The sequence below is a fragment of the Zingiber officinale genome, chromosome 5A (assembly GCF_018446385.1).
Source record: "Zingiber officinale cultivar Zhangliang chromosome 5A, Zo_v1.1, whole genome shotgun sequence".
NCBI classification, from domain to species: domain Eukaryota; kingdom Viridiplantae; phylum Streptophyta; class Magnoliopsida; order Zingiberales; family Zingiberaceae; genus Zingiber; species Zingiber officinale.
In genome coordinates, this window is record NC_055994.1 from 143625023 (window position 1) to 143697111 (window position 72089).

Consider the following 72089-nt stretch of genomic DNA (forward strand, 5'->3'; position numbering starts at 1 on the left):
ATGATTTTGAAATTCCCCACCATGATCACTTCTAATGGTTTTAATTGTTGTAGATTTTTCATTTTCAGTTCTTCTACAAAAGGAAATAAAAATATCTATAGTTTGGTCCTTATGTTTCAAAAAGAAGGTCCATGTGTATCTAGTAAAATCATCAACGATTACCAAGCAATATCTACTTCCATTCAATGATATTACACTACTGCAATCAAATAGGTCCACAAGCAATATCTACTTCCATTCAATGATATTACACTACTGCAATCAAATAGGTCCATGTGCAATAAATCTAAAGCAGTAGATGTACTTACAGTGCTTTTACCTTTATGAACACCTTTTGTTTGCTTACCCTTTTGACATGCATCACATAGTTTGGTCTTGTGGTACTTGATGCTGGGTAAGTCTCGCACTAATCCTTGGTTGGCCAACTTCCGGATGTTCTTCATGTTTACATGTGCCAACCTTCTATGCCATAGCCAAGACTCTTCTTCTTTCGACATGAAACACTTAATCAAAGCATTAGTAGCACTTTTAAACGATACTTGATAAATATTATCAACCCTTGTGCCTACTAGTACCGTGTCAAGTGTGTCAATGTGTTTAACCAAACATTGACTTGAATGAAATTCAATTGTGTAACCCGTATCACACAATTGACTGACACTTAGGAGATTAAAAGTCATCCCCTTGACTAGAAGGACATTCTTAATATGGAGACATTCGGATATATGAATGTCTCCAACTCCTACAACCTTAAGGCTACCATTGTTACCAAATGACACATTACCTCTATTTTTATTTTGAATGGTAGAAAACAGTGATCTGTCCCCGGTTATGTGCTTGGAGCATCCACTATCAACAAACCAAGTTGATAGATGCTCCCCCTCGACCAATGCCTACAAGACACGGAAGATAGAGGTTTTAGGTACCCAAATCTTGGGACCTAGTGCTTCTACAACGAAAGACCTAGGAACCCATGCCTTGGTCATACCTTTCCTAGTTCCATGAGCCCTAGAAACATGTGATCTACTATGTTGAGTTCTAGACATTAGAGAAATGAAACTCGACTCCTTGGGTTGATACCCTAGCCCGGCCTTGTTGTAGACTGCCCTTTGGGCATTTAGAATCATGTCTAGAGTCTTAGAGCTAGTTGAGAATTTCTCAAGCATTTTCTTGAGTTTCTCAACCTCACCCTTTAACGCCTTGTTCTCATCCTCAAGGACTTCTAGATGTAGGTCATCGACCTCATCTTCCCTAAGGGTCCTTAAGGTTTTTACTTCTTGTTTTAACAATTTATTTTCTGTTTTTGACTTTTTAAGCAATGTAGATAAATGAGTGATAGTCTTATAACACTTTTCTATATAAGAAGAGGTTACCTCTTCATCATCCGACGATGATGAAGCCGCGGTTGAAGCGTCGCTCGAATCTCCCTCACTTCCGGAGTCCGAAACTTCCCTTGCCATAAGTGCTAATTGTCGTGTGCTCTTTTCCATCTTCTCTTCTTCCTCCGATGAGCTTGATGAGGACTCATCCCAAGTGGCCTTGAGAGCCTTCTTCTTCTTGGCTCTTTCCTCCTTCTTTTTGGCTCGTTCCTCCTTCTTCTTAAGTTTTGGACACTCACTTCGATAGTGTCCCTTTTTGCTGCACTCATAACACGTAACATTAGTTTTGTCAATATTTTGTTCACTAGGTTTACCTTTTCCTTTGTATCTCCTGCTCCTTCTCATGATTCTTCTTACGAAATTCGCCATCTCACTTGATGATGATCCACTTTCATCATCGGATTCTGAGGAAGAGGTGGATGAGGAAATCTCCTTTTCTTTCTTCTTTTCCTTCTTCCTTCTTCCATCCTTGCTCTTTGGTCCTGCAAACAAAGCAATACCCTTCTCTTTTTGACCTTTGTTAGCAAGCTCATGAAGTTCCATCTCACAGAAAAATTCATCTAATTTAACAATGGAAAGATCCTTGGATACCTTGTAGGCATCTACCATAGATGACCACAAGGCATTCCTAGGAAAAGCTTTTAGAGCATACCTTACGAGATCGCGATTCTCCACTCGTTCGTCCACCGAGTGTAGACCGTTGATGATCTCCTTGAATCTCCCATGAAGCTCACTTACCGTTTCATTGTCCTTCATATTTAGATTTTGGAGTTGATTCAAGAATAGGTCCCTCTTGGCAATCCGAGAATCTCGAGTTCCCTCTTGGAGCTCGATGAGTTTGTTCCATAGGTCTCTTGCACTCGAGAACGGACCTACCTTGACGAGTTGGTCCTTGGCGATTCCACATTGCAAGGTGACCATGGCCTTGGCATCGGCTTGTGCTTTGCGTAGTTGTTCGGTAGACCACCTAGACGAATCAAGTTCCTTACCTTCTTCATCTTTTGGTGGTGTAAAACCCTCCTTGACGGAAAACCACATGGCAATGTCGGTCTTGAGGTAATACTCCATGCGACCCTTCCAATATTGAAAATCTGCTCCTTCGAAGTAGGGTGGTCGATTTGTGCTGAAACCTTCCTTCATAGCCATCCTTGTTTGCTCTTTGGGTTGTTAAGCCGAAATGAAGAGCACCAGGCTCTGATACCACTTGTTGGGATCTTAGATGGCTAGAGGGGGGTGAATAGCCTCTTTAAAAACTTAAGCAAAGAGTTCTACACAGACACTAGTTAGCGCAGCGGAATAAACAAACTAAAACAAAACAAAAACAAACACACAAACACTGATACACAGATTTACGAGGTTCGGGGATAACTTGCCCCTACTCCTCGGCGTGTCCGTAAGGTGGACGACTCCTTGATCTTCGGTAGATCGCACCCCGGAAGAATTCCGGCTAAAGATCCTCCTTCTAGGTGGAGTAACCTTCCCACAAAGTCTCAAGAAATATCTAATTTAAAGCACGAGACTTACAGAAACTCGGTGGCAAAGGAGAATGGAAATGCTTACTACCACGCGAGAATTAGTAGCAGAAAACAGAGATCGCATTTCACCCGAGAGCTCAAGAACTTCGCACAACAGCACACACTTTTCTTTCAAGCTTTCTTTCGTGTTATGTTCTTGTTTCCCTCTCGCTGTTTTTACTGCTTCTCAAAACCTGATCTCTGCTGTCACAAATCTGGTCCAAACTGTGCAAATCAGCGCTGCAGCCAATCCCTTTTCCTCCTTCTCTGATTCTCTGAACTCACACCAATGATATCACAGTCAACACTGGCATCTACTGAGCTCGAACCAATCCCCAGGAGTCAAGCAGATCGCAGCCAGATCACAGCAGTATCCGTTGATGCCTGAAATGCACCATGCGCCACTAAAACCAACAGAAAGACCATTTGTCGCATTCCTCTTACGAACTTAATTTGAAATTAGGCTTGGAATGATACCTGTTAACCTGCAAACTCAAAAGCTAACAGCACAGAGGATTACATCACATAAATGAATGAGATATATCAAAAGCAGTGAAGGAATCGTTGATACAACGAACAAATCAGAGTGTGTGGATCGGTCACCAGACCGATCACACTGCCTTGGACCGATCAGGCAACAGCCTGATCGGTCTGAGACCATTCTGATCGGTCGTAGTGACCGATCAGATTGAGTGTGGATCGGTCCACAGACCGATCCACCTCTTTTCTTTCTTTGCAGTCTCTTCTCCTGATCGGTCTCCCTGACCGATCAGATTGCACTCAGTGTGCTACTGAGTGTTCTCTGATCGGTCGGTAGACCGATCAGATTGAGGGTGGATCGGTCCACAGACCGATCCACCTCTTTCTTTCTTCTGTAGGCTCTTCTCCTGATCGGTCTCCCTGACCGATTAGATTGCACTCAGTGTGCTACTGAGTGTCATCTGATCGGTCTGCAGACCGATCCGTGGAACTTAGTTTCACTGGATCGGTCTGCCGACCGATCCACTGATTCTTGTGTCACTGGATCGGTCTACCGACCGATCCAATGTACCATTGAAAGTCCACTTAACTCTCTCTCTGACTTAATCCGGAGAACGAGCTACCGAGCCCTCTCCGACTTCGTCCAGTCCAGAGAACGAGCTACCGAGCCCTCTCCGACTTCGTCCGGTCCAGAGAACGAGCTACCGAGCCCTCTCTGACCATTCCGTGCCAAGTCACCATACTTGGACTTTTCCCGTGCCAAGCTCCCTGCTTGGACTTTTCACCAGATGTCTTGACCCATCTGGATTTCCCTTGCCTGACTTTACTCACCAGGACTTTCCCTCCCAACTGATCAACCTCGATCAGTAGTCATTCTTAGTTTAATCACTATCTGATACAAACTTAAATCAGTGTCAACATCAAAACAACAGCCAGGTCAGACTGTATCAACAATTCTAACTAGCTTTGCTCTTACATTATGCCCAAATTGATCTTCCTTTCTTTTTAGAGAAACATAGACACGGATCAGGTGAAGACTGCCATTAAAGCAAAGCAAGACCAGCAAATTGATAAAGTATATATAATTTCTTCTAAATTTGTTTTTCTGGTAGATCCTTTGTTTATCATCTTGTTGAGCTTAATTATATTTTTCATAAACGGTTCTGACTTGCAAACTAGAAGTTATCTAAATCTTTTGATGTTGATGAAATGTCATTTCACAGTAGGCCTGTTCACTAGTTAGTATTAATATAAATACCATGGTTACTTCTGAAATCTTTTTTATTTTTATTTTCTGTTTCAATCAAGTATTTACATGTACCTTAATAAACGCCTTTCAGTTGTAAAGGATTTGATTACATGGGCTTCGAATGCAAAAAAAAAAAACATCCTATCCAGTTAATTGATGCATATTAAACTATTCTTGCCAAGTACTTGTGTAGGAATTAGATTTGTAGATGTAATTTGAACCCTTAAATTTGTATCAAATATCAGATGAATTTCTAATTTAAACTAGTGTATTAAAAAACTTTGCAACTTCTTAGGTTATTTACAGCAAACAGTCACTTCATATCAAAGAACTTCAATATTTTTATAATCTTGAGCCCCCTTTGATACGGTAAAAATTGACGTACTACAGAAATACACTGGAACCTCCGTTGGATTACTTTTTTAGTAAATCATCAAAATCATCAGTACAAGAACTGAATTCAAATGTCTTGAATAACATATATGACATGTCATTATTTATAGTAACTCCAACTGATGCAAGTATTATATTGCTTCTTTGAAAGATTATTCAATTCATAACATTTTAGTTTAAAATCATTTTACATTTTAGTTTAAAATCTTTTTGTTTGGCGGACGAGCAAGGGGAGCTTAACAGATGCAGAATGACTCCAATATTAGTTCTTATCATCATACAAAGTGGTATGCCATTACCTTTTGTTCTAGTGTACATTATCGACTTCGAGACTCTACAATAGATGCTTCACATGTAAATATTGAGTTATTGGTTCCAGTGCAGGAGATTTATGGTGATCCTTTTTGCCTTAGTATTTGAAATGAAATTGTTACACAGGGAGCAGACTGTCATATATTATTCAGTGCAACGTTTTTGATTCATAGATTTTAGTTTGATTTGATGATTCAATTTATATTGACAATTTAGTTACTCGAGTATCAATGCAATATTTGAGATTCATATATTTAGTTTGATTTGATGATGCTTTATGTTCTTTATTTATTCTTCCGATGTGAATTTATATATTCTTCTTGGGTGCTCTTGATTTTTAGTTATTTTATTAAATATAAACTACTTATATTTAGATAGAGTGTCTAATGGTGGGTCATATATGCTTTTCATAAGATTTCCCTTCCTAGATAAAGATTTTTTTTTTTAAAAAAAAATAGAATTTGAAAGTTAAGTAAATAAATAAATCGGTAACATTATTTTTTTTTATATATTTTAAAATTTATTGAATGTGAATAGTGTCATAAATATATATTTTATTTTATTTTATTTTGGGATATGTTTCCATATCTTATTTTTGGAAATAAAATTTTATGTATTAAAATAATAGTCACTAAATAAGGACTATCTAATTAACAATGCTTCTCCTTGATATTGCACCTTAATTGAGTGCTCTATGCATTTGATGAATCAGAAGTAATACTCGTAAGATAAAATTAGGACATAATTTATAATTTCGCCCAGGGCCTTTAAACAACTAGGATCGACTCTGGTTGTGAATAAATACATAGGGAGAGACTTTTTCTCATGCGTGAGTGTGCCGGGGGTATAAATCCAGGACCAAGATTGCACTAAACCAATTGATTTGTGTGCGAGCACGACCTGTGCGTGTCAAATACTTGTCGGGGTAAAATTTACCTAAGTGGAACAATCAATATTTTACCACATGAATACATTTTTGCAAAGAGAAGAAGTGAAAAGCAATAACAAAATCTCTGTCTACCTATGTTTGCCCTTAAATATTTTTCCTCTGCCGTGCAATTTTCACTCGGCATATTTCCCGTGTTAGCATTTGGGTATACATTCAGTTCAGAGCGACCACTAGTGCTTGGTGGAGATTCGTGGTTTGCCATTGTATTTTGGGAAATGAACCACAACGACCTTCAAGCATTGGTGCTGGAGGAGGGACGAATCTGTTTTAAGGATATTGCATCAAACACAGGCCTCGACTTCTGGTTCTCCGATTCAATACTCAGCCAACCCATTTGGTGGTTTTGTTCCCGACTCAGCTTCCCTATTCTTGAGCACTCAGAAATCCTCTCGAGATTACTTTTCCGAGCACCTGATCCCACACTCGAGTACTTGGCACTCAGGCGATACTCGACAGTTGGGCAACTTCTCTCTTGACTCGACGTTCGACGATCTACTCGACTGTTGAGTTACTTTTCTCCTAACTCAGCGTTTGGCGATCTACTCGATAGTCAGACGATGTTTCTCCCAACTCGGCACTCGAAGTATTTGGCTACTCGGCACCCAGAGTTCTCGGTGACTCTTCATTTGAAATACTCGACACTCAGAGTACTTGGTTTACACGGTACTCGGAAAAACTCGACTACAACCAAAGAAGTCCCACTTGTACGAGGATAACCCAGTTGCTCAGCCTAACATTTAAGACTGACAACTTGAAATTATTAGCTCAGACCACTCAATAGATAAGTTGAAATTGAATTTATGATTTCAATTCAGCAAATTTTCTTCTATCTCCGGCGACAAAACTATCCAACAATAGGTTCATACGAGCCACACCTAGTGAGAGTTTTCTATCTACCTCTTATATACTTGTTTAGACATCTTTATAACAAAGAAGTGTGAGATCGCCTACTACCTAAAAGAAACAAAGCTTATATTAGTCAGTATCCTTTTTCTTGAGATAACTCGGGCTAAGGATTGTTTGTTTATTAACATTACCTTATTCTTTATGATTGTCTCACATATATCTTGAATCTTGAACTATCACTAAAGTAGCAATGCCACAAGGATCTTTTATTGCAATTGTTAGTTGCACAAACTCAATAAGATCATGGTCAAATAACTACTTTTATTAATAATATATACTGCAATTAAAAAATTATACAATGATTCCCATACAAGACGATTAATGTATCTAGAGCACTATATATCACTAACAATGTTATTTGACCTAACTATTGTGATAAGCTCGCTCAACCCATCCAACGTGTTCAACCTAATCAACTTGTCTAAGTGATCACTCGACTCACCCAACTTACTCAACCTGTTGTACCTCTGACTTGAATGACCAATTTGTCTTGCTTTGGCCTAGCTAGTGTTATTGGCCTACTCTGCCTAATCAATTCACCTACTCCAATTGGCATGTCTAGGCTCTAGCTTTTCCAACATAATTGATCCCTAGATCATCCCACAACCTACCTCATTCTATTTGATTGAATCAACTTAACTAAATGATCGAAACAACCAACATGAGTTACAAGTCTAGTTCACTTGCGTGGCTTTACTTGTCCTGCTTAACTTGATGATTTGTTTGGTTGGCCTAGCTAGTGGATGCATTAGTTATTTGGTTGGCTAAAAATATTGGTTAGGACTACTCAACTACTCCATTCTACTCAAGGATCTAGTCAACCAAATCCATTCCAACTTATAGTGTTTTTAATTCCCACTTTTCATATAAATACTTGTGGCATGAATCTTCAATTCTCCAACAATCGAGCCAATATCATTATGCTTAAGTTCATCTACCCTTTCAAACCTCTATTATTAGTGTTTCTCTTTTGGTTCTCCATCAAAATCGATATATCTATCTCCATGAGGATCTTAAGCCATAAGACATCGACTTTCACCACCAATGGTGTCCAAACCATAACATTCCTAATGAATGACATATTGGGTAGTGGTCAGAGTTCCTCGAAGCTACATTCGGGGAGTAACGATCTACTTCAACCGCCAAAGCCGATGAACATTCCAATTGAGAGCAAACCTCTTCAAACCTATCTAACTAATGGTTGGTTGCCAATCCTCGCAAGGTCACAAGCGTTGGAGGTAGGAAAGATGGCGATAATCAATGAGAAACTCATGGGCGATCTCAAGCTCGAACAACCTCAATTGGGGCAGGTGCAAGGATTATATGTGACTAGAATGGAGGGTGGTAATAATAGCTTTATGGTGACCCTACGAGTCTCATTCACAAATGTTGAATCGGAGGAAAGTTTGAATCTCTTTGGAGCTTATCAACCAGCTCTACCGGAGTCGCACATTGCTGTAGTCGGCGGCACCGGAAGGTTTGAAGATGCAAATGGTGTAGCAAGACTGAAGGCCGTAGAATTGACGGATAATATTGACAATAAAAGAATGCACTTTAGAGTTCTTGCAGTGGATGTGTATTTCATGTAATGCAATGCAATGCAAACATGTTTTTGGTTTTGAACTAACATTGCACCTAAGAGATCAAATCAAGATAAATATTCGAACCGAAAAAACAATTGTTTGTAAAAACTATTGCTTATATTCCTAACAATCAAACACACTAATAGTTGCATTAAACAGAGGCACTGTTGGTGATTAAAGTATCATCATCATTAAAGATACAATATTTTTAGCACTACTTAGTGATAAAACTACCATCATCACTAATACTATTTTACTTAGCTCCAATAATTGATAAACCAAAATTTTAAAATTTTAAAAATTGAAATCAATTATAAATAATTAACAGCTCAGTGGCTGTACTGAATTCGGGACTTGTATGTTTTTGATACTGAATTGATGCCTTCTCCAACTTGTTCTTTAACTTACCAGTTTGACAAATAAGAATGAGTTTATCAAAGCTCCAGATTGTGTGCTTTCAGATGAGAATGAGTATATGAAAGTTCAGTTCTTTGTTTCTGAAAATCTAGATTTCCGTGAAGCATACAACGGCGTCTGCGTCCAAGCATTTGCAACTCTTGCTAGACTTCCGGACTTTTGAAGATAATTTGTAATCAATTTTGGCATTCATGTTATGCAATCGGGCTATTGCTGGTCAGGATAGATTATGGATTTTGATGTTTGGATTAAAAAAATTAAGATTTATTTTAGATCTGATATGTATTAAGTTGTGCAGGCCTTGATGAATATATATATATATATATATATATATATATATATATATATATATATATATATATATGATGACGATTTGGCATGGCCAAAATCGACGGTGACATGATAGCTCAAGGGTTGGAAGAGATAGGAGAATGATAAAATGAAACATCGCAAGACGAGGAGTATTAGAATGTAGCTATGCTAGTTGGAGGAGACGAACTACATATGCAAAGCGTGAAGGATAGGACGTGGAACGAGTCAAGGTCTCTCTAAGGACGGAAAATCTGATGAGAGAAAACATTATGATGAAAAGTTGAAAGGTAAAACTCCTAAGTGGGTCAAAAGTTGAAAATGTGTGTCCGAAGGTTATGGTGGGATGGTTAGAGGTGGGACATATTTTCTAGATAACCCGAGTTTAAATCTTACTCAGGGTATATTATATTTGGGGAATTTGAAACATTTATGACGCTAAGCCATCCGCTAAGATCTATTTGTATTTTTAAATTTATCTTAATGGTCGATGAAAAATTTTCATAAGATTAAATTGATCATCTCCCAGATTAATTGAATAGTAAAAATTAGATACCTAGATTTAAAAAAAAAGAGAGAGATTGTACTTGGAAGAGGACAATTCTCAACTTAGGTGAAACTTTGATCATCAAGATGATTATAGTTGATGGTTTAAACAATCAAAGATGATTTTTAGTCAACTGTTGATTGGTTGAGTCAAATAAATTATTGATTGGTTGAGTTAAATAAATAGTCGAAATGAATGAATCAATATAATGAATCAAATATACTTATTTAAGGACTATTGAGGCATTCCAATTGACTAATGATGGTCGATCATCGACCAAGTAGCCGACTCAAGTTAATTGACCAATTAATTTTTTTTTATATTTATGGATAAGTCGATTAGAAAGTTGATTGATTTGAGATTAGTCGATTAATACCAACATATAATCAGTAAATATAGGACAAGGTATAGTATGGAGGTCGAAGAGTTGGACAACATTCTCAGACAAGTCTGCATATTTGGAACTAATCTAGGAAGGAATATGGTGTGGTATAAATGGAATGGTTAGAGTCAGTTGGATTTGTTAGTCCCTTCTTGAAGCAAAAGTATAGCATGGCTAATATTTGGGGACAATATTAGGAAGAGTTTTTAAATGAATTAAGAAAGATTTATAAGAAAGATTAGGATCATAAATGAATTAAATATTTATGAGAAAATTTGATATTGGACTTGATAGATTAAACAGGAGTTAGAAAATACTTCACGCAATCAACACCATCATTAGATTAATAAGAGAAGCACGTTTCTCCTAAATACTCGTCAAGCATTTGAATTAATTTTATCACTTACGGGATAAGGAAGGAAGGAAGGAAGGATTATTCAGCCATACTGAAAATCTGACAGCCGACTTCCACCACAAATCCTTGCAAGTCTGATAGGGCCCCACGGAACACACCAGAAAAATGTGGTCGCAAACCAACCAACGGACATCGACTCCCAATGTTGATGTAGCCTCCTTTCGAATTCGTTCCATCGCCACTCTTCCTTCCATTTATCTTCCCCTTCCAACCTCCCATTACGCCTCTTCACTCTATCTCCATGGCCGCAGCCCTCCTTCGACTCACTGTAGATCCCAACTCTAAGCTCCTGCTCGGCCCCGTCCGTGGCCTCAGGACACCTCCGCCCCACCTCCGCCTCCTCCGGTGGTCCTACGCCCAAGGCCCTCTCCGCCTCAATGCCATCGGGATCGACGCCGCCACTTCCGGCGAGTTCCACCAAGATTTGCAGATCAAGACGTCATCCTCGGTATTGCTCGAGGTCGGAGGGATGATGTGCGGTGGCTGCGCCGCCCGAGTCCGCTCATTGCTGTCCGCGGATGACCGGGTTGAGTCCGCCGTGGTCAATATGTTGACCGAGACGGCTGCGGTCCGGCTCAGGTCTGGTGGCGGAGAACCGGATCTGACCGCCGAGCATCTGGCCGGCATATTGACCCAGTGCGGTTTCCCGTCGAAACGGAGAAGGTTGGGGTTGGGGGTACGAGAGAACGTGGCCAAGTGGAAGGACATGTCGGAGAAGAAGGAAAAATTGCTTGCTGCGAGCCGCAATCGTGTTGTGTTCGCTTGGACGCTGGTGGCGCTGTGCTGTGGAAGTCACGCTTCGCATCTTTTGCACTCTTTTGGGATTCATGTGGCTCACGGTGAGGAATTCTTCGTAATTATGGAGAATTCACATCCTTTTTGCTTCGCATGTTGAATTTAGGAAGTTTGTTCATATATTTCAGCTGAAATACTACAATATGTGGCTTCCACTAGGATTGATCCGGGTTGGTTCAGCTCAAATTTTAAAAAATAAATTGACCCGGATTAGTTCTACTGCAATTTCACAAAAATAAAATATAAAACAAAATTCATAAGAAGCCAAATTATTTAAAAACTCTACCAGTAGAATCAAATCTATAGCAAGACATCTACAATTTCTAGAAATTATACAATAACTATGTAATTAAATGCAAAACTCATGATTCACAATAACTTGAATTAGCATGTTAAGGAGGAGGGTTTCTTGCTCGACTAGCTTCTAATGTGTAAGTCAATATCTAAGTTCATATCAAACCTATGTCTGAACTTGAACCTGTGTATGAAAATCCAACTCTCTTATTGAAAATGTGAGATTTGACATGACATATTTGAGAAGAAGATGGTTGTCACTGGACTAATGTGAGTCTAAAAATCCAAACCAAGAGAACGAGTTTGATTTTGAGAATGCATTTATGCACAAAAACTAGAGGCGAAAATTTATATGGAGGTCCCACCAAGATATGAAAATAATTTGGAAGTTCATACTATGTGAAAGCCTTATAATTGCTTAAGCAATTACCACATGTATGATTTGTGAGAGTTATGATTGCCAAGGGGTATAGACAAAATCAAGGGGATCATACATTGTTTATTAAACATTCTTCTTTAGAAAGTCACAACACTCTTAGTATAACAGTGATAGACAAGATAGCAAGTACTCCAATAGACCCAAATCTTAGACTCGGAATTGTAGAAAAAGATGCCTCAATAGATAAGGAAATATATTAAAGGCTGGTAGGAAAATTTATTTATTTGTCTCATACACAATCTACATAGCATACTAGTAATTGTGATTAATTGCCCCTAAGGCGTAGCGCAGATGGTTGGCGTATGACAGTTCTAGCGTAATAGCTAGGGGTCGAATCTTTGTGGGAGTAATGTCTCGCTATTCACCCCACCATGCGTCCAACGTCTGTGTACTTGCATTAGTCTCCCTTCATATCCGTGGGACTGACTCTAGGGGGAGTTGAGGTAGCGGATCTACCTCTAGTAATTGTGATTAATTCATGCATAATCCAAAAAAACTCATTTGCAAGTAGCTCACTTAGTATTAAAGTATAAAAGGGCAGACCGGTGTACAAAGCTCCCGGGGTCTCGGGGAAGGGGCTATTGTACGTAGCCTTAAACTGTTTTGTAAGACTCTGTTTTCGAGACTCAAACCTATGACCTCCAGGTCACATGACAACAACTTTACCGTTGCGCCAAGGCTCCTATTAAAGTATCTCAAAGGAATATCAAGAAAGGGTATTCTCTTTAGAAATGAAGGTGCTAGAAGCATATATAGATGCTTATGAAGTTGGGTCAATGGCTGATAGGAGGTCAAACCTTAGGATATTGCACCCTTCTTGGTGGTAACTTTATGATGTGGTGTAGCAAGAAACAACATGTGGTAGCATGGTCTAGTGCAGAGGTAGAATTCCGAGTAATGGACAAACATGTGTGTGAACTTCTTTGGTTAAAGATATCTTAGAAGACTTGAAGGTGAGATGACCAAAATGAGACTTTATTGTGATAATAAGTTGATGATTAAGTATAGCTCACAATCCGATACAATATGATTAAGCAAAGCATATTGAAATTGATAGACACATCATTAAGGAGAAACTAGAGAGCGGGTTAATTATACCACATAATACCTACACATTGACAAATTACATATAAACTTACTAAAATGTTAAGTAGCTCATTGTTTTAAAGTTTTATATCTAAGCTGGGATAAATAAACATTTATTCACCATCTTGAGGGAAGTGTGAGAAGACAATTAATTTGTAATCATGTATAGGCTAAAAATATTTCATAAATTATAGGATATTATTAGCTACTTTTCATAAAAGTCTATTTGGTCTTTTTTTTAGATAACTCTCTTTAGAAAAAATGAGTAATTAGGCGTTTTATTAGAAAAGTATATTATTTTATAAAGAATAAGTTATAAGTTTTCAGATAATGCAATTTTTAATAAACAAAATTCAAAGAATTAGGTTTCTTATATTTATTTTTACTGCAACAACAACAACAACAACAACCAAGCCTTTTCCCACTAAGTGGGGTCGGCTGTATGAATCCTTTTACGCCATTGAGCTCTATCTCCTATTATATCATCATCTATATTTAAATAAATTTTATCTTGTTTTATTGTTGCTAACCAAGTCTTTTTTTGGTCTTCCTCTTCCTCGTTTTATATGCATGTTTATCATAGTTTCACATCGCCTAACTGGAGCATTTATTGGTCGTCTAAGTACATGTCCGTACCATCTTAAACGTGTCTCTCTGAATTTTTCCTCAATAGATGCAACTCCTACTTTCTCTCTAATGCTCTCATTTCTTATTTTGTCCATCCTCGTATGTCCACACATCCACCTTAACATCTTCAACTCTCATCCTCTGCTCATGTGCTCGAGTCATAGCCCAACATTCAACTCCATATAACATAGCAGGTCTAACTGCGATTTTATAGAACTTACCTTTAAGTTTAAGAGGTACTTTACGGTCACATAAAACACCCGACGCTCCCCTCCATTTCACCCATCCTGCTTGTATTCTATGTAAGACATCTCTCTCAATCCCTCCATCATTTTGTAAAAATGATCCTAAATATTTAAATTTCTCGGTTCTGGGCAACTCGTCCTCTCCTATCTTAACAATTGTTTCATTACTTCTAATATTACTAAACTTAAATTCCATATATTCCGTCTTTAATCTACTAGCTTAAAACCTTTCCCTTCTAGTGTTTCCCTCCAAGATTCTAGCTTAGCATTTACTCCTTCACGTGTCTCATCTACCGAAATAATATCATCTGAAACAACACGCACTACAGTAATGTCTTGAATGCGTGCAGTGAGTTCGTCCATAATTAATGTAAAAGATAGGGACTTAGTGATCCTTGATGTAACCCTATGAAATCGATTCGCCTATTCACTCTAGTCTTTCGGTCCACAATCCTCATACATATCCTTAATTAGTTCAATATATGTTACGCTAACACCTCTCTTTTCTAAAATTCTCCATATAATTTTTCTTGGGACTCTATCATACGCCTTTTCTAAGTCAATGAATACCATGTGTAGATCTTGTTTTTGCTCTCGATATTTTTCAATTAATTGTCTAAGAAGATGTATAGCTTCTATTGTCGACCTTCCAGGTATGAACCAAAATTAATTTTGGTCACCATGGTCTCCTTCCTTAATCTTTTTCTATTACTTTTCCCTAAAGTTTTATGGTATGACTCATTAGTTTAACGCCCCTATAGTTTGTATAATTTTATACGTCTCCCTTATTCTTATAAGGGAACTAGAGTACTTATCCTCCATCGATCGAGTATTTTTTTTCGTATTCAATATCATGTTAAATAATTTTGTAAGCCATTCAATACCTTGTTTCCCATACCTCTATCGGAATATCATTTGGTCCAACGGCTTTTCCATTGTCATCTCATTTAAAGCTTGTTTTACTTCAAGTTTGAATTCTACGATAAAAATTAAAATTTCGATACTCATTTGGCCTAATTAAATTACCTAAGTTAAGTTGGTCTCCTAAACCTTCATTAGAAAGTTGATGAAAATACCTCTTCCATCGCTCTTTTATTTCTCCATTACTTACTAATACCCTATTACATTCATCTTTAATACATTTTATTTGGCTAAGATCTCTTGTTTTTCTTTCTCTCACTTTAGCTATTCTATAGATATCTTTTTCCCCTTCTTTTGTATCCAATTTTTGATATAACCGTTCAAAAGTTTCATTTTTTGCTTCACTCACTACTTTCTTAGCTTCTTTCTTGGCTATTGTATATTTTTTTAAATTTTCCTCGTTCTTACAAATATATAATTCCTTATAAGCTATTCGTTTTTCCTTCACTTTCTCTTGTACTTTCTCATTCCACCACCAAGATTCTTTACTTAGCGGTGCATGCCCCTTTGACTCACCGAGGACACTCTTAGCTACTATTTTCAACTTTGATACCATCTTATCCCATGTTGTATTAGAGTCATCGTATATTTCACCTAATGCTTGTACTTCTACCTTCTCTTTAAATATATGTTGCTTCCCATCCTTTAACTTCCACCACTTAATTCTAGGAATTGTATATATTTTCTTTCTATTGATACTATGTTTGAGGCGTATATCCAACACTACTACCCTATGTTGGGTAGTTAAGCTTTCTCCGGGATGACCTTGCAATCTTTACAAATCTTTCTATCCTTCTTCCTAACCATAAGAAAGTCAATTTACGATTTATTATTCCCACTTTTGAATGTGACTAAGTGTTCTTCTTTTCTTAAAAATGTATTAGCTAATATAAGGTCATATGCTATCGCAAAATCTAATATAGTTTTCCTTCCTCATTTCTCGCTCCAAACCCATAACCCCATGTACTCTCTCATATTCCTCATTTTCACTCCGATATGCCCATTTAGATCACCTTCTATTAAAATCCTTTCATTTGGTGGAATATTTTGTAATATTTCATCTAAGTCCTCCCAAAACCTTAATTTGGTAGCTTCATCTAATCCTACTTGCAGTGCATATATGCTAATTATGTTCATAGTTTCTTTCGCCACTATTATCTTAAGAGTTATAATTCTATCCCCTTTTCTAACTACTCCTACAACTTCATCCTTTAACAAACTATCTACAATAATACCCACTCCATTTCTTGTTTTACTTTTTCCAGTGTACCATAACTTAAAACCCGAGTTCTCTATCATCTTTGCCTTCTCCCCTGTCCATTTTGTCTCTTGTACACATAAAATATTAATTTTCTCCTAATCATCATATCTACTACCTCCATTGATTTACCAGTGAGAGTTCCTATATTCCATGTTCCAAATCTTAGATTATTAGTTTTCCTATCATATTTGTTCTTATCTAACCTATGGTGTGAGAACTCTTGCCTATTTAACACTACACCCAAGTTCTCATGGAGATGTAGCGGTCCTTGCTGAGACGTTACAGTCGGACCCTGTAACGCGAACTCTTGCATATTTATCACTACACCCGAGTTCTGGAGATGTAGCGGTCCTTGCCGAGACGTTACAGTCGGACCCTGCAACGCGTTCCTTTCGGGGAACAACCTAGCATTAGCACAATAGTTTAATGGATTCATTCATGAAATTTTGCCATAGTTTGACGCTGGCTGGCAACCTAACGCAACCCTGTAACGCGAACTCTTGCATATTTTTACTGCAATTTCACAAAAATAAAATATAAAACAAAATTCATAAAAAACCAAATTATATAAAACCTTTACCAATAGAATCAAAATTATACAAAGACATCTACAATTAAAAGGTAGCATGATGCACGAAATTCCCATCAATATAGGTCCTGGGGAAGGTCAAACCATATTGGGTCTATCGCACACAGCCTTACTTTGCATTGTAAGAGGTTGTTTTCACAACTCGAACCCATGACCACAAGGTTGCACAACAACTTTACCTGTGACCACAAAGACATCTATAATTCCTAGAAATTATACAAGAACTGTGTAATTTAATGCAAAACTTATGATTCACAATAACTAGAATTAACATGATTTAATTTTAGTTCATTGAGAAATTAGTTAGTAATTTTCTAACTAAATATCAAGTATCCCTTATAGCTAAATAAAAGTGTCAATAATGTGAAATGCTCGTTATGAGCTATTTACCAAAGGTGCTAACCATCTTATATGAAAGTTTTAGGAACAATGGAAGGGACAAGATATTGGATATAAACAAATATAAAAGAGAAACCAAATGCTGAGTGGATTAGTGTTGCAAACGTGGAAGAAGGGACAACAAATGTGGGAACTAAAAAGACAACAATATCATGTTATTTTATAAGGCAGTAGGGATGCTAGAAGAGATGAACACTTGCAAGATTGTGGAAGAAAGAAGGTGGGTTAGATGGGATGTCAAATGTGGAGAGGATGTCTAGTTATCAAGATGGAACAAGAAGAGAGATAGTAGAGGCAAGGATGAAATGCAAAAGACTGAGACAGGGAAGAATCAATCAATCTTATGAAATCATCGAATCATGGAAGGCAAAAAAAGAACTCAAAAGCCATAGAGGAAGAAATGGATGTCATGGCTATGCAACTATTCAAAAATTAACCATATTACTATTGATTAATTATATTAGATTCATTAATATGGTATATATGATGGTAGTTTTTTTTAGTGTATACAAAAACCTAAAAATCATAGCTAAACCCGAAATAAAAAAAATATTTGTTTAGGTTTTGATTTGGCTCAGATATATCAGTTTTTCCCGTCCCCACACACCACTTTGAATTTTTTTTTTTGTATGAATATGAGAGAAAAGAAAGTGGATGAGCTGACATTTTTTCTTGAATTGATGACTTTTGAACTATGATTCTTGTCTGATGCAGGATTTTTTTGGGATTTATTGCACAATTCTTATGTGAAAGGTGGCATTGCATTGGGATCACTTCTTGGACCTGGCAGAGGTACTTATAATTAGTCCACATTAGGATCTATGTTATGTAAAATTTGGAAGACAATAACAGTTTGCTATTTTTCTTGAAACCTCTCTCTTCTCTAACATAATCAATTCGATCTTGAATGTCAAGATGATATCATCCTGTTCACAGTTATGCAGTCAAGTGTCAATCTAATGCTGATTAGTATTTAATTAAGTGTTACACTTTTCTGTAGATTTGCTTTTGGATGGTTTCAGAGCATTTGCAAATGTATCACCAAATATGAATTCCCTTGTGGGTTTTGGATCTGTTGCTGCCTTTATGATTAGTGCAGTACGTATATTTTTTTCTTGATCTTGCAGTTGAGAGTAGAACCAATCCTCATTTTTGTTCTCATTTCAAGTGTTCTTTATGACTAATGCAGATGTCTGTGATCAACCCTGGGCTTGGATGGGAAGCAACTTTCTTCGATGAACCTGTTAGTTGTACTTTAAATCTTCATATGTGTTATGGAAGAAAACTGAGAAGAAAGATATATTATGATGTTGGATCACCTTCGTTTCTCAATGAAACAATAGGACTGCTCTGACATCAAAATTCATAAGTATAAATTTCAATTAGCAATCACCCCTATCCCTGGTTAGATTCTTTGAGATGTCCATATTCCTCTTTGCCTTTTAGTGAAATTACCATTCTGTAAAATTTTAATAAGAAACACAGTGTACTCTCCTGAATCTTTCATGGCACCATGAACCTAAATGTTCTCAACTGGCTTAGTCCATAGATATTTTCCATGTAATATGGATTTTCCATTGCGTGGCCTATAATGAGTATTTTACTATCATGTTGGAAATAAATCATGGTATCTGCTTCATGCTAAGGCAGTAGATACTCTTCTTGATTTTATTGAATTCATGTTGCCAAAACATTGTGTTTTACTTTTGTTGGGTGATTTCTGGATTTGAAACTACTTTTCATTTGATATAATTTAAAGGATCAGTTTCTGCATCTTCTGAGCTTTTCTTGTTCTTTATATTAGCTAAAGTGTTTGTGACCATCTGTTGAAAGATAATTCTCTCACACCATCTTATCTTTATTCACATGATTCACTATATGCCATTGCTAAACACGTTAAGATGCTAAAAGTAAGTACTTTGTGTGCATCTTTCACTCAAGAAGTTTTTCTTGTAGCATGCAGGTCATGCTTCTTGGTTTTGTACTTCTTGGGCGTTCTCTTGAAGAGAGGGCTAGACTTAAAGCATCTAGTGATATGAATGAACTGATGGTAAGCTTTACTATATAATGACATACTTGTGTACTTTACAATAAGGTCTTATGTCCAACCATTTGATATTTCTTTTAGTTATGCTTCTCTCAAGGTAAGTTGGAAAAAAAATCAATGAATCAGTTATTGTCTAAACTAAATTTCATTTCATAAAAAACAGACAATTGTTCTAAAAGTTAAAGGGGAAAACACAAATCTAATTTTGCAAAAGGTATTGTTGTTCTTAAACATGTATCACCAATTTTCTTGCAGTCATTGATATCCTCTCAGTCACGTTTGCTAATTACCTCATCTGAAGAAAATTCTTCATCTCCGGGCTTCCTAAGTGCAGATGCAATCAGCATTGAGATACCAACTGATGATGTTCGCATTGGAGACACAGTACTTGTTTTGCCTGGGGAAACAATTCCTGTTGATGTATGTTAAGTATACATTTTTCAAGTTCTCATATATGCATTATTTTTGCAAGTTCTTTAATGTTCTCATATCTGCATGTTTTGTCTTCCTACTTGTTTTACTTTCTGTTCACTTAAAAATCAAGAAATTTTAACAACTGTGGAATTTTTTTGTCCACTTGAATTTTTTTTTAAATTTACAGTATATCCTTTATCCTTTCTTACCACCTTCCTTTATGGAGTAATGTTTCAGTCATATCTGATGCTATCAGCAATTATCTTAAATGCTGATACGATTGTTTATAAAGTTGTAACTCAATTATGATGTCTAACTTAGGAGACTGTTTGCTTACTTGATTAATTCATATTGTCATTTAATTAGTGAAGATTTTAATAGTTATATAAGAGCATCTCTAAGGATCCCAGTGAAATGAATTGCCGTGCTTTTTTTCAATCCTGTCACAGTTATAATGTATTATCCTCACGTTGGAACTATATAAGATATAGAATAATATGCTTTCCTTTAATATTGATTAACCACTGACCACATAAAACAGAAAGCATTCTGTTGGGAGAAAAATTAGTTCAAATACCTACCTTGAGGTTACTTATAATTTACGCTTCTAAATTGTAGATAATATTTGCTTGTTTGAACCTGCTACGAGTACTTTAGAGCTTAGGTACAAGTACTTTCAATGAGATAAAACTGCAAAGCTTGCCATTCTGTCCCTATTAATCTGTCCAGCCTACTGCCTAGGGCCAGATGTTGAGGCTCAGTTTTCTCTCCAACTATTTACTTGTAAGAAACACAGAAGATATATTCTACTTAATAAAGCATTCCTTTTTTCCATTGACAATGATCAAATTGATTATAAAAAGTTAAAGATATTTGATTACACGTGTCCAGAAACTTCAAGTGCAAGAAATAAAAAGACTGGACCTTTGAACACGAGGTGCATATATTATTTTGAAAGAAATAATGGTTTTTGATTTAGCATTTCCAAGCCTTCATATATCTCCATCTCTATTTTCTTCATTTGCCAATAAATTACTCATAGTTATTTTATCTTTATTCTCTATGGTAGACGATACACTATCTATATCTTGCAGAATGCTTGTAGGCCTATCTTGTACCATTCACCCAGAAAAAATGATTGAGGGGGTGCTTGGTTTGTGGAAGGAAATGGGATTAGGAATGGGATTCATTGAAGTAAGAATGGGAATGAGGAGTTTTGAATCCGTGGACCCCACCATTCCCATTCCCCCCATTTTACTTGGTAATGGCCAAATCTCATATTTGGGGGTTTGAATCCGTGGGCCCCACCATTCCCATTCCAAATATTAACATTCCAAACACTAACTTTCAATCCCTTTCCCATTCCTCATTTCCATTCCCTCCAACCAAGCACTCCCTGAGAATCTCATTGCTTCTTTTTTGACCTTAAGAAAATCAAGATCTGTTGCTAATTGGTATTTACTTTTTGAAATGTGTTCAAATGAAGGGGAAGGTTCTTGGAGGCAGAAGTGTTGTTGATGAATCCATGCTCACAGGTGAATCTCTTCCCGTACTCAAGGAGCAAGGTCACCTTGTTTCTGCAGGAACAGTAAACTGGGTATGCTCATTCTTGATATCCCTCTATCGGTCTCCAGTTATCTATGGTTTTAACCTAAAATAAGAATGATGATGTTTTATTAATGTTATGGGGGAAATTAGGATTAATAATCCTAGGTAATCTCCTCTTTATCTGTAATTGTTACCAATGCAAGAATTCCAAATAGATCCTTAATATAAATGTATTTACATTTAGGTCCTGGCGCAACGGTAAAGTTGTTGCCATGTGACCAAAAGGTCACGGGTTTGAATCCTGGAAACAGCCTCTTGCAAAAAGCAGGGTAAGACTGCGTACAATGGATCCTTCCCGGGACCCCGCATGGCGAGAGCTTCGTGGACCGGGCTGCCCTCTTTTTTTTTTTTTTTTTTTTAACATTTAGGTCCTGGGAAGCAGTTCAGATATATTATGGAAACCTAGTTGCTTATAGTTATGCTCAATTTTAGAACCTTTTACGAATTTTGTCAACAAGTCAACAAAATTGATCATTAGACTTGATAATTGAGGTGACAATATCATTAGGTTACATTTTCTTGTGACAATTGTTTTGATCTGTCATAGAAAATGGAATTAGAGGCTATATGCATGGTTTCTTGATTGTTATTGTTGAGCTTAGTTGGCTTGATAGAAGGATGTCCTAACTAAGATATTAATTGTTTAGCTACATAAGTTCATATGTTGCTAGGATCATCACCTTGCACTCCACCTCTGCACTTGACTTAGCTATAATAATTTGTTTCTTTCTCTTCTATAGCATTATATTGTTGTAGGTCCCAGTAGACCGGCTAGAGGGGAGTGAATAGCCTGCAATTAAAATTAGTACTTCTCTTGCTATCGAACTTAGCAAGGATAAACACAGGTTAATTAAATAAAAATATATGTATAAAAGTAAAGTAAGAGAAGACTCTAAGTTTACTTGGTTAGTTGGTTTGCAATCGGGGTTGCTAATCCAAAGCAGTGAAAGCTCCAATAAAAAGATCTCCTTTGTTCCTTTGTTGAAGGCGGAGAAACCTTTTATAGCGTTGAAAGTATAGAAGTTCAAAATTGAAACTAGAAAGATTACAAAGTTTGTTCTACTAAACTTTGAGGACCAAAGCTCTATTTATAGCTCACTGGTTGAAGTCAGCCGTTGGCTGATGTGGGACCTCTTGGGCTGGACTCGATCCGAGCGCCTGGACCGGGTCGATTCGATCCACTCCACAACTTCTTTTCTAGATGTTATCGCTTCCCAAGAGCCTAGACCCGGTCTGGGCTCTTGGAGTCTGCTAACGTGGACTTCAATACTGATCCTCGCTGCAACGGCCCGATGATCTAGCCAAGACGTCCCGGGCGCTTCGGCCTAGTCCGGGCGTTTGGAATTCGGGCGCCTAGACAAAGTCAACTTAGCAGTTGACTTGTCCAGTCGGTTGGGTGATTCTCCGACCTTTGAGCTCACCCGAACCCAACTCCGATCTTCTCCTCGAGTAGTCTTCCTCCTCGACTTATCATCCCTCGGAAGTGCTATGTGTGTCCTTCTCGTCTGCCGGTGTACTCTTTCGCAGCTTCTCGTTCCTCGGATGCATCGAACCCGTCGATTCGTTTCTCATGTCGTCCTTTTCGCTAGCTGTGTCTTCTGCTCGACTTCTTGTGTTCCTAAGTCCCTGCACACTTAGACATAAGGGATCAAATTGCAGAGCCTAACTTAACTCGGTTGATCACATCAAAATTTACCTGGGGTACTTACAGTTGTCTCCCACATGAATGAATAAATTGATATGAATAATATGAATAGTCATTCTTAGGAAAACTTGTATCAATGTGTCCTATAACCTAAAGATAATCTCGATCTTCAAATAAGAGATGGTTCCCTAGAACATTTTGAGGGACCTTAGGATTCTCAAAGTTTCTTCCTGATAATTATGGGATGGGATTTTAAAAATTGACTAATCATGCTAACTGCAAATGAGATGTCGATTTTATAATTGTGAGATAGTTCATTTCTCCTAACTGTGTTCCATACTTTAAGAATTAGTCTATAGCTTCACTTGTCTTTATACCAATCCAACATTGTTACAGTCAATTTTTTCTTTATCCAGTTGATTGATTCTATAATTACATTAACCTTCTGTCTGGCAATAGATATTTCAGTCAACTCAATTCACTTCTAGTGAACTGAACCACTGTATCATGTAACCCATCTAATAGCTGCAGCCTACCTCTATTCGATCAACGATCTTTCTATCAGTGATCCAGTTGAATTCATCTTGCTCGTCTCCACTCTGAACATAAATATTCTGTTCATAAGCATATCAGCCTCAATCAACTCCTTAGTTGACTCACATGCTAGTCGATTGACTGCAACCAATCTAAGGATGAATCTTCGCCTAAGTCAAGTTCTACCTGAATCTCAAAATAAAGAGGTTCACTTGATTCTCAGAACTCACTAGAAGCTAACTGCGAAGAGGTCTTGCTACTGGAACTTCTTTCTCTTCTAAGAAACGTCACTTCCAGATCTTCTTTGCCAAGAGGACTCACCTCGTGGTTTTCCTTATCTTCTTGTCATTGGGTCAACCTTGACTTGGATTTTCAATTGCCAACCACCTGATCACTTTTGATTCACTTTGAGTTCCATCTGCAAGTATTTCAGTGCTTGACTTACTTGGACTTCTATCAACTTTGACCTACTTGGGATTTGTACCTACAATAACCCTTACAAACTTTATTAGTAAACAATATAAATATAGGTGTAAAAGTTTTACCCAAACACCAAAACAATAACCACTTGGCTGTATTCAATCACTTAGATGTGAGTAAACTAACAGTCTCCCTAATATCAAATTGGTCGAACTCAACCACTTGGGGCTTGACCAGTTGGGGCATGATTGCACCATCAAAAAGTTCAACCTCAGGTGAGCAAACATGAACAAACAGGCATATGAGATTGGGTAGGTAAACCAGTCTGCATTTGCTTGCCTTGAAGAGAGAAATTCTCTCATTTGTATTCTTGTCTGACATTGTCTTTGAGATTCCTTTTACTGGATTTTATTACTACATCGGTTTGTTTCTTATCACTGAAGAGCTTTCTGCATGTCAGCTGTAATTCTTTTGTACTACACCTAATATTCCGCAGGATGGACCTTTAAAAGTTAAAGCTGTGAAAACTGGTGCTATGTCAACTATTTCTAAAATAGTTCACATGGTAAGCATAGAATAATTCATTTGATTTCTCAAATGATTTGTTTCCATGTTAACTAAATGCAGTGAATTTCACAGGTTGAGGAAGCGCAAGCCCAACAAGCACCAATTCAAAGGTTGGCTGATTTGATTGCTGGACCTTTTGTGTACAGTGTTATGGGGTTATCTGCCGCAACTTTTGTTTTTTGGTGAGTTTTTATTTTATTTTAAATCATGTCTTTATTTATTTAGACATACATGGCTATGAAGAAAATAATAAATAAAACTGGTTAGTCCCTTGTCCAAGTTGAGTTTTCAGTAAAAGTATTTGCTAGCCTTTATCCTTTCTTCTTTGAGATGGATTAAGGTCAAAACTGATTAGTCAAACTAATTCATCATCATCTTCTTTTCCTTTAAGAGAACCCTAAGAAGCAATTTATCCCCGAACTTATTTCAGGTATTATTTTGGGACACAAATCTTTCCAGATGTGTTACTTAATGACATTGCTGGTTCTGATGCTGAGCCATTGCTTTTGAGTTTGAAGCTCTCTGTGGATGTGCTGGTAATCATTTATAAACAATAGGTTGTGTTGGTCGCTGTTAAAGTTAATTAACCAACCACTTATCACAAAATCAACTCTTAGAAAAGAAACCAATTTATTATTTATATTTTTAATTCTCCCCCATCATGTGTGGGTGTGTATTCTTCACGTGATTAGTCCAAACCCAACACATGAATTTATGAGCTTTTTTATTTTATATCCATATAGGTTTTGAACACTAAGCCTCTTTAAAGTTAATTGTTAAGTATTTACCCCAAAAGCTTGAGAAAATAAACCAATTATATATTTTATATTCTTATTAATTACCACACAAGTTAGCTTAATACCACTTATATTTAATAAAATTTTGTTATTCTTATTAAGGGGAAAATTATTCCTCAACCTCTACCTTTATATATGTATTATGAATAATAAAGAATATTGCAAATAGGTCCTTGCTTCCTTACATGTAGCCCTTACATATATATGCATGAGCCTTCTACCAATAACACTCCCACTTAAGCTGACTACATAACTATGCATTTTAGAAACTCAGCTTGTTGCATTCCACTTTAGACCCTCTTAACGATTTGTTCAATAAATTTACTAATTATAGAACTAATAATCTCCTTAAATCAATTCTTTTTCTTTTTGATTAAATGACAATCTCTATATCTTTTGTCCTCGCATGGAAGACGAGATTCATTGGTTGTACAGGGGCATATCTTAGCTTGATTATCAAATGCTTAACCTAAATACGTTCACATGTTGCTAAGTACATGACTCTATATTTTGTTATTGTACTTGATCTGCCATTATTATTGGCTTCTTACTCTTTGATGAAATAAACTTCCCTTTTAAGAGAGCATAATAGCCAAATGTTAGATATTCTCTATCAATAGGAGAGTCTGCCCTGAATCCCAGTACCTCACGACCTCAAGATGACCTCAATATGAAATCAGATACCTTTTCTTGAAGCACTTTTTGGGTTACATAGAATCCTTGTAACTACTATCCAATGGTCATGACATAGGCTCTCTAGAAATTAGCTTATCACCTTAACCGCAAATGAAATGGTGACTGTAGTAATTATGAGATAGTTTGATTTTCCTACTAGCCTTTTGTGTTTTGCTGATCAGTTAGTGACTCTCGCTGTGTTTGTACTAATCTAACACTGAGATAAATAGGAATACCTAAGGTTTAGTCTTAGCATGTCTCCTTGAGCATATCCTACTTATGTTGTGAGATGTACATACCTTATTCTAAGCGAGCAACCTTAGTATGTTGCCTAAGTATTTAGCTAGAAGTGTTCCTAGAGGTAATCTTTCAAATTTGCAATTCAAATATAGTCATTGCTAGATGATAATATTATCTATATAATAGAGAATAAAGAAAATGTCTTCTAGATTGTGAAATGGGAGTCATTGCTAGTGATGATACTATCTACTTAGAGAATAAGGAAAATGTGTTCTAGACTATGAAATGAGCTAAAACATACACTAATCTGTAATACCCCTGGTTGAGCTAAACTTTTCTAAACCAAACTCTTCAAGAATGCTTAAGTAATAACAAAGACTTCTTTAGTTGTTTGACCATTCTCAGAGGCATGGACCTCCTTCAAAAGATCACCATGAAGGAGAGCATTCTTGATGTTATGATAAAGAGGCTAGTGAAAAACAACTAGTAAAAGGAAGAGATAAACTAAAGTGATCTTGACCATTAGAGAGAATGTATTAAGGTAACATCATAATGTACCCCTTTTAATTAGAGGAACTTTACAAATACCACAGAGTGTAAGCTTTTAGAGAAAATGCATCTACAACTCATGGTGGACTTCCTTAGAGGAAGAGAATGTAGCTTCCATGTGTCATTTGAGTGGAAAGGATATGTTACATCGATTATAGCCTATCACTGTCACCACCTTGGATCTTAAATTCATTCTCAAACATTCATGGAATTGTCTATGAGGATAAAGAGGATACAAAGTGAAGTAGTTGGGTGATAAAGATGTATAAGATATAAAATGAGAAAGTACCCTTGTGAAAAGCAATGGGAATGCCCACATTATAAGAGAGAACTAAGATCATGGTTTAAAATCTCGAGTTGTATCAGAGTTTTGGTTTATGACCGGAACAATACAATTTTGGTATCATATTGTGCCGTGCTAGGATGATTTTGATATTTTTAAATATAAAATATATTAATTAAAAATAAAAAAAATTAATATAAATATTAAACAAATATAAAAATAAAATATATATATATATATATTTTAAAAAAATACGGGATTACTATGTTCCATATGATAAATAAATAAATAAATAAAATTTTTATTATATATTTTCAAAATTATATATATATATATATATATATATATATATATATATATATATTATGAGATAGTTTTGTTAAAATTTGTTAAGCTGGTGTAGATTTTACTATTTATATCTAGGAGTTGATTGAAATTATTAACCTAAAGTTTAATTATACACCTAAGTTTTCATCGCTACGGTACACGTGGGCATTCTTGCTGTGACCTGCATTCTCGTGGGTGTCCTCGACATGACCCACGTGCCACGGGGGTCCCCGACGCAACCCGCATGTTCGCGGGCATCCCCAAAGTGACCTGTGTGTCCCAGCCATGACTCCGTGGAGGTCGTTCACTGCAACCTATGTGACCCTGCAAAGTTCGCCACGGGATCGCGGTGCCTTTCGCGATCCCGTGGTAGCAAGATGACGGGCGAAACGGTAAATTTCTCTTGTTTCGCCCGACACAGAATGAAATTTTAAACCACCTAAGATGACAATTAGCCATCAGAGAGTGGGAGAGGCTTGTGGAGTTACTGGAGTGTCTTTAAGTTGCAATTGTCAACTACACACTACAACGGAGGTTCTCATGTCATAGTTTAGCAGTAATAGGGGTGGATAGATGTCCACGAGTGGAGGTGGAAATGATAATAAAGTAGGAATAAGAACTCCCCGCACTAACTCAGATAGAGATGGTGTAGAAGGAAAAAAGAATGGATTTAAACAAATCAAATCAAGAATGATAATGACTAATGTGTCTAATCTTTGTATAGACGATCATAATTGACAAAAACACACTTGTCAACCATAGAAATAACTTACCTAACTAAAGTCAACTAAAGAACATTAAGTGAACAAAGAAAGTACATCAAAGTTTGATGGTGGAAGATAATATATTGATTATTGCATACTATGGAAAGAGAATAGTGAAGATTTTTTTTTTTTGTGAGAAGCAGAGGATGACATGTGTTTGATGAGAAGATTTGCATTGATAATAGCAAACTATAAAAATATAGAAGATATGCATGTGTAGGATATATGTCGAGTTGAGAACTAATGAAGAATACTATGACTCGAATCAAATAACTAAAAAAAGTGAGACAAGTGTTCTTTAATGTTTCGTAGACACAGACACTTGATAGAGATGATAAATTAGAAAACACCATGCCTTTTTTATTAAAAGAATTTCTAAAGCCAAAGGAAAAGTTGACCTTCCTTGAACCCCTAAACATATGCATAAACTAAAATAAAGGTTGCAAAAACATGTTTATGACCACTGTTGTTGAATGAGACCCTAATATGTTTACCTAATTGAGACAATTCACATTCAGTAACTTGAATATTGAATAGATTATGAAGCATCTATTTCAACTTTTTGAATTATGGGTGGACAAAACTATAGATGTGAAGGTGTAGCTAAGAGAAGTGAAGACAATAGAGGTATATCCAATTAATACAACTTACAAGACTCATGGCTGACACCAATTACCTTGCTTGATCTCAAATTCAGAGTAAAATTGGAAATAACATCAAAGGTGATAGAAGATAATTTAATAATCTAGTAAATTAGATAAGATCTTCACTAGATGGGTTGACACAAAATGTTTTAGAGACAACATTGGGAATTTGGAAAGCAAGTGATGATTGTGCACAAATTCAACTCTGGAGAGGGGTGAAGGGGCACGAGAGTCACATAGAATGACACTAGAAAAGAGTCAGTTGTTGCTAGAGAGGGCCATCAGAGAAGACTCAGGTGCTAGATAAGGTCGTTGGAGTAGGGAGATACATGCCTATAGAAATTGAATGTCGATGTGGACAAACACATAGGAGCTTAGGTATATACATGCCGACATACAAGCAATCGATTGATGAAGAAGGCAGTTGGAGTTGAGAGATGCATGTGCATGGAGATTCAACATGGACAATAGGGACATACATGTGAGGGCTTTGGCGTGGATATATAGTTAACATTGGTGAGGTAGGTACCTAGGAGCTTTGGTGCGGATAATGTAGATAGGTGCATTGAAGAAGGCACATTTATAGAAGAATTTGATACGATGTTTGACACTTGAGAGATCAGTTGATTATGCTGTAATGTCAGGAGGAAATAAAGGTGAGGATCAAGATGGCTCTAATACCACATTGAGGGTAAATTATTATAGGGTTTGAAATCTTGAGCTATGCTGGTGTTTCAATCTTTAATTGGAATGATACTATTTGGATATCATGCCGATGATTTGATGTATAGTGTTGGTGATAAATTGAAGGTGGAAGGAGTAAAGAGATGAAGAAGAAAAAGATCAGACAACTATATAGTTAAGCTTTACTTTCCATTTGGAATGTTATGATTTGGACATTTTGTTGTATGGAAACAAACTGTAAAAACAAATAATATTATCTCAATTTTAACATGCTATGGATACTAAGTGTGAACATGAAATAATACTTGTCGATATGATTGATATAGTGACACAAGAGTCTTAATACTTAATATCTCTCAATAATTTATTAGAACGATACGTTTCAACCATTTCGACCGACAGTACGAGATTTCAAACCATTAGTTATTATTGATCATGAAATCTAGATAGTCCCTACCCGACCTTTATATATGTATTATAATGAAAAAGAAATATTATAATATCCTTTACCCTTATATATTCACATGGGCATCTGCCCATAACAATTCTCCTTTTATCTTCAATGTAAATTTAAACTATCAGTTAACTTGTTCTAATTGTGTATTATGATGTGTATGATATACATGTATTTGCTTTGCTAATGTCCTGTAGTTTTCCAGGTGGTTTCATGCCCTTGTGCGCTAGGACTAGCTACTCCAACTGCCATCTTAGTGGGCACTTCTTTGGGTAATATATTAAGCTTCTATGATTAAGTATATTTTTCTCATGGATAAACTATAGATATTAAGAAACTGGTGATCTTATTTAAAGTTTTGGTGGGTTATATCATAAGATTGACAGAACTAATGTTTGTTCGTCATATGCAATTTTCAAGCATTTGGTTGAGCATGAATTGATATATGCATGTATGTTATTGCATTGTAACTTTGCATTATCCATAAGCATGCATGTGATTGTGTTGGTGTTAGTCTACACTTGCTGTTTGGAGTATAGAATGGATAGCAAGGAGCAGGCTTTGAAGGGATAATAAGATGAGTGCATGAGGAAGAGAGACTTATTTAAGAGGACAATAACTTGATGTTACCTCTTTTCAAATTATGGCATGATGAAAAACATTGGTATTATCCCAATATATAAGCTAAAGTCTTCCATCTTATGTTCATTCACACACAATTTATACATGTTAATGCAAATGCTGTTATAATAACTGATTCTGTTATTTCCTTAAGTAAACCATTTAAAAGGGAATACCTGAATCTGGCTAGTCAAAGGTATTACCAAATTCCAGTGAAAGTTCAATATTTCATTCATAGCAGGTCTTTATAACTCTTGCACAGTGTGAACTTTATAACCTTATACTCATCTAAATTCTCTACTTACCCTTCACGAATAGAAGTAGAGCTCTCATTCCTTTATTTTAAACAAAAAATCAAAGAAAAAAAATGTGGACTTTGTCAATTTTTGAACATATGTTAACCTTAATATCAATTTCATGAGCAGGGGCTAGAAAAGGACTTCTCATCAGAGGTGGTGATGTTTTGGAAAGGTTGTCTGATATCAGTGTCATTGCATTTGACAAGGTAATTTCATGGTTCATCTTTTTTTTGTCCTTGGATATAAATCACTGAAACATTTGGCTTTCTGGTTTTGCAGAATTGTATCTTCTAGTGACTAATATGCATTTCTTTGTAACATTTTAAAATATGCAGACTGGAACACTCACAGATGGAAAGCCTGTTGTTATTGCTATTGCTTCCTTGACTAATGAAGACTCTGAGATCCTTCGGTTAGCTGCTGCTGTGGAGAAGACAGCATCACATCCAATTGCTATGGCTATTTTGGATAAAGCTGAGTTGCTTAATTTAGGAATCCCTAGCACTAGTGGCCAACTCACAGAACCTGGTTTTGGTTCCTTAGCAGAAGTAGATGGTTCTCTAGTTGCAGTTGGTAGGCTTGATTGGGTACATGAACGTTTCCAGCAAAAAACAACTGAATCTGAATTATTGGATCTTGATAAGTATGTTGAATGTCTATCATCGAACATGGGAATATCATCAAATCAGTCAAAAACAGTTGTTTATGTTGGGAAGGAAGGAGAAGGCATAATCGGGGCAATAGTAGTAGCTGATGTTCTGCGTCAAGATGCAAATATTACGGTTGGCAGGTATGTGTCCTAAACTTTTGACTGACATCACAAGATGCTTATTCACAACTTTTGTTGGGTTTTTCTTGTTGTACTTGTTGAGTCCTATCTCCTATGTATATATGTATTTATCCCTTTAGAATAATATGAAAATATTTATTAGTTAAATTTAATTTGGTATTAGAAGATTCATTTTAGGGTTAAGGGTTAAAATTTTTTGTTGCTGATTAAAGTGGAGAAACTACATGGGGAATTAAAAAAAAACATAAACATTTGGAGGATAAAATGAAAAATTTTCATTGAAGCGTGATGACAAGGGTCTCCCCTCCCTTATGATACTATTCTTCTTTCTCAATCAACAAAAAATGCCAGTACATCCTCTACACATTTTCAAATTCCAACTGCATGATGTGAGATAAGTCCACTTCTATCCATGAGTTTTTATAACCAAAACTTCTCTCTAATATTTGCAAAATCGCAAGAAATGATTTTTCTTACTAGCAAGGGCTGATGTGAAATTTTACAAGCTCCTCTATGCAAGATATAATATGATGTGCTTCTTCCTCGGGCAACAGAAGCTCTGTCCTGCTCTCTCTCTCTCTCTCTCATTATCACGCAACAATTTTCATCCTGATTCCTCAATGAGTTCTGTTTGATTTGTTGCCATCTCCTCCATGTTGGCCTTTCTTTGTGATGTAACTTGTCGTCATTCCATTGCCATTCTTGTTTTAGCGGAGGGCTAGGTCCAATCAACATAGATTTGACTAGATCTTCCATTACCTTCTCTTGAACTTCATCCTCTTCTACCTTGACCACCTTAGGTTGCTTCTAGAATCTCCAAACATTGTTTTTGCTCTTTGTTCTTTCCTACATCCTCTTCTACGAGTGAAGAACTCAAATATTTCATTCCCAATTTTCTACTTCTAGCAAAGGATTGAGCTGTGCTTTCCATCTACAATGAAGATCTAAATAGGGAAACCATCTTTTTCTAGGTTTGCTACTTTCAACAAAGAGTTGAGTTGAGATATCCATCTTTCCTCTAGTTCCATTAAGCGCTTTTCACTTCTCCCAATCTATCGTATGTTGTTCTAAGTTCGGCGGAAATTAAATACTACAAATTTTGAAAACACAATGGAAACTATATAATGATTTTGAAAAGTTTGCATAGTGGAAATGAGAAATGCTTTTAAACTTGTAAACATAGTGGAAATGTGAAGTATCTCGTTTAGTTTTCAGCACAACGAAAATATAAGTTAGAAAAGTTAGAGCTATGTAAGAAAATTGAGTGCAGTAAGAAAAGAGAAAAGAAAACACAGTATTGACATGGTTTTAAAACCCCTGGTTCCAATTCAATAGCCTATGGACTTGTAAGGTGAGTCGTCCTACGAAAATACACTATATTTTCTCCTTTTCAAAAACTTACAAAGCTAGCGAAACCTTTTGCAAAACTTCTTATAGCAGAAATAAGTAAAAAGATGGCAAGGATATGATGCTTAACCTTAAAATCGAAACGAGAAAAACAACCAGAATAATAAATCAAAAAACTGCAAAAACTAAAAGGAATTGCAATGGTGAGATGAGAATTGCAAATCTTTTTGTAGATGAAACACTTGTTCTTGTTTCTTGTATTGTTTTTGAATTGCCTTGGCTTGGTCAACTCAGTCTTTGTCACCGGTCAATTAACTAATTCAACTCGACTCAACTGCCTTTCAGTCGACTAAACCAAAATTTTAACATAGTCCACTAGATCACGTCTGGTTCACTTAGATCTTGATCAATTCTTCAGCTTACTATGTCATCAGTTAGTTGTTCTGTGCTATTAATTCATAATATATCTTATCTTGAACTTTTGCCCAAACTTCAAAACCAAAGTTAACTTATATGCTTAGGCCATGATTGCACTACTAGTTTGTGAATGTTGTAAAGGATAGAGCATGCATAGACATATGATACCCTAGGTCAAGTGCTTGGTTACTCGGAGCTATGTCATGTATACTTATGTACAAATCTAGTAACTTAATAATTTCATTGATTGATTACTCGCATGGACATGTTTTGGAGTATCATTAACTACCTACAGTTAGTTGGAGTCATCGGTGTTTTATTAGTAGTTTCCTTACCAATGCTCAGGTACCAAACCTTAACGTGACCTAGGGATCATATGCCAACTAAGCAAGTTGTCCTAATGTGTGCTAGTCAAGTAGATAGCATGGTCAAGTGGAAGTTAACTCAGTCTACTTGTCTCATGGTTTCAAGAAATAGAATGTTTCTGGTTGAACTAAGTCAACTAGGCAATTAATTGAATGAAATGTCAATGCCTAGAATCCAATCAACTATGCATTCGATTGGATTTCATCCAATCAACTACACAGTTGATTGGATAAGTCAACTAGACAAGTTCATTGGACTACCTTTTTTAGTTGATTAGAAGCATGACACCTAATTTTTAGAGGTGGATGTTGGACCATGATATATATGTTTTGTAGATCTAGTTTAGGACATAATTCTCCATAAAATTCATTGCTCATTCTTTTCACAAGTGCCACAAATTTCATTGAGTTTGGAACCATCAAGGGTTCAAGATCTTTCAAGATCTCAAGTTCTAGAGCTGACCTTGCTTTCTCTTTTTTGCTCATCTTTCTGTGGGCAGAGCAGGAAGGTTTGTCGGCTCTCTTATACTTATGTTGTTCATTTTTTTATAGAGGTTAATTCGTAGGGTTTTAGGAGCTTATTAGTGCTATTTTAAAGAGCAAGGTGCTCTAGTCCTCTCTTAGACAATGTGTCAGGTTTTCCACGTTTAGGATTTCCATGTGTGTGTGTGTGTGTGTGTGTGTGTGTGTGTGTACAAATGTGTATATACAAATATTTTTATAGTATTTCCTTGTAATTCTTTCTTAATAATATGCAATAGAATATTCATTTTTTAAAACTTTTGCCTATATTAAAAAAAATCTTCTATTTTCCACTTTTTTGCCTGCATTTTGACTTTCTGAGGCTGAAGGCCTTCTATTACTTTTTAACAGTCTCAATAATTTCTATTTTGCAACATTCTCTTTCTTGCGCTCATTGTAATTAACTCTGATCACCACTTGTTTAGTCATTTGTGATCCTCTTGCAACTCCTTTGAAGGTATTATTCTTTTAGATTTTAAAATTATTCTGTGTGATCAAAGGCTGCAGGAAATGGGAATAAGGTCAGTCCTTGTTTCTGGGGACAGGGAAGAGGCAGTGAGGAGCGTTGGCAAGATGGTCGGAATTGAAAACACACATGCAAGCTTGACTCCCCAGCAAAAATCTAACATTATATCTAATTTGAAAGCTGAAGGACATCGTGTTGCTATGGTAAAAATTCATAATAGCATCTTAATACTCTATAATCTGAATTGATTCGATAATGATAATGAGACTAATCAGGACAAAGATTCCTGTTCCACCACAGCTGATATGTTTTGCTTTATTTAGAGAATGATTAATCTTTAACTAATGTCGTGAATTTAAGGTTGGTGATGGTATAAATGATGCACCTTCTTTAGCGCTGGCTGATGTGGGAGTTGCATTGCAAATAGAATCTAAAGACAATGCCGCCTCTAATGCTGCATCAGTTATTCTTTTAGGCAACAGGCTTTCACAGGTATAAGATCTACCAATACTATTCATTAATCATCCATTTGCAAAAATGTTTGAGCCCTAAACTCATGATTTATTTCTAAATGACAGATCAGAAAACACAAAAGAACATTACTTTATTCACTCTCGCTATGGTCCGATCCACTACTTATTCCAATAAGCAAATAATAGATTTCCTCTATCCTTGAATAGATGACATATATAATGATCCGGATGATTAAGGATTACCTTAGGTTTTGACCGCCAGTGTAAAATGTATAAATCAAACCATTGGGAGTAACATGACTAGATAATGATGAGTTATCATGTTTGTTAACTTTCTATTTGTGGCTGTAAATCCATCCTACTGATAGAACTCTGATGATATTTGATAGATAGTTGACGCTATATCACTAGCCAAAGCAACAATGGCAAAAGTTCACCAGAATTTGGCATGGGCAGTGGCATACAATGTAGTCGCCATCCCCATTGCTGCAGGGGTTTTGCTCCCGAAATATGATTTTGCCATGACACCTTCTCTGTCTGGTAAGTCACGTTCATAGATTGAATAGTACTCCAGGATCCATCAAAAATCATAAATGATGTCAATTTTCTTTTTAAAAACAATATTACAGGAGGATTGATGGCATTGAGCTCAATTTTCGTTGTTAGCAATTCGTTGCTGCTGCAGCTACATGGATCATCCTCTAAGAAAGACAATTGCTAAAGAGGAAATGTCGGAAAATATTCTTCTCAGTGCACATAATATTTACAACAGATTTTTGTCTGGGTCCAATCATAGAGGATATCTAACGGAGTTGCTAAGTACATCTATTGCGGGTGATTGATTGGTAGGGTTGTGCAAGAATCAGCTTATAATATTATAAACTATTCTGTTCAAAGTATCTGTTGTACTATGGAATTCATCATGTATTTCTACTTGCTACGTAACCTTGTGGAGTTCATGTATGTGGTAATGTCATATTCTCTGTAAATAAATGTTGTTCCAAGATTACTGAGACAAATTATAGACAAAGATATTGATTAACATAAGTGATAATGACCAAGTATCACTTATTTATTCTAATCACAACTTATAGATATAAAGAAAAACCCATATGTATTCTAGATATAATGCAAAAGAAGTTTTCTACTTCTAAAAATAATGGTTGTATTCAGCTATTGATTGTGTATTTGGAAGGGAGGTAAATTATCATGATCGAACGACATCTCTTTAGATGGAAGAGATTTTATTCTCCAATAGATTGTTCCTTTGGGAATTCGATCACTGTTCTCTTATGATAATCTACCATTCGAATATAACTCGATTATATAGATGATATTTTGTTTATTGCGGTTGACATTCTAAAGTTGAAGTTTAGAAATTGCTCTCAATGAAGTTCTTTACAAAGGATCTATGATAAGGTTGGCATTAAAATGATTTAGTATGAAAGAATCTAAGGGTAGATTTCTTCCAATGTTGCATAGAATTTGTATCCAAGTGCACATTCCCGTCCTAAAGAACACTATAAGAGAGAAAGGATGAGTCTAATTCCATATGCTTTGACTATTGGATAGATATGTATGATGATTAATATCTCATATGCATTGAGGATATGAAATCTAGTAATGGTCATTAAGTTATCAGTCAAGAATATTCTAAAGTATCTGAGAAAGACTAAGTCTCTATTCTCGATGTATGGAGATGAAAAATAGAGAACTCATCGTGAAATATTTCCAAATGTGAGTTCCTAAATCAACCATGACCATATGCATTCAGAATTAAGATATGCTTGTTGGTGCAACCTTATGTTAAGGTTGACCTGGTTGATCCGACTCGAGTTGACCTGACTCGAGGTATATTTTGATGTTTGACAAGAATAGAGAAGTTGTATTTTGATGTTTGACAAGAATAGGAACTTGGGAGTGTGGGTGCAACCTTTGGTCAAGGTTGACCTGGTTGACCCGACTTGAGTTGACCTGATTCGGGAAAAGTCCAAGTATGGAGACTTGGCACGGGAAAAGTCGAAGTATGGAGACTTGGCACGGGAAAAGTCCAAGTATGGAGACTTGGCACGGAAAAGTCCAAGTATGGAGACTTGGCACGGAAAAGTCCAAGCAGGGAGCTTGGCACGGGAAAAGCCCAAGTATGGAGACTTGACACGGAAAAGTCCAAGTATGGAGACTTGGCACGGAAAAGTCCAAGCAGGGAGCTTGGCACGGGAAAAGACCAAGCAGGGAGCTTAGCACGGGGAAAAGTCCAAGTATGGAAGCTTGGCATGGGAAGTCAGAGAGGGCTCGGTAGCTCGTTCTCTGGACTGGATAAAGTCAGAGAGGGCTCGGTAGCTCGTTCTCTGGACCGGATGAGGAAGTCGGAGAGGGCTCGGTAGCTCGTTCTCCGGACTAGGTCAGAGAGGGCTCGGTAGCTCGTTCTCAAGACCAGGAAGACCTTAGGATTTAGGGATGAGAAGCTCTAAATCCACATGGGCATTGGATCGGTCAGCAGACCGATCCAGTGATACTCAGGTTTATCTGATCGGTCTGGTGACCGATCAGTAACCAAACAGAGGTCAGGAATCCTACTGATCAGACCGATCAGGAAGCCTACTGATCGGTCCACAGACCGATCAGGAAGCGATCAGAAACGAGAACAAGTATGGAGATCGGTCTGGGGACCGATCAGCCTAGGGCCTGATCGGTCCACAAACCGATCAGGAGACTCCCAGACCGATTAGGTTGGAGCCTGATCGGTCCAGGCCTAGCCGTTGCGACACAACGGCTAGATTTCTGTGTTGCTCTTTGTCTTCTTCGCAGGTGCAGGATATAAGGCTGCTACAGGAGAAGAAATAAATCTCTCTCGAAACAATGTTCTTATTCCTCACTCTTACGATCTGAGCTTTGCTGAGCTCCCTATTCCTGAAGCTTCGTGTGAGCTTCCCTCGACTGGGTGATCAGCTGCTGTTGACATCGTGAAGTTGCTGCTTCATCGAACTCCAGTCGACGAGAAGGAAAGCAAAGTGTTTTTACATTTATATTGTTCTTGTTTTCTTTCTCTATTGGTTGTACTCCATTATTGCTGTTGCAAGAGAGATTGTGGCGAGGTTTCTCCACCCAGAAGGAGTTCATATTAGCCGGTTTTCTGGGGTCTCATCCACCGACAGATTGATAGGCTTCGTCCACCTTACGAACACGCCGAGGAGTAGGAGTATCATCTCCGAACCTCGTTATATCATCGTGTTTGAGGTATGATCTTCTCTACTTTCGTTTCTACATTGTATTTCCGCTGCGCTAACCTAAATTGTAGGAAGAAACGATAATTTGAGGTCGGCTATTCACACCCCCCCTCTCTAGCCGCTATTCGAAGGTCCTAACAAGTGGTATCAGAGCAAGGTTGCTCTTCGTCGGATTAACACCCGGGGGAGCACAAGCTAGAGAATGGATCTACTTGGAGAAGACATCACGATTCCACCCTTCTACGATCGCGACGACTTCGCGTATTGGAAGGTAAGAATGAAGTATTTTCTTATGACTAACCTAGTGAATTGGAATTGTGTACGAGTAGGTTTTACTCCTCCGGTGGATAAAAAGGGAGAACCTCTCGAGAAGAAGAAGTGGACGAAGGAACAAATCCTCCAATCCACAATCAACGATGAGGTAACGAAAATCCTTGAATTTTCATTACATAATGATATCTTGTGTAAGATAGGTGGATACAACGATGCCAAGGAGTTGTGGAACATCTTGGCTAAGTTCCATGAGGAGAGCTCCAATTCAAGTCATGAAGAGGAGTCAAGTGAGCCAAGTAGCTCACATCATGGAGGTATGGAATTAGAAGTTGAGGGCTACTCAACATCTAAGGAAGAAGAGGAGGAGAGTTCTTCATCAAGATTGGTGCAAGAAGAAGCCTCTACCTCCGGAAGGGATGAAGAAGAGAGCTTATATCCACCCTCAACCCTAGGTAACTCAAGCAACTTAATTTCAAGTAAATTACATATAATGTGCTTTGAGTGTAGGGAATATGGGCATTACAAGAGTAAATGTCCAAAGAGGATTAGGAAGACTCCACCGGCACCAAAAGTCAAGGAAGCCGGAGTCCCGATACGCAAGGGCAAGGAGCACATGATGTGCTTCCAATGCAAGCAAAGGGGACATTATAGGAGCCAATGTCCGAGGGGGAGGCAACCTCATAAGGACAAGAGACCAAGCACATCTATGGGGGGAGCTAAGGCAAACCCTAAGGTATCTTTTAAGGCACATTATTGCAATTCTAATAAGAAACATGCTAGTAGCTTTATTGCAATTGCCAATGATGATAAGCATGATAACCATAGAAACCGATACATGTGCTTAGGTGCCAAACATGTTAGTCTAGGTAAGGATGATAATAGAAATGTCAACCCTAGAATTAACTCATCTAAGGTTAAGGAAAACCTAGATAGGAATCCCAAAACAACAAGACATATGCCTAGGAATACCTCAAAGAAAAATGACAAATTAAAACTTGAGGTATTAGAGAAGGAAAATCAAGTCTTGAGGTCAAGACTTGACACCTTAGAAAAGACTCTTAAGAATTTAGAGAAGTCAACTCTAGGGTCTAAGGGTCAAAAGCAAAAGCCCAAGGACATGAGAGGTTTGAGTCACAAACCTAAGTCTCAAGTGTTCAAGCCCACTTACCATAATGTTCCATTCGATTATGGAACAAGACCTGGGGCTAGGAAGACCATCACCAAGGTCACAAGGGGAGTCACCCCTAGAGTTGATCTTGATGAGTCCCAAATGACCAAGGCTTTAAAGCCTAGGAGGGTCATTAGGAGGGTTGCTAGGGAAGTCATCCCTAGTGAATATTTAGTGAACTCAATGAGCTCAAATAGGTTTTGGGTTCCTAGGAGCGTGATTTCATCACGCTAGATGGTTTAGGGTGTGCCCATCTTATTTGGATAGGTAGTTAACCTAATCATGGCAAAAGGTGGCATTTTAGGAAGTTTCAAGGTATAACCAAACCTTGAAAATGAAATTAAAAATTATTCCTAAGGTGATTAGGATGTGCCAACCACATTTGAGGAGTTTTCTAGGATCATTCTAATTGGCACATAGTGATCTAAAAATCTTTAGTATATGATTTTAGGTCTATTACACTTAGGAATATAGAATTTGTGGCAAAATGATCAAAATTATCAAAAATGGCGACTAAGGCTAGAATTAGGTATTTTCTATACATTTATATGTTATTTGCCATACATTGTTTGTCATATGTCATGTCATGACATCATATTTATTTTATCATTTGAAATGTCATGATAATGCTTAGGTTAGTTATATGTCATGCCTTATTTAAGTTTCATACTTGATGACATGACATCATGACATTGGCACATGTTTCCACTTATGATATTATTTTATGTCATGTCATCATCTCTTGCATTTATGATCAATTAATTTGATTTAAGGATAAAAACACAATTTGATATGGAGATCAAATTGTTGTTTAGAAAATGCATGAGAACTTAGCTTAAGATGACCTAAACTCATATCTCACATCAAAATTGACTTGGATGTGTTTGATACACCTTAGATGTGTGTGAGATATTAGGATTATGAGTTAGGATCAAGGTGCATAGTTCTTGTACCTAGATGAGCCTAATTCGTAATTGAGGATCATAGGGAAAGCTTGTGTACAAGTCATGTACATTTAGCCATAAGATTGTGGTCCTAAATTGAATGGTTTAAGATCATTTCAAAATTGATTTGAAAAACCTTGATGAAGCTTTTCTAGTGATAGCATTCATCATTGAGCAAGTTGATACAAAGATGGATTAACCTTGAGCTATTTCAAAGTTTTTTCAAACTTTGTATCAAGATTTAAAAATGGAAGTTATTTTCATAGAAAACTATTTTTCCATGATAATATATGTTATGAGGAATGTATCTTCAAAATTTTACAATTTTTGGAATTTTCTGTAATTTTTTAGGGGTTTCTGAATTTCGGGAAGGAAAAAATTCAGAACTCTTATCAGAGAGTTGTGGACCGATCAGAGAAGAGCCTGATCGGTCCATAGTAGTGTGGATCGGTCACTGGACCGATCCAGGGAAGTCTGATCGGTCTGGTGACCGATCCAGAGGAGTTCTGATCGGTCTGGTGACCGATCAGAGCGTGCCAAAATGCTGATTTTCGACTGATTGTCTGAAATTTCAGCTGGAAGTTGTGTTTTAGATTTCTAAAGGGTTGAAACTCTCCAAGATATTGTTGGTGCAATGGTCAAGGAGGAGTTGACCTTTAGGGGGAGTTTTACCTAATGGTCAAGGGGGAGTTGACTTTTAGGGGGAGTTTTTACTCGATTTCTGAGGATGAGTGACATGGGATTATCACTAAGTTGATTGTTGTCTTTAGTATCAAGGGGAAAATTAAGGGTTTCAATGAAAGGTATGAGACTTTCATTAGGAAGAAACTCTTAACCTTGATTCACTCTTTTTGATGTGTGTCAAAAAAGGGGAGAAATATCTAGAGAATGTTCAAGGAAGAACATTGGAGTTTGGGGAGAATGTTCAAGGAAGAATATTGATTGAAGAACTATTGGAAAACCTAAGTTAGGTTATCGAGTTAACCTAACTTGATTATAATTTTTGTCAAAGATCAAAAAGGGGGAGATTGTTGGTGCAACCTTAGGTCAAGGTTGACCTGGTTGACCCGACTCGAGTTGACCTGACTAGAGGTATATTTTGATGTTTGACAAGAATAGGAACTTGGGAGTGTGGGTGCAACCTTTGGTCAAGGTTGACTTGGTTGACCCGACTTGAGTTGACCTGATTCGGGAAAAGTCCAAGTATGGAGACTTGGCACGGAAAAGTCCAAGTATGGAGACTTGGCACGGAAAAGTCCAAGCAGGGAGCTTGGCACAGGAAAAGCCCAAGTATGGAGACTTGGCACGGAAAAGTCCAAGTATGGAGACTTGGCACGGAAAAGTCCAAGCAGGGAGCTTGGCACGAGAAAAGCCCAAGTATGGAGACTTGACACGGAAAAGTCCAAGTATGGAGACTTGGCACGGAAAAGTCCAAGCAGGGAGCTTGGCACGGGAAAAGACCAAGCAGGGAGCTTGGCACGGGGAAAAGTCCAAGTATGGAAGCTTGGCATGGGAAGTCAGAGAGGGCTCGATAGCTCGTTCTCTGGACTGGATGAAGTCAGAGAGGGCTCGGTAGCTCGTTCTCTGGACTGGATGGAGTCAGAGAGGGCTCGGGAGCTCGTTCTCTAGACCGGACGAAGTCGGAGAGGGCTCGGTAGCTCGTTTTCCGGACTAGGTCAGAGAGGGCTCGGGAGCTCGTTCTCTGGACCGGACGAAGTCGGAGAGGGCTCGGTAGCTCGTTCTCCGGACTAGGTCAGAGAGGGCTCAGGAGCTCGTTCTCTGGACCAGACAGAGTTGGAGAGGGCTCGGTAGCTCGTTCTCCGTACTAGGTCAGAGAGGGCTCGATAGCTCGTTCTCTGGACCGGATGAGGAAGTCGGAGAGGGCTCGGTAGCTCGTTCTCCGGACTAGGTCAGAGAGGGCTCGGTAGCTCGTTCTCAAGACCAGGAAGACCTTAGGATTTAGGGATGAGAAGCTCTAAATCCACATGGGCATTGGATCGGTCAGCAGACCGATCCAGTGATACTCAGGTTTATCTGATCGGTCTGGTGACCGATCAGTAACCAAACAGAGGTCACTGTGAGTTATCTGATCGGTCTGTAGACCGATCAGGAAGCCTACTGATCGGTCCACAGACCGATCAGGAAGCGATCAGAAACGAGAACAAGTATGGAGATCGGTCTGGGGACCGATCAGCCTAGGGCCTGATCGGTCCACAGACCGATCAGGAGACTCCCAGACCGATTAGGTTGGAGCCTGATCTGTCCAGGCCTAGCCGTTGCGACACAACGGCTAGATTTCTGTGTTGCTCTTTGTCTTCTTCGCAGGTGCAGGATATAAGGCTGCTACAGGAGAAGAAATAAATCTCTCTCGAAACAACGTTCTTGTTCCTCACTCTTGCGATCTGAGCTTTGCTGAGCTCCCTATTCCTGAAGCTTCGTGTGAGCTTCCCTCGACTGGGTGATCAGCTGCTGTTGACATCGTGAAGTTGCTGCTTCATCGAACTCCAGTCGACGAGAAGGCAAGCAAAGTGTTTTTACATTTATATTGTTCTTGTTTTCTTTCTCTATTGGTTGTACTCCATTCTTGCTGTTGCAAGAGAGATTGTGGCGAGGTTTCTCCACCCAGAAGGAGTTCATATTAGCCGATTTTCCGGGGTCTCATCCACCGACGGATTGATAGGCTTCGTCCACCTTACGGACACGCCGAGGAGTAGGAGTATCATCTCCGAACCTCGTTATATCGTCGCGTTTGAGGTTTGATCTTCTCCACTTTCGTTTCTACATTGTATTTCCGCTGCGCTAACCTAAATTGTAGGAAGAAACGATAATTTGAGGTCGGCTATTCACACCCCCCCTCTCTAGCCGCTATCCGAAGGTCCTAACAATGCTTTCTATCTCAATAGAGGTGCAATGACTTGGAATAATTCTAAACAATAAATATGCCAAACTCAATGATGCAAGTTTGGTACGTTGCAAATTTGCAATCTCAGAGGCAACAAAAGAATCATTTTGGATCTGCAAGTTTATTATTGAACTTGGTGTAGTTTTGAGTATTATTGATCTAATCTTAGTGTATTATGATAAAAAAAATGATGTCATTGCTCAAGAAATGAACCATAATCCCATCAACGATCAAGCTTGTAATCTGATAGTTCTACATGATAAGAGATTTTATCAAGCATGAAGATATCATGCTAAAGAGCATATCTACCGGAAACTATGTTCGATTGGCTCTAATGCAAGTGTGAGATTATTAATGATTTTGCTCAAATCAATCTAATTATAATCAAGAATATTGTGCATAACTTATAGAATGTATTTAATAAAAAAAAATTCTTATAGCATTTCTTTTTTAATGAAGGATTAAGAAATATGATCGATTTTTCTAAAGCTAAATATGATGGTCTTAGTGATTTTGGGATGGAATATATCTGGTTCACACTAAGATTAGTACATGGCTAGTTTCTACTGAGATAACAACAAGTGATCTCACACTTGCAGACGTGGTGATATCTAAACATGGATGGATGCAGGTATGTTGTCATCATGTCTAGGGTTTAAATTTCGATAAATTCGAAGTAAATATCTCCCTTATATGTTAGTCACTATTCCAAAGGTTAGTAGTCGTCCGTGATTTACCTCATTCGTGTTGACCCTGAAACTGATTGACAGGGGCGTTGGGAGTGAGCGTATACACCTTTTCCCACCATAGATGGATGCAAGTAGCTCCTTAAAGAATACCTGTTAGCAGGGGTTAAATTTAAAATAAATTATCATTTTTTCATATGAAAAAATTTTATTCAAAAAAAAAAATTAATATATCATATTATATAACAAGTCTTTCATATCATAATTATAATATTTTAATAAAATATAAATAAATAATTCAAAAAATAAAAATAGATTAAAAGAGTATAAAGAGAATAATCATACAAGGCACCAAAAATATAATAAATTAAGTTCATTGATACTATATTTTACTCTATGAGACTTCTCATCAAACTCATTTATTACAGATTCAACATCTAGGGTAGTTAGAAAATATTTGGATTTTTAGAATTTGGGTTAAATTTGAAGTCTTGGATATAGAGAAGAGGACATATTGAGCCAGTTAAAAAATTTATAATGGACTTTAATATTTGGACTAGATAACATACCCCTATAAGGAGAGGGCTAGCCTACTCAGGCTAGCCCCCTCTTATGTTTCGCTTCTACTTGTTAGACATAACTTGAATGAGTTTTTTTCCTTTGAAAGAGTACCATGTCAATTGTGGTTGGGTATTTTACTAATGTTATAGTGATAAGGGAGTAATGCTTCTAGACAAAGATTAACTATAGTCTAAGATTTGGATATTTGAGTAGGATACTTGATAGTGAAAGGTCCAAATGGATTGAGGTTGAGTAGACATTTGATATTGTTTGAAGACGAGCAGGTGTTGGTAAAAGTCAGAAGTCTAGTAAAGAATTGAAAAAGAAAATCTAAATAAATCATACTTGATTGATGAGAAATTTAGGTGGATCAGGTAGATTAGACATTTGGCATTGAAAAGTCTAATTGGTGTTAGTGATAGAAGTCTAATAGATCATCAAGGATTGAATGTTAAGATTGGATGTTAGCTTAATTATAACTTTTACTAACTTGAGATAATATAATCATTTTAGTTCAGCGATTACATCACTTTCGCCGCACATTTTGTTTTAAAGTGACATCCTTAATTTTGATGAGCTTGGTGGTTCATTTACATTATTATAGTCCATAGTCTATAGTCTATAGTCTATGCACCTAAGAGCGCCTTTGGTCGGGGTTATCATTGATAACTTTAGAAAGTTATTAAGGATAACTTTATTTAGTTTAAATAATCAGTGATTTCCAGTAATGCGACATCCCCGCCACGTCAGTAATCAAGGAATATAACTTAGAATCGGAAAACCTTGGAAGCCTTAGGGGGCGTTTGGTAGGCGTGTTTTCCGTTTTCATTTTCTGGAAAACGCGCGTTTTCTGGAAAACGATATTTGGTTTGCGTTTTTCGCCCGCTTTTTCTAAAAAATTGACTATCGTTTTCTAGAAAAACAGAGAATGACAAAAAGTCGTTTTCTGTTTTCTAGAAAACGCGCGTTTTCCAGAAAATGAAAATGAAAACGGTGCAAACCAAACGCACCCTTACGTTTTCCACGATTCCAGGGTTAACAACAATTTTCTTCTAAAATTATCCTCCAAGCGAGCAAGCGGCGATGGCGAACAGGCGACCATTGCAAGTAAGAGACTACTACGACCAAGAGGCCATTGCGGAGCAACGGCGGTCGAGGCAAATCATTGCCAGGACGGAGGAACAACGACGATTCGCGGAGGAGGGAGCAACTGTCATAGGCACACGATTCGCCTCCGAACAATCTGCGAAGGAGGGAGCGGTGACCCAAGACGCAGGGAATCGACGGTTCACGGAGGAGGGAAGACGGAGACAGCGGTTCGCGGAGGAAGCGACACACCGACGGAGGGAGTAGTGACCCAAGGCCCACAGTGTCGGTGCCCGGTGGTTCGCGGAGGAGGGAGTAGTGGCCCAAGGCGCACGGTGTCGACGGTTCGCGGAGGAGGCACCGACAGTTGGCGGAGGAGGGAGACAGTGCCAGCAGTTCGCGGAGGAGGAAGCACGCCGAATAAGGGAGCAGCGACCAAAGGTGCATAGTGTCGGTGGTTCGCGAAGGGTGGCCCAAGGTGGTGCCCATGGTTTGTGGAGGAGGCGGCACGCCGACAGCTTGCAGAGGAGGAGACACGCCGACGACTTACAGAGGAGGCGACGCTAGCGATGGGGCAGAAGCATAGTGAGGAAGAATTAATTTTTTTAATCAAATACTAAATTTATTCTAAATTTTAAAAATTATAAATCAATTATATTTATTTATTACATATATATTGTCAACTTATTAATTAATAATATTATTAATTTATTTTATTTTATTTTAAAAAATTAATTAAATATCAAATTGAATGTTAAATTAGATTATAGTATTACATAAGTTGAACTAAAGTTAGGCTTTATTCCCCGTAACTCACATAACCAGAATTATATACAATAACTCAAACTAAATGCACCCTAAAAGTCATCAAGCTCTTTCCTTTCTAATATTAGAAAAATTGTAAAAAAAACATAGGATATTAGTTAGCATTGTAATGTCAGATATACAAGTAACTATATACGAATTCAAAAGCTACCCTTAAGCAAAAGTGCATCATATTTAAAATTTATATAAAATTTTATAAATAACTATATAAATTATACATTCCGAACTGTTTCTAGGTCTAGAAAAGTTTAGCATTTGATTTCATTTATTGCGGCAAGGAAATCATAATAAATACAAACAATAGTTATTACCTCAAAAAGTCCTCAAAACATATGATGTGCTCCCTATTTATTTAAAATGAAACGAATATCTTAAAGATCTAAATTGTGCTCCATATTTATTTAATAGACAAGCTAGAACAAAAGAGTAAGCTTGCATACATGAATTATTAAAAATAATAATAATTAATACTTCACAAAACTTCAGCTTTGTTCATATGTTGGACGCAATTGAGAATTACACGACTACAAATCTAATTACCATTTCCATTCAATCCTTACCAAGACCAAATCCATGCTTACTTCTTATTCCCGTTCAAAATCACCTAAAAAATAAAAGACCGATGGGCACGGCTACGTTTGTCTTTATTCCCTGTGAAGTAGAGAATTAAATCTACAACAAGCGGACGGTGTAGGTACGCAGGCACCACGACACCACACGAAAGGGCGTCAGAATGAAGACTTTGGACCACCCAATAAGAAGTTGAGGATAATTTTGTTAAACTTCTTGGGGTCCTCCGCTTGTGGCGTGTGCCCTGTCTTCCCCAATACTTCTAACCTTGCATTCTCTCCCAAGTGCCTGCACACATATATTATATTATATTATATATATAAAAGAATTTGTCCTGAAAGTTTTGCCAATGTAAGATCCCAGAAAGAGTCACATTGGGTATATTGTACACAGCCTTATCCTGTATTGCAAGAGGTGGTTTCCACGACTTGAATGTGGTTATGACAATAACTTTATCGTTGTGTCAACGCTCCCCTCATTTGTATATCACATAAATAAATCAACCAGGATATTACTTTGGAAGGTTTGGCAGTGACTTACTTTTGCATTTCAAAGGCTTTATCCACAAGAAATATTTGATCATGCTCGCCCCAGATGATGAGAACTTGCTGAGAAACAGGAATTAGCTAGGTAGTTTTTGGGGCTAATAAGCTGATTACTAGCGCTTTAACATTACCTGGGGAAGAGGAGTTAGTTGGAATTCATCTTTGTGGCTGATGCTGATACCCTTGATCAGCTCTAGCTTTTCCGCAATCTTATCGCTAAACAGATTCTGCACATCGCCATCAGATTACTTGATTAGCTGATCATCTTTGCCATATTTTGTTTCTAATATCTAGAGTAGAATAAAAAGCATATAAATAAACGTTTGTAACTCTTGTTTTACTGTTCTAACCATCTTAGGGATAAAGGTGCTGACAGTATTAGGTGGTGTGATAAAGATATATCATTCCTATAAATTATCAAAATTTCATACTACTTGAGATATGTTGATGAGTATTAAGTCATACCAACACTCAATACCCTTTGCCATGATACAATGCAGATCAAAGTGAATTACAATGTTATTTTTTTAGCTTAAATTAAAAGTGTACCAATTTAAATGGAACATAAAAATTGAATTTAAGTATATAGTTGCCTTATCTTGTTCTTTTTTTTTCCTTCATCTACTTCCTTCTTCCATCTCCAATTTACCATCAGTCCTATTTATTGAAACATCAGTACAATATTGAAAAAAGTATCATTCCAATCAAATACTAAAACATAATTCGAGATTTTGAACCTTGATACTGACTGCAAACTTTTTTCAAAAAAAAACTAAACAAATATGAATTGCTCAAATTTTTATATTCTTGGTTTGGCAAGTATAAATGACTCAAAGCAAAATTTGAGAGTAAACCACATCTCAGATCACTATTCCTTTGCCAAACTCTGAAAAAGAGAAAGAAGAAAGACTTAACAACATCCTTGTCTATCATATTAAATGATCACTTCAGTTTTGCAATCCTGAAATTATACAATCGCCAGGGGTGCAGAAACGAAAGTAGTTTTTGTATTTTTTTGGTTTTTCTACACGTTAGAGTCTAATTTTTGTTCTTGTTTTCTACAACATAAACAAAAAGTAAGCACCAAGAATATAGATAATTGCATAAACAAATCAGTGTCCACGTGCTGCCAATCTTAATAACCACCATATCAATAATCTGATTAACAAGTGTTTGTTTATCTTTATGAAATCTTTTATACACGAATAACTTCTTTTAATTTGTTTAATCATTCAAATTTTGATATTGGCACCAATCAACTTGAATATCTAGTCTCTAATAATACTGAAAAAATTGTGAAATATAGCAAGAAATAATCGCAATGGAGATTGATGATTGATAGTCGTTCTTCGAGGACCAATTATGTATTTTCTCAGAAGAAGATTGGTCGATGAGGATAGTGCAGAAGATGCCGAGAATAGTACGGAAAAAGAGGGATTTGAAAAGGAAGGGCAGCAGGGATTCGTACCCGAAGCACATCTCGGAGGAGGAATTCCGGCACGAACCGCGGAGGAAGGAATACGGCGAGCTGTAAAAGCCTCTTCAAGTCGGCGGTGGTCCGAGGGAGGAGCACCTGGTCGACGCTTTCTAGTCCACCGGCCCTCTCCAGAAACGCCCGGCTGTCGTCGGGCCCATTGAGCAGGTCGGAGCTGGCGATCACCACCCGATCCACCCGCTCCGGCCCCATCATCCGCGCCATGTGGTACACCACGAAACCCCCGTAGCTGGTTCCCATCAACGAAACCTTGGCGCGCCGCGGTGGGGCGACGCCCAGGGCGTCGAGGAGACCGACAACGGAGGCGGCCTGAAACGCCTCCGACCTGCGGGTGGAGCTCGTGGTGGAGCCACCGAAGAATATAAGGTCCGGCACGACGAGGTCGAAGTGGGCGGCCAGGGGTCTGATCTGGCTGCGCCACTGCCACGCGCCGCGCGGGCCGAAGCCATGGACAAGGACGAGCGGGGGCTTCTTCTTCGATCGGGCTCCGGCGGCGGAGGAGGAGGGGAGGAGGGACGAGGAGATCCAGCAGCGTATGGTGGTTTCGGCGTCGATGGAGACGGTATGGCGGCGGAGGCCGGCCGAGGTGTAGACGAGGCGGACAAACAGATCGATCCACCACACCAGACTGATTTCCATCTGGGGCAATTTAAGGCCCCGAATGTAGTTTAACAAAACTGGAGGGGGTTTCCCGAAAAAAATCGGGGACACAACTGAAGTCGAGAAGAGCACTAACGAGGCCCTGTGTGAACCGGTCGAGGACTAAATAGAGATAATGGGAAAGTGACAGGTCGATGTAGTCAATGCGAATTAATTAACTATCCTTTTTTTTCATGATTTCCTTTATTGGGAAATATATATATATGGAGAGAGTGTGTCTACTGATGGAGTGATGGACAAAAAAAATAATAATGGAAAATTATAAATAATCAGGGTAGGGTGGGGTTGGAAAAAGACAAATATGATAAGCTTCTTCTAGACACATAAAACCTGGAATACTGCCAAGTAAAATATAAAATACTGCCTAAATAAATTTTAATTAATAAAATATTAAACAAATACTAACCAAATTTTATTGGTCAAAATAAAATAATTTATGGATGTTGGTTATTAATACTTTAATGTTGCATGGCTTGTAAAAAATAATTTATCAACTCAAAGTTGGTAAGCAATTATATCAATGTTGGCTTGTAAAAAAATAATACTTTTAATTTTATTTACATAAGGTTTTCGTTAATTAATTCCTTTCCTTAATTCTGTAGGTAGGAAGGTTCTTCAGACTTTTATACAGATGAATGGTAGAGCATCAGTGTCAGGACAAGTAACGCTTCGTTAGGTTACAACTTACAAGTCCATTTGCCCTAAAAAATCTAATAATATTGAAGGCTTTAAGAACCAAGAATGCATGTGATCATGTCCCATCGGATAGATCTAATGATTAACGTATGAAGTGTTATCATCATAAGGTCTGAGGTTCGAATCTGGACAAAACCGAGATAAATATCTCCCTTATGTGCTAGTAACTATTTCAAAGATCAGTAGTCGTCCTTGATTTATCTCTTCCGTGTTGATCTTGAGACGGATTGACGGGAGCGCTGAGGACGAACATATTCACCTTTTGCCACTAAGAATACACGCAGCGCTGAGGACGAACATATTCATCTTTTATCATTAAGAATGCACACGACCACTAATATGATGGCAAAAGATAATTTAACTATCTCAGCATATCTGTCAAGATAGCTAATGATGAATACAAGTACGTAACAGCAACACAATTAAATTAGGAACTATATCAAAGATTAGTACTAATGATGAAAATATATATACACTAGTCCGTTACTATTACAATCTCATTACCAATCATATATACGTATATTTTGATATTGATTGCAATAGCAATCAATTAAGGATGAAATTACGGATAAAGGAATTATTTTTTATTGACATTAGATATTCCATATTTCTTTTTCCATTTATAACAAAGTCAAATTGATATATTTTGTTGACGTGTATGTACGAGTGGTTGATTCAATCTACTTTAATTTGAAATGTTAGTCCGATTTATTTATTCGAAAGTTTTTTTTTTTTAAAAAATATTATTTATTTTAATTAAATCGGTTTGATTTTTATTAAGAATTTTACAAATCAACTAATGTTTTAAAATAACAAAAAATAATCTTTTTTATTTTTTATTAAATTGATTAAATGTTTATAAAAACTTTAATATTTTTTATTTTTTTTAAAAAATATTTGATTATGATCCGATGGTAAAGAGCGGGGGTCACAGAGGAAGGGGTCAATGGTACGAAAGAGTCAAAGGTCCGGCCGAGCAAGGAGGAAGTCAAAGGTTCGGCCGAGCAGGGAGGAATCTCTTGGCCGACCGGCCTGGGTAGACCCCGGACCGACATAAAGACAGCTCGACACATGAAGACAACTCGACCTCGGGTCGAGCTTCCGACGCTCACAAGCTCCTTTATAGAGGAACCACTATGCCGAGTAGTTGGGTTGCTAGGCCGAACGACAGAACTACTAGCCGGGGCCCCCATCCGAATATATGACCGATCGGCCGACTCACCCAGTCCGAGGCACGTGTATACCCGGGATCCCGGGAGGCCGAGTGATCAGCCCGACCGGCCCGGTTAAAGACAAAGGGCTTAGAAGAGGACAAAATGGTCAGCTAGTGATATCATTCTCGAGACGTCCGCCACCGACAAGCAGCATGGTCGGCGGCCGGGCCGTACCAAGGATCGTACGGAGGAAGTTTCCACTGTCATGATAGAGATATACTCGGACAATTGAGGTATGGTGTCAAACATGCTTTTCTGACACAGTCATTCCAAGGTATGCTTTGGGGAACGTGCACGCTTTGGAAAGCATGCACGCGCCTCTCCGGAGTCCTATATAAAGACCCCCGGACTTCGACGGAGGTATGATTTCTCTCCGATTCTACTGTAGCCACAGCCTCTATTTTACTTACGTCTCTTCTTGTCGTCGTCTGACTTGAGCGTCGGAGGGTCGTCGCCGGGAACCCCTTCCCGGCCCGACTTGGTTGCAGGTTCATTAGAGGCTTACGTCGCCGTGAAGATCACCTGGGAGCAGCAGAGAGTGCCACGCCCCCAGTTTCCATCAACTCAGTGCACGGACAGGATCAAATTGGCACCGTCTGTGGGAAAGCACTTGAATCCGAGCCGAGAAGATGGAAGAAGCTGGACGCCAACTCATGGTAACGCTCTCTCCCGAGGAGCTCGAAGCACTCATTCAAGCGCGAGCCGCAAAGATGGTTCAGCAACGGCAGAAGGCCCAAGTAGAAAGGATAGCGCAACAGGCCGCCTCGGTCTCTGGAGGCCGAGCGGCCATGGAGCACCGATCGGAACAATATTCTACGTGGGCTAAGAACAAAGGGCAGATCGGCACACCAGGAGACGCGCCGGCCGCCCCCATTCCATTTCATCGGGCACTGTTCCAGACCCCGTCAGAGCTGGCCCTAGCTAACCGGGGATCGTCCCATGAAGCGCCCGTGCGGGACGCCAGAAAGGGGAAAGCGCCGCGTACAGAGTCATCTCCTGAGCGGGTCAATCGCCAGTTCTCTAAGGCGATTTTACAAGACCCGCTCCCGAAGCATTATGCTCCAATATCGATCGAGGAGTATAATGGCGTAACTGATCTGGACGACCATCTCGGTAAGTTCGATAACGCTGCTACTTTTCATCAATACACCAACGGAGTTAAATGCAGAGTCTTCCTCACTACATTATCTGGCTCGGCTCAACGCTGGTTCCGGAAGTTGTCGGACGGATCGATTAAGAGCTTCAGAGATTTTCGAACGGCATTCCTCCATCACTTTGCCAGCAGCCGACGCTATCAGAAGACTAGCATCATCCTCTTTTCCATGAAACAAGGCCCGAAAGAAACTCTCCGAGCCTACATCCAGCGCTTCAACCAAGCGGTTATGGACATCCCCACGGTCTCGTCTGAGACAATGATGCATGCTTTTACACAAGGCTTAGTCAATGGGGATTTCTTCCGCTCGCTCATCAGGAAGCCGCCTCGCGACTACGACCACATGTTGAAAAAAGCGAGTGAGTACATTAACGTGGAGGAAGTACAAGCGGCCCGAAAGAAGGAAGCGCCAGGCGAACCCCCATCCCAAACCGAACGGAGAACACATATCAACCAGCAACCGCCGAAAGGGCCACGTGCCGAGGGGGTGAGGCCACCTCAAGATTTCAGATTGTCCGTCATTCAGCACATTGCGGCCAAGCAACCCCGGGAAAAGGGCAAGGTATGGACGCCCATGTTTTGCAAAATCCATCAATCAACCACCCATAATACTTGAGACTGCTGAAGTCTCCCCCCCCCGGTCAGCCAGCCTGAGCCGAGGAGCTATCGTCGTCGGTCTCCTTCACCGGACAGGTGAACTCAGCATCAACACGTCGAGTGGCGAATAGTTCGGCGTTCACCGGAGCGGCACCATCATCAGCAGCAGCATCACCAGCCAAGGGCCAACCCTCGAGCCTTCCACGAGCAAGCCAGACCATCTGTGTCATGCCCCGAGGGAGTCTCTGTCCGAAGAAATTTCGGCAGCACCTCCCCTATACGGGTGACAATCTGAAGCACTTCTACAGGTATAATATACCTCAGCCACATGCGGCTGGAATCATAACAATAAAAGAAAATAAACACCACGCAGTTAATATCAAATTTAGCCTCTGGCTGACACAACCACGCAGTTAAAAGTAAAGCAGCCCACTCGGCTGTACCAAAACCAAAACACAACAAAAACTGACAGAAACCAAATACAACCAAACACAAAACTGCTAGCCGGCTAGGCTTACACAACCAACAACATAACACCCGGAAACAAAATCAGAACACCAATCGAAATACAGAAATTTCATATACCAAGATAAAACAACAGAAAGGCAGCGATATGTCTTCTGATGTGACGCGGGGACCAGCAGACAGGATGCTCCAAGCGACACCATAAATAACCTAGTACCTGAAAAGATAGTGTCCACGGGGGTGAGTTCAACAACTCAGCGAATACCAATAGACATGCCTAGTAAGATATATCTAACAGCAATAAATATGGAATACAACTTCCGACTAATATATATAGGAAATATACAAAACTGAAAAGTAACCAAGGAAGCTGTACTCACCAGGAACTCCTATCCTGAACTAAAGGGTCATCAAACCGATACGCAGTATGTCTCCTGTATGCATGTCAAACAAATGCATCCACCAAAATGCAGCATATAAGTGCAGCAAACACAAACAAATAAAAGCAATCAATGCATGTGATGACCATGCACTCTAACATCACTGCTCCTGAACAGTGACCGAGTGGACGGAACTGTCGGAGTACTCCTGTCCTGTGACCCCAAATCATAAATGGGGGAGCTCAATGCTCTCATTTCCCGGTACACGATGACGGGGAGGAAATCTCTGCCGGCTACCACACTGAGTCACCTGACCAACGGAGCCAAACAGAGTCCACCATCTGCCGGCTGCCACGCTGCTACACTAAATGCCAGCGGAGCCAAACAGAGCGGAACTGACTGCCGGCTACCGCGCTGAGGCATATGACCAACGGAGCCAAACAGCAGAACCGCCACACACTTGCCTGATATACCACTAAACCATGAGTGGGGGTGTGTGCAGTACATGTAACTGGCGATGGGCTCAACCATAGTGGAGCCGACAATCGCACAACATGCAATCATGATGCATGTCACTATACATAGCAAAAACTGATCAACATAACCATATCCATATATATACAAAATGGGTACTGTAAAAGCGATGGTCACATACCAAAATCTAGAGTACACAGGTCAAATAGAATATCAAAGCATATGTCCCGAACATAACACGTATGGTATATCCTGATCAGCATAGAAAAATCCATATATATATAATATGGGTACCACAGTATCAATAGGTCAAATCCACGGATCCAGGATATACAAGTCCTCTAAGGTATAACAACCTAGATCCTAAACATATCCCCCTTCCATAACATATGTACCAACTATATACACAGATCAAAGAATCAAGGTCTAGGTACACGAATCATATATGATATACAAATAGAGGTACTCAAATCTGGTATGGCACAAAAACCTAAGTATAAGATAATTTAGATACACATGCCAGAAACAAAAATTCAGAACCTAATCCTAACCTCAGTAAAACATGGTATGTCACTCTAGAAACTAAGATACTCATGGCAATAAGATACTCATGGCAACAAATCACGAGATATAAGCATGGGCACATCACAGGCGACAAACCTAACATGCTATGGATATCAAACAGTGACATACCAAAGACAAACATGTTCATTGCTTGTAGTTATAAAATACTATGCATATCCAAATGACAATATCATAAAAGATAAGTCAAGAGGTACCCGCCTCCAATGTAGACTGAGCTAATCAACATCTATGTCGAAGTGCTCGTCCCGAATCAATGTCCTGCAAATCACATGATTATAATTTAGCTAATTATATATGCAACAATTAGCTAAATCTCAACTCAACCTAATTAGGGAAAACCCTAATCAAATAACCCTTTAATCCCTTAATCTTTCCAAAACACTATACATCTAATAATCAATCCAATAAACAACAATCCGCCATTTTACTCCTAGCAATAACTTCAACCTTAAAACTCACCAAATCTGATGATAATCATTGATGCCTCGTGATCAGAGTGTAGCCCACAGCTGGAAATCACCGGAGTGTCAACTGCTGCTGGAATTCAAGATCACCTTCACAGAACAGCAAGCAATTGGATCCAACCTCTCCCTCCTTCTCTTCAATCCCGTAACCCCAATCAACAGCAAGGATCTCCAAGATCCGAGTCCTTTCCCAAACCAGAACTCCCAAATCGCCGGCAACCAGAGGAAAAGAAATGAAATCGACGACTGTGCTAGGGCACAAATCGGAGAAAATCCAAAGAAGTGGTGGGTGTTGGCTGTAGCAATCGGCCCAAGGTTTGCTGTAAAGGCTCTGTGCCGGCACGAAGGAAAACCCTTCGGATCGGAAGAGGGTAGAGAGGAGGCGACAACACTATAGGGCAGGGACACGAGGCTCTCAGCTGCTGTGCAGACGGCGGTGGTGGCATTAACTCTAGGGCATGACACTGTGAGGAGAATCCCCGGTGATAGTTGGCTGCTCAAGCAACGAAAAAGGCGGCGGTCGGCGCGCTGCAGATCTAGGGCACCGCGGCGTCGGTTGTGGTGGCCGACCTGATGAAGAAGACGAAGAGAAGAGTCGGGTGCAAGCTAGGGCAGAGGGAAATGGCCAGCCGTCGGCGCTCGGGAGAAGCGAGGAAGAGAGAAGAAGAAGCGTGGCGTGCGCGCGAGGGAGATGAGAATTCGACCGGCGGTTTGTGCGCGAGGGAAGAAGAAGATTTGGGGCACGGGGAGGAAGTAAAAGAAAAAGAAGAAAAGCAAATAAAATTAAAAAGAAATATTTAAAGAAAAATCAAACATTTCCTCATTAAAATAGGATAACCCAAACAGGCTCTCTCTTGGGGTCCAATATTTATCCCCGTAAACTCGTCCATACGAGCTAATGTAAAATACCGAAAAATTTCTAAAAATTCCCTTATCATTATTCATCATTTTTCGGTATTTTACAATCTGTTCGGGAGGAAGAAAATAGACGTAATTCCGCTCGGGGGGAAATCAATATCATCGCCGGTGGGCCAACAAGTGGGGACTCCAACCGAGCCCGCAAGTCGTACGCCCGACGATTGGAAATACATACTGTGGGATGCAGCCAAGAAAAGGCGAGCGAGTCGTCGATCAGCTTTGGGCTTGGCGATCTCGAGGGAGTCGAAGTACCGCACGATGACGCCCTCATTATCCGAGCGGTAATAGCAAACTACACTATTTATCGCATCTTTATTGACACAGGGAGTTCGGTCAACATAATCTTCAAGAAGGCGTTCGACCAGCTCCAAATCGACATGGCAGAGCTACTACCGATGACCACGCCCTTGTTCGGATTCACGGGGAACGAAGTTCAGCCAGTCAGTCAGATTAAGTTGGCCATTTCGCTCGAGAAAGAGCCACTCAGGAGGACGTGGACTGCTAACTTCATCGTTGTGGACGCTCCCTCTGCGTACAACGTCATTTTGGGCCAACCGGCCCTCAACGAGTTTCGTGCAGTCGTCTCAACTTTCCACCAGAATATCAAATTCCCCGTGGAAGACCAAGTGGGAGAAGTTAAAGGCGATCAGTTGGCAGCGCGGCGTTGTTATGTGGAGATGGTGCGAGCAGAGGCGAGGTCCGCTCGGAAAACCCCCCGTATCGAGGTAAACACTATAATCAAGAAGCCGCCTACTTTTGTTTACGAAGAAAAGGAGGAGGTACAGATTCATCCAGATCGACCGGAGACCACGACGTTCATAGCTTCCGACCTGGAGGCAAGCCAGAAGGAGGAGCCGATCAGATGTCTCCAACAAAACCTAGATGTCTTCGCGTGGTCAACGCACGAGCTGCCAGGAATCTCGCCGAGAGTCGCACGGCACGAGCTACATGTCCGGCCGGGCGCTCGGCCCGTCAAGCAGAGGAAGCGGGATTATAGTGCCGAGTAGAACGTCAAAATACGGGCGGAAGTCGTGAAACTTCTGGAGGCCGACCATATACGCGAGGTACAGTTCCTAAGCTGACTCATGAATGTGGTGCTAGTCTCCAAGCCCGACAACAAATGGAGAGTCTGCATCGACTTCCGCGACCTGAACAAAGCGTGCCCGAAAGATTTTTACCCATTGCCCCGGATTGACCAAATGGTGGATTCGACCGCCAGGTACGAACTGATATGCATGCTGGATGCATATCAAGGTTACCACCAAGTGCCGCTCGCCCGGGAGGATCAAGAGAAGGTTAGTTTCATCACGGCGGACGTCACTTATTGCTACAACGTCATGCCGTTCGGACTGAAGAACGCGGGGTGCTACGTACCAACGGCTCATGAACAGGGTGTTCCGGAAGTAGATCGGGCGAAACCTAGAGGTATATATTGATGATATACTCATTAAATCATTCAGGGCGCCCGACCTCTATGCAGATATGGAGGAAACTTTCCAGACACTACGGGCGTACGGGATCAAGTTGAACCCGCAGAAATATCTGTTCGGAGCAAAAGGTGGTCGTTTCCTAGGCTACATAGTCACTGAGCGAGGCATTGAGGCCAACCCTAGCAAGGTCAAAGCGCTATAGGATATGTCGCCACCCTGAAACTTAAAGGAAGTCTAGCATCTCATGGGTCGCATAACAGCGTTATCCTGGTTCATCTCCCGGACGACCGATCGGAGCATGCCCTTCTTCAAGATCCTGCGTCGAGCGACCAAATTCTAATAGGATGAGGAATGTGACCGAGAATTTGAAGAATTGAAGGCCTACCTAAACTCATTACCTGTATTAGCTAAGTCATCTGTCGGCGAGCCCCTCTGCATTTATCTGTCTTCAACCGAGCATGCGGTCGGTTCGACGCTAGTCAGGCAGAACGGCGAAGAACAACCAGTGTATTTCCTTAGCCACATCTTAAAGGATGCTAAGTCTCGCTACACTGATCTTGAGAAGCTTGCCTTCGCACTTGTTTTGGTCGCTCGAAAGCTCCGGTCATATTTCCTGGGGCATACGATTATCGTCATGACGAATAGCCCCTTAAGCCAAGTTCTAATGAACCCTGAGGCGTCCGGGCGGCTGATCAAATGGACGACAGAGCTTAGTGAGTTTGACATACAATATCAGCCCCGGATGGCAATCAAGGCGCAGGCGTTGGCAGATTTCATCACCGAGGTACAAAATCCCGAGCCCGAAGCTACCTAGAAGGTGTATGTAGATGGATCGTCCACTCGGCAAAGAAGTGGAGTAGGCATGCTACTGGTCTCCCCCCACAGAGAACGGATGCACCTATCCGTACGGCTGGACTACAGAGCAACCAACAATGAAGCTGAGTATGAGGCGCTTATAGCAGGTCTGCAGGCTGCTCGGCATGTGGGAGCTAGCAATGTGTTAATTTATTCAGACTTACAGTTGGCCGCTCAACAACTTGCGGGGGCATTTGAGATAAGCAACGTTAGGCTAAAGCTTTATGCCGAAGCCTTCACCAAACTAAGGGTCGATTTCCGAGAGGTGCTGGTACAGAAGATCCCTCGCTCGGCCAATCAAGCTGCAGATGAACTGGCCAAGCTGGCCAGTTCGATAACACCTATCGTCATTGAGCAGCCAGTCGAGCAAGTGTCCCTGGTCGCCCACATTGACCGAATGAAGGGACTCGCATTCCCAAGTGAGAAGCGAACAACTATAACAGAGTTTCTGAAGTCCGGAACAACGCCGTCCGATCGGTCGGAGGCACACCTGCTCAAAAGAAGAGCTGGTCGGTGTTGGTTGCTACTCGGAAAACCTATAGGTTCCACTGTACAAAAATTTTGTACAAAGGTCTGAACATTTTCCTAGCTACCATGTGTTCTTTTAAATTAAATTTTGGATCGCCTGCGGAACTTAACACGTTTGATCCAAAACTTAATCTATTTGTTCTTTTAGGTTTTGACTTGGATCTCCTGCGGAACTTAACACGTTCGACCCAAGTCTCCTTAAGTTATTAATTTCATTAAATATTAATTTCCATAAAAGGTTCCCAGTACTGACGTGGCGAGGCACATGGCCTTCTTGGATATGGGAGCAACCACCACCGACTAGACAAAACCTTTAATAGAAAGCTAATATTTAATTTCCTAAAATAACTTTAGGTTAACCAAAGAGAACAATCAAATCACAAGGAAAAGAAAAACAAAAGAACACAACTTCGAAAAAACATATTCGAAATTCTAGAACGTAAGCCTCTTGTATTTGGTATTATTTCCATAAATAACTAGCATGATGCGGAAATAGAAATTACTAGTTATACCTTGTAGAAAAACCTCTTGATCTTCTACCGTATTCCTCTTCTAACCTCGGACGTTGTGTGGGCAACGATCTACCGAGATGAGAAACCACCAACCACCTTCTTCTCCTCCAAGCAAGGTTCGGCCACAAAGGAAGAACTTCACCAAAGAAGAAAATCAAAATACTAACCAAGCTCCAAGAGATGCTAGCTTTCTCTCCTTCTTCTTCTTCTCCAAGTAGTATCCGGCCACCACAAGAACTCCAAGAGAGATGAAGTATTCGGCCACCACAAGAGGAAGAGAGGGAGAGGGTAATGGCCGGCCACAACACCAAGGAAAAAGGGAGAGAAAACAATAGAGGTTGTGTCTCATGAAGGCACCCCTACCCCTTCTTTTATATTCCTTGGCCTAGGCAAATTAGGAAATTTAATTACAATAAAATTTCCTTAATTTTTCTTGACATGAATTAATTGATAAAAATAAAACAAAATTTCCCAATTAACTTGAGATGACCGGCCACATCATTGGAAACAAAAGAGGACAAGTTTTAATCAACAATTAAAACTTCCTAATTTGTTTCCGAAAATTTTAAAAAATAAAATTTCTCTTTAAAATCTCTTCATGGTTGATAAAAGGAAATTTCTATAATTTTAATTTTATCAACATGTGAATAATTTTTAAAGAAAAAATAAAACATCTCTCCAATCTACAAATAAGGAAAGAGATCTAATCTCTTTCTTTAATCTTTTGTAGATCTTTTACAAGAGAGATATTTTAATTTTAATTCTCTTTAAAATATATCTTTCACATAATAATAAAAATTAAAATTAAATTTCTTTTTAATTTTATTTGGCCGGCCCTACTAGCTTGGGTTCAAGTTAGGGCCGACCACCCAATTTTATACCTAGGCCGGCCCTAGCTTGGTTCCCAAGCTAGCTTGGCCGGCCCCTATTGGGTGGGTATAGAAGGTGGGTATAGGTGGGTATAGAACTCTATAAATAAGAGGCTACGATAGGGACCGAGAGGAGAAATTGGTTTTGGTCTCCCGATAAAATTAAGCATCCCGTGTTCGCCCCGAACACACAACTTAATTTTATCAATGATAATTCATTCCACTAGAGAACTATCATTGAACTACCGCACCAATCCCAAATTACATTTTTGGGCTCCTTCTTATTATGAGTGTGTTAGTCTCCCTGTGTTTAAGATATCGAATGTCCACTAATTAAGTGAGTTACTGACAACTCATTTAATTAATATCTAGTTCCAAGAGTAGTACCACTCAACCTTATTATCATGTCGGACTAAGTCCACCTGCAGGGTTTAACATGACAATCTTTATGAGCTCCTCTTGAGGACATTATCAACCTAGTATCTCTAGGACACAGTTTCCTTCTATAATCAACAACACACACTATAAGTGATACCATTTCCCAACTTATCGGGTTTATTGATTCAACGAACTAAATCTCACCCATTGATAAATTAAAGAAATAAATATCAAATATATGTGCTTGTTATTATATTAGGATTAAGAGCACACACTTCCATAATAATTGAAGTCTTTGTTCCTTTATAAAGTCAGTAGATAAAAGAAACTGACCTCAAATGGTCCTACTCAATACACTCAGAGTGTACTAGTGTAATTATATAGTCAAGATAAACTAATACCTAATTACACTACGACCTTCTAATGGTTTGTTCCTTTTCCATTTTGGTCGTGAGCTACTGTTTATAATTTATAAGGTACTGATAACATCATCTTCTGTATGTGACACCACATACTATGTTATCTACAATATAAATTAAATGAACAACTACAAACAAATGTAGACAATTAGACCAAATGTGATTCTTTATTCATAATAAATGTTTACAAAGCTTAGGCTTTCGGTATACATTCAACAATCTTCTCATCTCTTTCTACCATATCTTATTTGCAACACCATCAGATCTTTCATTCCTCCACACTACTTAGCCTAAGACTAAGTCTTAGCAACATTTCTATGTTTCTCTTTCAGAAATTGATGACCCAAAATGAGTGATACAACACCGTTCATCCTCGCTCTTTTACTTGGATGAGCTCGTGGTTCCTTCGAGTTTGCAACTGCACCACTATTATCACAATAAATTGTGATGATTTTGGGCAAACCAGAATCACATCTAAGTCCATTAGAAAGCTCCTGAGCCATATCGCTTCTTTAGCTGCCTCAGGTCGCTACATATTCAACTTCCATGGTTGAGTCCAAACGCATTTTCGCTTAACACTCCTCCATGAAATGGCTCCACCTCATAAAGTAAACACATAGCCCGATGTAGACTTACTATCATCAATTGAAATCCGTGTAACCCACAGGGAGCGGATCGTCTGCTTGGTAAACTAGCATATAATCTCTAGTCCTTCTCGGTACTTCAATATATGCTTTATCGCAGTCCAATGTCCTTGTCAGGTTACTCGATATCTGGCGACCATGCCCACGACAAAAGCAGATATCGTCTCGCATATAGCATTGCATACATTAGGCTTCCTACAGCCGAAGCATAAGGAACTGCTTTCATGTCCTCTATCTCTTTTGATGTCTTTGGAGACATCTCTTTAGATAGAGCTACTCCATGTCTAAAAGGTAAGAAACCTTTCTTGGAACCCTGCATGCTAAAACGAGCAAGGATTGTATCTATATATGAAGCTTGGGATAGACACAACATTCTTTTCTTACGATCCCTTATAACTTTGATCCCAAGAATGTGTGCACATTCTCCTAAGTCCTTCATATCAAATTGTTTGGACAACCATACCCTTACGTCTGATAATACCTTGACATTGTTGCCAATTAACAAAATATCATCTACGTATAGTACAAGAAATACCACCACGTTTCCGTTACACTTCTTATATACACAAGACTCATCCGGACTTTGAATAAATCTATATGACTGGATTACTTCATTAAACCGGATGTTCCAAGACCTTGAAGCTTGCTTCAGTCCATAAATGGACCGATTGAGCTTGCACACTAGATGCTCTTTGCCTTTTTCAATGAACCCTTCTGGTTGCTTCATATGAATGTTCTCTTCAAGACTTCCATTAAGGAATGCCGTCTTGACATCCATTTGCCAAATCTCATAATCCATATGAGCAGCAATGGATAAGAGTATCCGGATAGACTTAAGCATGGCTACCGGTGAAAAGGTCTCCTCATAATCGATTCCCTCTTTCTGAGTGTACCCTTTCGCAACAAGCCTAGCTTTGAAGGTTTCTACCTTCCCGTCTGTCCCTCTTTTCCTTTTGTAGATCCACTTGCATCCAACGGCTTTTACACCATCAGGTGGTTCTACAAGCTCCCAGACTTTATTAGAGTACATAGACTCTATTTCAGAATTCATTGCCTTTTGCCAAGATGCTGCATCTATATCTTGGAGTGCTTCTTCGTATGTTCGTGGATCAGGTTCATGTTTACCCGGGACCAAGTCTGAAGACTCTCCCAAAAACATGAATCTTTCAGGCTGCCTTACAACCCTCCCACTACGACGAGGCACTGTCTGTGGTTGTGTATCATGTGTGACACGTGTTGCAGTCTCTTGTGATACTTCATCTTGTACTGTTGGTACTAAAGTAGACGTGTCCTCTCTTAGTTCTTCTAAAACAACTTTACTACTGGGCTTGTGATCCATTATATAGTCTTCTTCTAAAAACTGGGCATTGGTGCTAACAATGACCTTCTGGTCTTTAGGACTATAAAATAAACCACCTTTCGTTCCTTTGGGATATCCTACAAACACGCGAACTTCTGTACGGGATTCTAACTTATCAGCATCTGGTTTCAGCACATGTGCTGGACTACCCCAAATCCGAATATGTCTTAGACTGGGTTTTCGCCCATTCCACAATTCTATGGGAGTAGAAGAAACTGATTTAGAAGGTACTAAGTTCAAAACGTATATTGTTTTCAGAGCATATTCCCAAAACGAATTTAGTAATTCTGAATAACTCATCATTGATCTAACCATCTCCATAAGAGTCCTATTCCTTCGCTCGCTACACCATTCTGGGGTGTTCCAGTGCAGACAATTGGGATTGAATCCGGCCTTCGATAAGTAATTCCTAAACTCTCCTAAGAGGTATTCGCCACCACGATCGGATCAGTAGTGTCTTGATACTTTTACCTAGTCGTTTTCCACATCAGTCTTGTATTCTTTGAACTTATCAAAGCACTCGGACTTGCGCATTAGGTAAATGTATCCATATCTTGAATAATCGCCTATGAAAGAGACAAAATATTCAAAACCTCCTCTTGCACGGACAGACATAGGACCACACAAATCGAGTGAACCAATTCTAACACTTCTTTGGCTCTATACCCTTGGCTTGAACGGCCTCTTGGTCATTTTACCTTCCAAGCAGATTCACAAGTTGGAAAATTTTCCAACTCTAATGAACCAAAAGTCCATCGGCTATAAGCCTCTGAATCCTACTTAAGTTAATATGACCAAGCCTTAGATGCCAAAGATATGCTTGGTTCATTTCAAGGTTCTTTTCTCTTATTAGAATTAGAAGATGAGTTATAAATTTCCATGTTTTGCTTTGTGGAAGAAATTGATTTAAAGTATACAAATTGCCAACTAATGCACCGTAACATATAATCACTTTATTTCTTTTAATAACTACATCGTTACTAAAGGAAACTGAATATCCATCTAAAAGCAGTTTAGAAACTGAAATTAAATTCTTTCTAAAAGCGGGTACATAAAGACAATTTCATAAAACCAAATTCCTATTTCTACTAAAAGATAAGTAGACGTCTCCCATCGCAACAATGCCACCTTAGTAGCATTGCCCATGTAGACGGTAATTTCTCCTTCAGATAGTCGTCGGGTTTCGAACCCCCGCAAGGAATTGCAGACATGATCATGGCTCCTGTATCTACACCAGTGTTGGTAGATAACACCGCTAAACATGTTTCAACAACTAGAGTATGAGATATACCTTTGTTTTGGTTCCTACGAGGACCGTCCGCCTTTGCTTACGGATGAAGCACTTGCCCTTCGGACTTCTTCACACCTAAATCACGTACTCCGAGATTTATTCACTTTCTTTCTTGAACCAACTTGTTTCTTCTTCTTTCCTTTCGGTTTAGAAGTAGAACCATTTTCAAGATAGTGAATTTGAGCATTGTGACAAAATAATCCTTCTGCTGCTTGAAGTCAGTAGTTCCGCTAATGAATAAACCCTCTTATTCATATTATAGTTCAAAGGAACTGCTCAAAACTTCTAGGTAGCGTTTGGAGGATCATATCGATCTGGGTTTCCCCATCAATTTCTCCTCCAAGGATCAGTATCTCGTTCGGATAAGCCATCATCTTTAGGATATGATCCCTCACGAGTACCCTCTTGCATGGTGGTCGTCATTATCTTTCTCATGGCTTCTTGCCTAGAAGCCCTATCCGATGACCAAAGAGTTCCTTGAGATTATATCATAATATCGTTGGTAAATCTTGATCTCGATGTTGCAATACATTTGACATTGAAGCCAAAATGTAACACCGCGCCATCTCATCCGCTTACCCATTTCCTATGATATTCAATCTCTCTTGGGTAGATTCACCGATGGGTGCATCGGCCTTGCTCGGTCAAGACATATTTATAGCTTTCAGAAGAAGAACAATGTCCGTGTTTCTTTTCCAATCTATGTAGTTTGGTCCAGTAAGTCTATTCTGTTGGCTAGTGGGTTGAAAGACATCCTAAGAATCACAAATAACTTTTGGTCGAACTCTAAATTTAGAATAATATTGATTCCTCAAACAATACTATTTTAAATTAACCAACACCTCATAACACCGTGAATTTTGTATGCCACGTTAGTGTGGACGATACAAATTCAACATTTGTAAAGGAGGGTTTTAACCCATTAATTTTATTATCTTGTCAACCTAACTTTTGACAAATAAAATAATAGTTGGTATCATTTGGTCACACAAATAATAGCGGTGACTCCGTTGGGGAGGATACTATTAGATGTGTCTAAGTGTATACCATTACTTGACATTAAGTCCATTAATAAGATTATGCCCTTCCGTTGGGGAAGATCACACGCCTAATTAACTTCCTATAGTCATCCAAAATAGAAGTCTGTTCTAGTGATCCGCAAACAAGCTCATCCGTTATGGAGGAATGCACTCGAGCCAACGCGCAAGCTTGTTTGCATCACTTACAAACCAGATAATGGAGACCATGGGATTTATTTAAAATCCTCTCCCACTTAGTTATTTATAAATGAGGAATTTTAACTATGCTAGCCTACTTAAACTTGTAAACTAACATGCACACACAGGACAATATAAAAGCAATAAATAGAAAATTTAATTTTCAACTATTATGACTTTTATCTCTAATTGTCCTCCGTGTGTTGTCATCCCAAGCTCTGTCATATTTGGCCATCGCCATCTGGCTCCTAGTTCCGCTGCGCCTCTGGTCCTTAGAAGGTTCCACGCTTTGCAAGATTCGATCCATGACATAAATAGAATTTTACATTTTGATCCTATATTCCATAAAAGGAATGTACATGTATCTAGATCAAAAATAAAATCCTAATAAAACTAAATACAGCCTGTATTTTAATACAATCATGCACACACATTAAATGCCCTTGACATGTCCAAGGGTCCAATCACACACATAATAACTAAAAGCCATAATAGTTGGATTCTGCATCCACAAAGTTAGCACATCCTACTATTATCCTGCCTAAATTATGTATGACATGTGCATAATTAAACTAAATACCAAATACACAGAGGCAAAACCCTAGCTCTGATACCAATTGTTGGTTGCTACTCGGAAAACCTATAGGTTCCACTGTACAAAATTTTGTACAAAGGTCTGAACCTTTCCTAGCTACCATGTGTTCTTTTAAATTAAATTTTGGATCGCCTGGAACTTAACACGTTGGATCCAAAACTTAATCTATTTGTTCTTTTAGGTTTTGACTTGGATCTCCTGCGGAACTTAACACGTTCGACCCAAGTCTCCTTAAGTTATTAATTTCATTAAATATTAATTTTCATAAAAGGTTCCCAGTACTGACGTGGCGAGGCACATGGCCTTCTTGGATATGGGAGCAACCACCACCGACTAGACAAAACCTTTAATAGAAAGCTAATATTTAATTTCCTAAAATAACTTTAGGTTAACCAAAGAGAACAATCAAATCACAAGGAAAAGAAAAACAAAAGAACACAACTTCGAAAAAACATATTCGAAATTCTAGAACGTAAGCCTCTTGTATTTGGTATTATTTCCATAAATAACTAGCATGATGCGGAAATAGAAATTACTAGTTATACCTTGTAGAAAAACCTCTTGATCTTCTACCGTATTCCTCTTCTAACCTCGGACGTTGTGTGGGCAACGATCTGTTGGTGCAATATCCCTCAGGTCAAGGTTGACCTGGGTAACCAAGCTGAGTCTTGGTTTGGTTTTAGATGTTTGACAATAAGATATTGATTGAATAAGAGTCAAGTAGGTCAAGGTTGACTGGATACTTGACTGGGAAGTCCTAACTGGGATGTTAGGCAAAATGAAAGTCCTGGTGAGTGAAGCCAGGCAGAAGAAAAGTCCTGGTGAGTGAAGCCAGGCAGAAGGAAGTCCTAGTGAGTGAAGCTACGCAGATGGAAATCCTGGTGAGTGAAGCCAGGTGAAAGTCCTAGTGAGTGAAGCTAGGCAGATGGAAAACCCTGGTGAGTGAAGCCAGGTGAAAGTCCTAGTGAGTGAAGCTAGGCAGATGAAAGTCCTAGTGAGTGAAGCTAGGCAGATGAAAACCCTAGTGAGTGAAGCTAGGTGAAAGTCCTGGTGAGTGAAGCCAGGCAAGGGAAAATCCAGATGGATCAAGGATGATCGGACATCGGGTGTCGGGACGTCGAAGTAGGTCAGAGGATTGACTGGATACTTGGCACGAGAAAATCCAAGTAGGTCAAAGGGATTGACCGGATACTTGGCACAGAGAAAAGTCCAAGTGGGTCAAAGGGATTGACCGGACACTTGGTAAGGGAGTCCTAGCAGGTCAAGGGAGTGACTAGATGCTAGGCATGACATACCAACAGGTCAAGGTTGACCGAATGTTGGTTAGGGATGTTTGGGACTTGGTTTTGGACAAAAACCAAGTTCTGGATCGATCCGTGGATCGATCCAGGCTGGATCGATCCAGACCTGTCCCAGCGAACAGAAAGCTTCTGGATCGATCCGTGGATCGATCCAGATGTCCCAATCGATCAGTGGATCGATTGGGACGCGGCTGCTTCGCGCGATAAGCGCTGGATCGATCCGTGGATCGATCCAGGCGCGTTTCCAGAGCACAGAGGCGCTCTGGATCGATCCGTGGATCGATCCAAAGCCTCCCCGATCGATTGGGAACATTCGAATCGATCGGGATCCGACCGTTGGCGTCGTTTATAGCTGCAGGCGTTCGATGGCTGCGGCAAGAACTTCACCGATTCACTCCAGAACTCTCGCCAACTCCTCCACAGCGCTCTCAAAGATCAGATCGCCAGTTCTTGAAGGATCTTGGAAGCTTTCCAAGTCAAGAGGCGGATCAAAGGCAAGAAGAGAAGCTAGGGTTAGGGTTTTGTACTCATTGTAAGCTTGTAAGCTTGTATTTTGTTTCCCTTTCCTTTCTTCTTGTACTGAGAGTCTTGTAGGGCTTCTCCGCCCTCGGTAGTTACCGAAAAGGAGTGTTTTCATAGTGGAGGGTGCGTGCGTGGTGTGGATCCTTGGATTAGTCATCTCCGTTGGAGATGGATACCAAGTAAACTCCTAGTGTTAGCGTGTTTGTGTTTGTTTATGTATTTTCCGCTGCGCATTCTTGAAGAAACAAGCAACAACAAGCAACACCGAGCAACGAGCACGCGACGAGCTATTCACCCCCCCCCCCCTCTAGCTACTTTTGGTCCTAACAAGTGGTATCAGAGCGAGGCCGCTCTTCACCGGAATCATCGCCGGAAGGGTCAAGCATAACAAGAAAAGCTAGAGGGTGAAGAAGTTGGAGCAAATTCTTCAAGTTCAAGATTTTATCAAGCTCAACTTCAAGATGCAATTCCAAGATGGACTTGGATTTGACACAAGGGTGGCTCCACCATACACATCGGCAAGCTTCGATTCTTGGAGATCAAGAATTGAAAATTTCTTGATGATGGAGATAGAGCAATGGTTTGCTCTAATGGAAGGTTTCAAGGCTCCAAGAAATTCAAAGGGCAAAGTTCTAAAGAAAAGCAAATGGAGCCCGGAGCAAGTCCAAAGGTGCGAGGCAAATGACAATGTGACCAAGCTTTTGGTCAATTTATTGCCAAGCACCATTCTTTGCAAAATTGGAGAATTTGAAGATGCAAAGGAACTTTGGAGCAAATTGGCTAAGCTTCATGAAGAGATCCCCTCCACTGTACAAGATAATGAAGAATCCAGAGAGGGTGACTCTTTGGAGCAAGACCAAGAGGAGGACTCCGAGGTTGAGAGATACTCAACCTCCGAAGAAGAGGAAATCCAAGAAGCTTCATCCTCAAGGGAATGCACCGAAGGGAACAAGGAGGGAGCATACTCCTTGTTTCACATTCAAGATGATGAAGCCTCCACCTCTAGGATTGAGGGGGAGCAATCCTTGGTGACACCGGAGCAAGAAGAAGAAGAAGCTTCTACATCCGGGTCAAGAGAAGAAGAGGAGGAAGAAGCGTCTACCTCCACAAGTCAAGAAAAACCAAATGGAGGAGCAAGTGCCATCCCTATACAAGAAGGTATAAATATTTCAATTAATAATAAAAATCATATAATATGTTTTGAGTGTAGGGAACATGGGCACTATAAGAGCAAGTGTCCCAACTTGGCCAAGAAGAAGGGCCAAGTGGCACAAAAGGGCAAGGAGAAGCCCAAGGTGACCACCCCCGGGACAAAGAAGAGCAAGGAGCACATTGTGTGCTTCTTGTGTCAACAAAAAGGGCATTATCGAAGTCAATGCCCCAAGGGGAAGAAAGTGGTCAAGGCTCAAGGAGGCACTAGTCAAGGGGGAGCCTCCAAGGTAAAAAGGAAGGTAACTTTCGTTGAGCCTATTTCCTTGCAAAATGGTAAAAAGCATGCTAGGTCAAATTTTTATCATTTTAATGCGATTTACCATAAGAATAGGAAGCATGAGGGCTTTAAGGAAAAGCATGTGGCCCTACATGCCAAAACTACTATCCCTAAGGCTAGGAATGTAGGTAAAAACCTAGGCGATAACTCTAAGGATGTAAGATACAAGCCTAGAAACAAAAATGCTCATGGATCAAATGAAAAACCAAAAACTAAGGACTTAGTGATAGAAAATCAAGTCTTGAGATCAAGGCTTGATAAAATGGAAAAGACCCTAAAAAGGATGGAAAATATCCTATTAGGGCAAAATGAGCATAACCTAGGTTTAGGGGTACAAAAGCCATCCAATGGCCATAGAGGTTTGGGATACAAACCAAAGGCTAAGAAGGATGTGCCCTCTTACCATAGAGTTCCATATAGTTATGGAACAAACCCTAGGTCTAGTGGTCAAGCCAAAAATACTAGGGAAGTCATCCCTAAGAGTATTTTTGCAACAAATGTGACTAAGACTTCTAAGAAGTCTAAGAAAGTCACAAACAAGGTCACAAGGGAGGCTATCCCTAGAGTTGACCTAGAAAATGTGACCAAGGCTTCTAAGAAGCCCAACAAGGTCACTAGAAAGGTATCTAGGGAAGTTATCCCTAGTGAGTACCTAGAGCATCCAAGGAGCACCAATAGGTGTTGGGTTCCTAGGAGCATCTTCTCTACCTCATAGATGGGTTAGAGAGTGTCAACTCCGATTAGAAGGGTAGTTAACCCAACTTTGAGGAAATTGACACTCAAGGAGCATTTTCAAGGTTTAGTTAACCTTTGAAAATGAAATGGACCTATTATTTACTCCTTGAAAGAGTAAAATGTGCCTAATGGTGGAAGATTTGATTTTAATCTTAAATGGCACATATTGGAAAATTAATAAGAACTATCAAGTTGGGTTTTTGGTATGTTCTTAGGCAATTTAAGGCAATCCGGGCCTTAAATTTAAAAGTGCTGCTCTTGAGGAAAAATGGAATATGCCAACATTTGAGGACATGTTCATTTTAATTGGCATAAATTAATCAAGGGAATAAGAAATGCAAACTTAGGCTTTGGCATTTTCTTGAAGCACTTTGGGCAAGCTAGGGTTTAAGTCTTAGGATTAGCTAAGATTAACGATACTTAGATAGGTAATCTAGGTATATTTTATTTATGCTAAACCTTGCCATGATTGTTTGCTCATAATATGTCATGACATCATATTTTATCTTATTTGTATTTTGCATTCATGACTTATCATGAAAAATACAAAAATACCATGTCATGTCATACATACATCATGTAGTTATAGGAATCTTTCTTTTGAAAGCTATTT

The 72089-nt window shown here is 39.1% G+C and overlaps 3 protein-coding genes across 4 annotated transcripts; 2 read left to right on the top strand and 1 right to left on the bottom strand.

Annotated features, from left to right (window-relative positions):
- The first annotated feature begins 8097 nt into the window (after positions 1–8097).
- LOC121983340 (dirigent protein 24-like) lies at positions 8098–8791 on the top strand. The gene has a single exon (XM_042536274.1). It carries the CDS (start codon positions 8103–8105, stop codon positions 8769–8771), a length of 669 nt encoding a protein of 222 aa, XP_042392208.1. The 5' UTR covers positions 8098–8102; the 3' UTR covers positions 8772–8791.
- A 2167-nt stretch (positions 8792–10958) lies between these two features.
- Positions 10959–36524, top strand: LOC121982196 (copper-transporting ATPase PAA2, chloroplastic-like). Of its 2 annotated transcripts, XM_042535153.1 has the most exons (17): positions 10959–11674; positions 18206–18283; positions 18492–18589; positions 18681–18734; positions 19455–19541; positions 19794–19958; positions 21439–21549; positions 24656–24724; positions 24799–24908; positions 25157–25262; positions 30349–30415; positions 31190–31269; positions 31399–31853; positions 35005–35173; positions 35331–35462; positions 35833–35983; positions 36073–36524. In XM_042535153.1, exons 1-17 carry the CDS (start codon positions 11077–11079, stop codon positions 36162–36164), a joined length of 2622 nt encoding a protein of 873 aa, XP_042391087.1. In that variant the 5' UTR covers positions 10959–11076; the 3' UTR covers positions 36165–36524. The 2 variants fall into 2 exon arrangements, with proteins under 2 accessions (XP_042391087.1, XP_042391088.1); XM_042535154.1 differs by lacking the exon at positions 21439–21549.
- A 10962-nt stretch (positions 36525–47486) lies between these two features.
- Positions 47487–50465, bottom strand: LOC121982197 (2-hydroxy-6-oxononadienedioate/2-hydroxy-6-oxononatrienedioate hydrolase-like). The gene is made up of 4 exons (XM_042535155.1): positions 49699–50465; positions 48362–48457; positions 48226–48293; positions 47487–47973 (listed from the first exon to the last, which is right to left on the bottom strand). Exons 1-4 carry the CDS (start codon positions 50362–50364, stop codon positions 47844–47846), a joined length of 960 nt encoding a protein of 319 aa, XP_042391089.1. The 5' UTR covers positions 50365–50465; the 3' UTR covers positions 47487–47843.
- Positions 50466–72089: the final 21624 nt, after the last annotated feature.

Coding starts and splice junctions, on each gene's coding strand:
- LOC121983340 (XM_042536274.1), top strand. CDS start 8,103: ATGCTTAAGTTCATCTACCCTTTCAAACCTCTATTATTAGTGTTTCTC.
- LOC121982196 (XM_042535153.1), top strand. CDS start 11,077: ATGGCCGCAGCCCTCCTTCGACTCACTGTAGATCCCAACTCTAAGCTC. Junction 19,959..21,438: donor GGGAAACAATTCCTGTTGAT/GTATGTTAAGTA, acceptor GTTCAAATGAAG/GGGAAGGTTCTTGGAGGCAG. Junction 24,725..24,798: donor TTTCTAAAATAGTTCACATG/GTAAGCATAGAA, acceptor TGAATTTCACAG/GTTGAGGAAGCGCAAGCCCA.
- LOC121982197 (XM_042535155.1), bottom strand. CDS start 50,364: ATGGAAATCAGTCTGGTGTGGTGGATCGATCTGTTTGTCCGCCTCGTC. Junction 48,458..49,698: donor TCCTCCGAGATGTGCTTCGG/GTACGAATCCCT, acceptor GGCGATGTGCAG/AATCTGTTTAGCGATAAGAT. Junction 47,974..48,225: donor AAAGCCTTTGAAATGCAAAA/GTAAGTCACTGC, acceptor ATATGTGTGCAG/GCACTTGGGAGAGAATGCAA.